Source organism: Miscanthus floridulus, chromosome 4 (assembly GCF_019320115.1).
Source record: "Miscanthus floridulus cultivar M001 chromosome 4, ASM1932011v1, whole genome shotgun sequence".
Lineage (NCBI taxonomy): Eukaryota > Viridiplantae > Streptophyta > Magnoliopsida > Poales > Poaceae > Miscanthus > Miscanthus floridulus.
Window position 1 is genome coordinate 108,189,636 of NC_089583.1, and position 72,089 is coordinate 108,261,724.

The 72,089-nt window shown below is 45.2% G+C and overlaps 3 protein-coding genes across 3 annotated transcripts; 1 reads left to right on the forward strand and 2 right to left on the reverse strand.

Annotated features, from left to right (window-relative positions):
- The first annotated feature begins 17,228 nt into the window (after positions 1 to 17,228).
- Positions 17,229 to 18,005, forward strand: LOC136552535 (uncharacterized). The gene has a single exon (XM_066544099.1). It carries the CDS (start codon positions 17,397 to 17,399, stop codon positions 17,637 to 17,639), a length of 243 nt encoding a protein of 80 aa, XP_066400196.1. The 5' UTR covers positions 17,229 to 17,396; the 3' UTR covers positions 17,640 to 18,005.
- A 15,425-nt stretch (positions 18,006 to 33,430) lies between these two features.
- Positions 33,431 to 34,957, reverse strand: LOC136552536 (uncharacterized). The gene is made up of 2 exons (XM_066544100.1): positions 34,253 to 34,957; positions 33,431 to 33,968 (listed from the first exon to the last, which is right to left on the reverse strand). Exons 1-2 carry the CDS (start codon positions 34,694 to 34,696, stop codon positions 33,603 to 33,605), a joined length of 810 nt encoding a protein of 269 aa, XP_066400197.1. The 5' UTR covers positions 34,697 to 34,957; the 3' UTR covers positions 33,431 to 33,602.
- An 18,559-nt stretch (positions 34,958 to 53,516) lies between these two features.
- Positions 53,517 to 53,930, reverse strand: LOC136549047 (uncharacterized). The gene has a single exon (XM_066540359.1). It carries the CDS (start codon positions 53,928 to 53,930, stop codon positions 53,517 to 53,519), a length of 414 nt encoding a protein of 137 aa, XP_066396456.1.
- Between the last annotated feature and the right edge of the window lie 18,159 nt (positions 53,931 to 72,089).

The following is a 72,089-nucleotide window of genomic DNA, read 5'->3' on the forward strand; positions in this document are numbered from 1 at the left end:
ATCAACTACCTGGAATAGCTATAGCAGGAATGCTGCTGAATATCAGGGAGAAGTTGTTCGGCATGGAGTTTGATGATCTTGGCCAACTTGCACAGCGTTTAGCAGCTATGAGTAATCAGGCCCAAGGATTCAGGAGAGATAACCGCTTTCAGAAGAACAATGCCACTAATGAAGTGTATCAAGATTTTCTGGATGAAGCGACTAAGTATATTGATGAAGATGAGATAGCTGCAGCTGAGTTGAATTAGGCAAAGGAGCCTACTCAAGTTAGTCAACGTTGGTTGAAACAACAAAAGGGAACCTATGATTTTGATGTTACTAAGGCAGACAGGCTTTTTGCATTATTGATAAAGGAAGGACGCATCAAGCTGTTAGAAGGACATCCCATGCTACGTCCTGAAGGAGTGAAAAACAAAAAGTATTGTGGCTTCCATAACACTAATTCTCACTCTATCAATGATTGCCGAGTGTTCAGAATACGAATCCAGAAAGCTATCCAAGAGGGACATTTGAAGTTTGATGGCAAGATGAAAATTGATGATCAGCCTTTTCCACAAAATATGATTTCTTTCTCTGTGAATATGGTCTCTGCCAATGATCTCAAAGGTAAAGGCAAGGTGAAGGTGTTGACTTCTGATAGAGCAAAGGGAAGTGGTGTTGTTGACCCGGATCGGCAAATCACCAGTAGAGAGCTGCAGCAACGAGTTCGGTTTCAAAATAGCCGAACCGAGAAAGGTCAAACTTCCAAACCCAGAGTTACATCACGTATTTTGCTAAATAAGTGGTAGAGAGAGCAAGAGAAGGAATACTATAAGAAGCAATGGTTTATGGAAGAATGCCGGAGGTATGAAGAAAAGGTATACCGAAGGGAGCAAGAAGAATACATGACAGAACAGGAGCAGTCTCATTGGGGTTGTTCGTTCTTTAGGCATTATTGGAATGAAGGCTTGAGGTTGCCTGCAAGAAATAATTGTCCGGAGTGTAGTGCTCAGTACTCCGAATATAGGCAATCTCGAGTCAACCGCCGCCCCGTCTATGAAAGACTTGGAACGAAGGTTCCTGAAGATGATTGGCGCCTAAAAATAAATGATTTTGAGAATCAGCAAAGGAAAAGATTTGCAAGTCAAGGTTGGATACATGATAGGGTGCATGATGAAGAAGCTGATTCCTATAGATACGTATGGCAAAAAGAACAGTGGTGTCCTATAGGCCTGAAGAAAAGTCAGAAAAGAAGAGTTCAACGGTTGAGGAATAGGGAGTTGGAACAGGAAGTTACTGAGACAAAGCAAATATGGCGTCCTAAGAAGAAGCCTGATGGATGTGGTCCTTCGGCTGATGCTTGCATGGCTTTCTTCCTCCCATCAGAGTTTATAGCTCCCGAAAGCCAAGATGTCCAAGAAGAGGTGTACTCTGATTTTGATGAAAGTGAATGTCAGGATTTGATGGCTCAGCTTGTATTAACGCAGCAGGCTGTTTTTGACAAACCAATCAAGAATCATCACTTGAGACCACTCTATTTAAAAGGATATGTCAATGGCAAGCCTTTAACCAAGATGTTTGTTGATGGAGGGGCTGCTATCAATATCATGCCTTATACTACCTTCAGAAAGCTTGGGATGGCTAATGAAGAATTGTTGAAAACTGACATGGTGCTTAGGGACTTTGCTGGCAATCCTTCCAATACCCGAGGTGCTATCCATGTTGAGCTGACTATTGGGTTGAAAACTTTGATTACTACCTTTTTTGTCATTGATGGCAAGGGGGCATATAGTCTACTCTTGGGCAGAGATTGGATCCATGCTAATTGCTGCATTCCTTCAACCATGCATCAAATTCTCATTCAATGGATTGGAGATGATGTTGAAATTGTACATGCTGATGATTCGGTAAGTGTTGCTGCCACAGAGTCTACCTACTGGGAATATGAAGGCGTTGATTATTTCTCCGGAAAAGTGTGGAAAGAAGGTCCTGTAAATGTTTTCAGCGAGGGCCAATAGCCGATCCAAGCAGTCGGCTCTCATAGTAATTTTAATGGGAAATCCTGTCAATGGCAACAAAGGAAAGTTAGGACGTGGTTTTATGTTGGCTGATAAGTTGGAAGAAATTGATGTTGGTGATGGTTCTAAGCCAAGGCCGATGTATATTAGTGCGAAGTTAGACCCAGAATATAAATCAAAGTTGATAAATCTGTTGAAAGAGTTTAAAGATTGTTTTGTTTGGGATTACACGGAAATGCCTGGATTGGATTGTTCCATTGTTGAGCATCGATTACCCATTAAACCTGGATTTCGTCCTTACAAACAACCTCCACGGAAGATATACAAAGAGGAGGTATTGGCCGATGTGAAGAAGGAGGTTGAAAGATTAATAGAAGCAAACTTCATTCGGCCATGCAAGTATGCAGAGTGGATTTCAAATATAGTACCGGTATACAAGAAAAATGGAAAAATGAGAGTTTGCATAGATTTCAGAAATCTTAATAAGGCAACTCCCATGGATGGTTACCCAATGCCAGTTGCCGATTTACTAGTAGATGCAGCAGCAGGTTATGAAGTCATTAGTTTTATGGATGGTAATGCTGGCTATAATCAAATTTTTATGGCAATGGAAGATATTTCAAAAATAGCTTTCAGATGTCCTGGTCATATTGGTTTGTTTGAATGGATAGTCATGACGTTTGGGTTAAAGAATGCCGGTGCAACTTATCAAAGAGCTATGAACTATATTTTTCACGAGCTGATCGGCAAGATTGTAGAAATCTACATCGATGATGTAGTAGTCAAGTCTAGAAATCATGAAAGACATTTAGCCGATTTAAGAAAGACTCTAGAGTGCACAAGAAAGCATGGATTGAAGATGAATCCAAACAAATGTTCCTTTGGAGTTTCGGCTGGTGAGTTTTTGGGATTTTTAGTTCATAAAGGAGGAATTGAAGTTGGGAAAAAGAGCATGGAAGCAATAGACAAAGTTGTGCCGCCAACTAATCTCACAGAATTACAATCATTGTTAGGCAAAATCAACTTTGTAAGAAGATTCATATCTAATCTATCAGAGAGAGTTTTACCCTTTTCTCCTTTATTAAAGCTCAAGAAGGATCAAAAATTTGTATGGGGTGACATACAACAAAAGGCTTTTGATGAGATCAAGCAATATATGAAGGCACCACCTGTGCTGGTACCTCCACAACTTGACAAGCCTTTTAAGTTGTATGTGGCGGCCGATAGCCTAACGATAGGGTCGGCCCTTATGCAAGAATTTGAAGGAAAAGAAAGAGTCATAGCTTATCTTAGCCAAAAGCTGCTAGACCCGGAAACAAGGTATTCGGCTACAGAAAAACTTTGCTTGTGTGTGTATTACTCCTGTATCAAATCTTGGCACTATTTGTTGAATGCCGAATGCGTGGTAGTTTCTAGTTTTGATGTAATCAAACATATGCTATCGATGCCAATTTTGAATGGAAGAATTGGCAAATGGATTTTAGCATTGTCAGAATTTAATTTAAGGTACGAATCGGCAAAGACGATAAAGGGTCAAATTATTGCCGATTTTATTACCCAACATCGGGATCTTTCTGTTGAGGCGATAAGCATTGTGCCTTGGGCCTTGTTCTTCGATGGATCATCTTGTAACAAAGGTGGTGGTGCTGGTATTCTCTTGATTTCCCCATAAGGAAAAACTTTTGAGTATGCGGTTCCTATTGAATTTCATGTTACTAATAATCAGGCAGAGTATGAAGCGTTGCTTAGAGGGCTTCGGCTTCTTATAGAAGTGAAGGCCGCTGCTGTTGAAATCTTTGGGGATTCTGAGTTGGTGATTAATCAATTGAATGGTCAGTATGAATGCAAGAACAATGTGTTAAGAGAATATTATGAGGAGTGTAGAGAACTTTTGAAGAATTTTCTGGTAGTAACATTGCATCATATCCCTAGAGAGTGCAATGAAGAAGCAAATAAGTTAGCTCAAGCTGCTTCTGGATATCGAGAGAGTCGGGAAGTTTTTGCTATAGAAGAAGGTGTTTTAAATACTGATCAAGTAGATAGTGATTGGAGACACGAAATTGCCAATTATCTGAAAGGTCTATCTCAAAAAGTTTCCTGAAAACTCAGGTGCAAAGCTCTCAAATTTGTGTTTCTTGATGATCAATTATATTACAAGTCCATCGATGGAGTATTGCTAAAATGTTTAAGTCAAGAAGAGGCCAAGAAGGTGATGTATGAGGTTCACGAAGGATTGTGTGGTGCACACCAGTCAGCTTATCGAATGAAGTGGATAATTAGGAGAACTGGTTATTTTTGGCCGACTATGTTGGAGGATTGTTTTGAATATTACAAAGGGTGTCACAATTGTCAAAAATTCGGCAATATTCAAAAGGTTCTAGCATCTGCTATGAATCCCATAATCAAACCTTGGCCGTTCAGAGGATGGGGTATAGATTTAATTGGTCAGATCAATCCTTCTTCTAGTAAGGGACACAAATTTGTACTCTTGGCCACGGATTATTTCACCAAGTGGGTTGAAGCTATCCCTTTGAAGAAAGTAACATCAGAAAATATGATCAGTTTTGTTAAGGAACATATAATTCACAGATTCGAGATTCCTTAAACTATAACAACTGATCAAGGAACTCAGTTTACTTCTTCGGAATTCTATGATTTTGCCAAAGATATGGGGATTAAGTTGTATAATTCTTCTCCTTATTATGCACAAGCTAATGGTCAGGCAAAAGCATCAAATAAAATTATGATTAAAATCATCCAGAAGAAGATTGATGAAAGACCAAGGAGATGGCACTTGGTTCTTAATGAAGCATTGTGGGCTTACCGAATGGCTTGTCATGGGTCCACTCGAATGTCTCCCTATGAACTGGTTTATGGGCATCATGCTGTATTACCATGGGAATTACGGTCAGGTTCAAGGCGAGTTGTGTTACAGAAAGAATTGGTAGAAGAAGATTATAAGGATCTGATGATGGATGAATTGGAAGATTTACATTTGATTCGTCTCAAGGCGTTGGAAAATATTGAGAAAAATAAAATACGCGTTGCCAAGTATTATAACAAAAGGGTTAGGCTGAAGCAATTCACAGAAGGAGATTTGGTTTGGAAAACTATATTGCCAGTTGGAACAAAGGATAGAGCGTTCGGTAAATGGTCTCCAAATTGGGAAGGTCCTTTCCAAATAGTAGAATGTGTACCTGGCAATGCATACATATTGAAGACTTTATTTGGGGAGGAGTTTACCAGAGATATCAATGGAAGATTTTTTAAGAAATACTACCCCAGTGTTGAGGTTGGTTCATGAATGTAGATCAGAAAAGCCGATAAAGAGAAAATCGCCTTTAGCCTAAAAATCAGATATAAGACTGAGAATAGCTGATATTGTTCATATCGCCTTTAGCACAAAATAGCCGATGCAGTTTGCATCGCCTCTAGCACAAGAATGTTGATTCAAGACTGGGTTATTTTTAGCATTTTTCTGACAGTCGCAGGCAGAATTTTACCGGAAAAAAAAATCAAAGAAATAAGTATTCTTCCAAAAGACGAGATTATTCATAAAAGTCCATCCTAATACAAACTACTCCTCAAATAACTTGTTGAGGATGGACTGGGGGTTTGTGATTTCGGCAAGGGCAGCTGCATGATCATCGTAGGCCTCCAGACGCTCATCGATGTCGTCGATCTCGTCCGGGCGTCCTCCAACGAAGCCAACTGGCTGGAAGGAGTAGTCCTCGTTGGTTTGGGAGGTCATTGCCGCCAGCCCGAGAGAAGCGCCAAGGTGCACACCTTGGATGACGGCCTGATCAATACGGCCGTCCACAGCATCAAGGCGTACCTCGGATGTCTCCCCCTGGGCATTCACCTTGTCGGCAATCTTGTTCGCCGCCGCCTTCAGACGGTCATTCTCCGCAGAAAGAGCTGGGCAGAAAAGAAAAAAAATGGATCGACAAGCAAGGGAAGCCAGAATGATAGAACCAAATGAAGATATCAAACCGGTGATGGCGTCGCAGAGTTGCTTCCGCTGGTCCTCCCATTCTGCTTGATCGATGCCAAATTTCTTGGAGACGTCGCCTAGCTCCTCCCGGTCTTCGTCCCTCTCCTGGCGAAACTTGAGCGCCTCCTCGTGAGAGTACGGATGGTGTGCGTCTACTGGTTCCGCCAGGCCCCAAGGATTGGAATGATAGGAGCTTGAAGAGCTGGAAGAGCCGGATGATGGAGTTCCCAGTTGAGCTACTGTTGCCAGAGGAAGGAGATGATATTGGCTGGAGCTGATGACCCTTATCCTGATGAATGAGGAAGAAAAAATTGAAACTAAGAGATGAACAAGAAAATTGCAAGGGGGCAAAAAGCCGAATCGTACCCACGACGCCGGTAGCGCGATGCTCTGCTTCCTTCAGCCTCCCCATCGGCAGGACGCTTGCCATGGTCACCACTATTCGCCATTTGCTTTGGTGGAAGTTAGGGTTTTTCTTCTGGAATGAATCGGACGAAGGAAGTGGAGGAGACGGATGTGAGAACGCTAAAGCGAAGATAGCGATGAAGGCTAACGGAAGGGTCTATTTATAAGCCGGAGCGAAGAGTCGTGGCGAATTCTACGGAATCGTGGGGCGAGAATGCTGAGCGGTGGAGTAGGGTTTTTCCCTTTCAGCTGGACCGCTACTGGGCTGGGCCAGGCATGGGTTCAATCGGACGTTGCTCGACTGTCTCCCTGATTTGTTGGAGCCAGCATTGTTCGGCTATACCCTCACAACATTTAAATTAGGATTCGTTCGGCTATTGGAAGAATGGAGACAATCGGCTACATTCTAATCGAGTAATTTAAGGGAAAATGGCAGATTGCTTTTGTCGAATGAATAAAAATAAGTAAACATAAAGTTGGTTAATCAAGGGAGAGAGGATATCACACTTAAGTTTATTACAAACCCAATATCTACTTGTTCAGAAGATGATTGATTGCCTCTATGGCTTCAGTCCTGATTCGGCTAACATTATCTAGCACTTTTTGATCTTCATCTTCAGAACTCTGGATGCTGGATAGCTTGATTTTGATTTGCTGGTCTTCTTTGATGGTCGAAGTTATCTTTAGTGAAGCTGCTTCTATGTCCTTCGGCAAATTAGCTATATGAGCCCTGTGAGACTGAATTTTGGCATTCAGTTCGGCTAGTTGAGCTTCCAGTATGCTTTTTTCATCCTCCATGGCTTTCAGTTCAGGCTCCAAGGTTGTCAAGGAATTTCTTGTAGTCTGGATATGAGAGTGAAGATCTTTAATCTCCAGTTTTTTCAAAGATCTATCCTTCTGTAAAGCAGCCCTCGAAGATATGTTCTTGGTTGCCCTTCTCACCATAGCAAAGTGGTCATCAAGATGGGCTACGGATTCTAGGGGGGCCTTGAGAGCAGAGGGGATATCTTGATCAATGAGTTCATGGAGGTCTTTTATCTGGTCTGCATCCTGAACCAGACTAATGGTATCCTTGTTCAGTAGAATGATCACCTCTTCTAGCCGAGCCTGATTTTCCAGTGATAAGGTTTGATGAGAAGTGATCTCTTCACCTTTCTCAATGATGTAGTCCTCAATAGAGAAGGAGTAACTGATGGTCGGTTTAGTGATGTTCTTCTAATGAAAAGAGAGGAAAGGAGGTGTTAGCTGATTGGGTAATTTTGCTAAAATATAGTGTAAGACAAGGCATTACCTGCTGAGCTAATTGATCATCAAGATGGGTTATACCCCGGCTTGCTGGAGAACTTGGCTGAAGGTTCGGAAGGGACGGGTTTGGAGCTTGATCAGGAGAAGTCTCCCTTGCCAGTTCATCTAAGATTTCATCTATTCTCAATAAAGTAAAATGATAATGAGCATAAGAGATAGATGATATTAAAAAGAAAAAAAAGAGAAAGGAGAAAAAGAGAATTGGTTGAACAATGTTACCTATAGTCTCATCAGATTTATGAGCCTTTGAACCTTCAGTTTCATGAGTCTCTGAAGTTTCGCTATCATGGATTTCTTCATCTTCAGTAGAAACTTTAGGGGTTGGTTCTACAGGTGCTGAGGTATTGCCTAGTGTGGGAATTTCGATTTGTGGCTGCAATGGAAGTAATGAATGTAGAGGTGGTCAGGTTTACCGCTAAGTGAGGTTGGTAATCTGATAGAGAATAAAAGGTTCATACCTTAAGAGATAATTTGGCTTTCTTGGTCCTTGGTTTCTTGGGTAAAAGAAAACTTTCAGGTGTTTTCCTTTTGCTTTTTCCTCTTGGAGATGCAGCAGCTGAAGTAGCAGGAGTTCTCATGAATGCTTTAAAGGTGCTGAATCCAAAGTTGTAGGGGTTTTCATGAATTTCTTTAGGTTTGGAGCATCAAACCCCAGAGCAGGCTTGGGACCAGCTGAATAGTACTGGATTGCTTTGGCTGGGGGAGTAAACTCGAGATCCTGTGCATAACCAGATGTTAAAATAAGAAGTGGATTCAAAAGCAAGAAATGATGAGCATAATGAAATTACCTCACTATCAGAAGCAAAATCAGGTTGCAAGTTTTTGCATAAAGAATGTACTGATATATTGAAGATATGAGCATGCCATTCTTGCCACCAAGAGACAAAGAAGGGATGAGTAACATCTATTAGCCCAAATGGAGATGGTTCGTATGTTGGCAACTCCCATCCTAATTCAAAGATTTTCTTGGCTTCCATTCTTTCTGTTATTACTTCCTTTGACTTTATGATTGTTGAGAAGAGGAATCTTGGAGGCAGTTGGCCACATCCTAATTGTCTGGCCACCATATTTGGGTAATAGAATTCATAGGTGGATTGCACTAACCTCCCATGATGAAATTCGGCTGGCAGAGTGCAAGGTTTGATAAAGGAGTTGAAAATCTCTGTGGATTCTTGACCTGAACAACCAATTTCATAGCTGAACTTGCAGGGCAAAGTCAAATTTTCATTTTCTCTGTAAGGAAACCAGAGCACATTGCCGAATCCTTTGAAAAACAGCTTGAAGAAATGACCGATGTCCATGTCAATGCTTATAGATGATGCTGCTTCTCCATAAGTCTGACAAGCTTTAACCTTTGTTGTACTGCCTTCAGCATAGTTAACTGAAAGAAAACTTAGATTGAAAAGGCTCACAGAGGTTATCTGATGCATATATAGCTAGAGCCACATTTGAATTAGCCACCAGGGACCATTCACACAAGAGATTTCTCCACCTTGGCGCATCTGAAGAGTAATCTGATGCATCATATGATAAACAGACCCTAAAAGATATTTGCCTAGTGGGATCTGAGTGCCTATAGCTAAGTCTTCAGCCATCACCATGTGATTCAGGGTTGGTTCATTGGATTTTCCACAGAAGATGAATCTGCATAGCCACATATTCATGAAGGCTTTCAACTCTTTGTCAGAGACAGTGCCAGATGCATTCATGTAGTTCTGGATGTGTTTGATCCATCCACATCCAGAGCTGACGGAAGACATTGTTTCTTCTTTCACGGTGAAACGCTAAAAGAAGACATTGCTCTTATACCAATTGAAAGGATCTAACAATGCCTAGAGGGGGGGGGGTAAATAGGCGTATCTAAAATTAACTGCAAATGCTAAGTTCAAATTTGTCAGTCAATGTCGGAAGTCCCGGCGTTTGGGTTGGAACTCCCGACGTCGTCAGAAGTTTCGGCATAAACGTCAGCAGTCCCGACGCCTACGTGAACTACAAAAGCAGTGCCAAATTTAACTTTGTGGATAAATAATCTTACAACCCCACTTCCTTGTGGTTTGGTGAAGAGGTTGGGCCACTCCCTTGACGTCGTAATGCCCCCAAACCGTAGATCGAGTCCAAACCCTAAAATGAAGTTCAAGAGAGAGAGAGACAAATAAATACAAGTAATCTCTAGCAATCACAATAACAAGCACACGGGACACAAGGATTTATCCCGAGGTTCGGCAACCCCACAAAGGAGCTCCTACATCCTCGTTGTTGACATGACCACAAAGGTCGGAGTCTATTCCACCTCCTTGCCTCTCTCAAAATGACCACAAAGGTCACTTGAGCTTTCCACTAAGAAATCAAAGGGTGATACAAACTTCCCAAGGCTCTTCCACAAGATGGAAACTCTTGGGCAATGCCTAGCCGGCTAGGGGCAAAGCCCCAAGAGTAATAGATGCAAAATCAACCGGCTTGACGAAGAAATCAAATGCTCAAGCTTACCAAAGTGATTCTCTCACTTAATCCACTCTCCTTTCACTCAAAACCCTAAGGGAATCGAAGATTGGAGCAAAAGAGGGAGGAGAGGGGTGCCTTTCTTGCTTGGGAGCTATTGGGACGAAGTTAGGTCAGCTATGAATGGGTCCGTACCGGTTAGAAGTGAAGAGAGGGCTATTTATACTCTTAGTAGAAATCTAACCGTTAAGATCTACATCGAAAGTTTCGACGTAGATCTGGGGACTTTCGACGTTAACATAAAGCACTGTTCACATAGGGTCAGAAGTCCGCGTGTGCAAGTCAATGTCGGAACTTCCGATGTACGTCGGGACTTCCGGCGTGCGCAGTTAGACAACCAGCAAAGCCTTAGGTGTCGGGACTCCCGACAAGGTCCGGGACTTCTGACGATCGAAAGTTCCAATGTACATCAGGACTTTCGACTGGCACAGACAGCCGACCAGCAAAGCGACAGGTGTCGGGACTCCCGGCTTGGGTCGGAACTTCCGACTGTCGGGAGTTCCGACTTACGTTGGGACTTCCGACACCGACAGTCACAATAAAATAATCTACGTGGTCGTGGAGTGCTAGAGTGTCTCTCTTTTGATTTTATTTTTATGCTTGAGCACTCTATCTTTCTCAGACCAACTAAGTTTGCATCCCTCTTTATAGTGCGGCGGATCCTAAACTCAAAAACAAAATAAAACCTTTAGAGAGCGTTTTGAGTTCGTCCGCCTTTACAACTTCAAGAATTGAGGGATATCATTTCATCTTTATCAACTCTTTGAATCTTTCATGGGACTAATAGCTACGACAAATCTCATTAAGATCACATTAGTCCCTAATTTTGATGTCATCAATACACCAAAACCCACATAGGGGGCAAATGCACTTTCAAGCTCACTACCAGCATCTAAAACACCGAACTGAGCATCAAGTGCATTCCATAATTGTTTGCCTGTCATGCATATGATGTAATTATCCTCGTATTTGCTATGAAGAGCGCTAATCATGGCGCTTCGAAATAGGTTATTGGTAGCCACGAACCTTTGCTCTCCTTAGGAGTAAACTGTTCGGGCTTCCCCTGTGCGATGTAATAGCAATTCATAGCAGTTAACCACAAGACCATCTTAGCACGCCATCTCTTATAGTTCGTGCCATCGAAATCATCCGTCTTCAACGCAACAGCAAAACCACTAACAGAAAATTGCCTATTATCAGGTTTTTGGATTGTTAGAAATTTAGGCATTTTCATGTTAAATTTAATCCAGAAAATCCATAGCAAATTGGTGACAACATGTATGTGCACGTGTGTGATATTACTACTTACACTACTAGCAAATATGAACATGAACGACATACATATCATAGCGGAAAACATATTGAATTTAGGAAATTCAAGAATAGAATTATACCCAGTGGAGGGACCCATGCTCACGGCACCGGCGGCTCCACGCGCACTAGTCGACATAGTGCATTGCTCGATGTCACGGATCACAGTCGATGCAGGATGAGGTTCGCAGTGCCGTCCCTCGAACGTTCACCAGAAAGAAGACGATCCGAGGAGGAAGAAGATGACGCCCACAAGGAAGACGAAGATGACCCGAGAAAGTTAGCGAGTAGTAGTGGAGATGCTCCCCCAAAAACCTAATCGTCCGCACACCCGAGCAGGTGTCGCAGATGCTGACGGTGGTTTCAGAGGCCTGCTCTCCCAACTCTCTGTGCGCGCAGAGGATTGGGACGTAGATACTCGGGAGCAACTCAACAGAAGAAAGATGGTGCTGGATGTTGTGTCTCGTTCGCGCGGCTAAAGACGAGCACACCTTTCTTATAGACGCGGAAGGTGAAAAGTGGAAGGTGAAGTGTAGAAAGGATAAACCTAGACGTCATGAAATGCTCATGAATTACTAGTAACCTCTGCCATAAACATGGGGTTACTAGTAATTATAACCATAACAATAGGAGTTAGTAACCACAGATATAGCTATGACAGTTACAAAGTTCAGCTATCAATTTCATTCAGTTCACCATTTTATTACACATAACATCCAATGTGGTCTTAAAATTTATTTGATTTAATTATTAAATAAAATATAGGTCAAGCCAACGTTAAACCTAACAGTACAGTGCTAGCAAAAGATCCAAGCAACCATTTACTATCACGAAATGAATTGCAGAAACTTGTGCATATGACCTGGTCAAGCTTTAGCATCAGGCTGTATCAAAAGCAACAAAAGAACGAGAAAGAGAATCAAGTTAACAGCCAGGAATCCCAAGATAATGTTATCATGCTATCGTAGAGTACGACCAATTATCGGTGTCAACCATCGCCATAATTACTGCAGAAAAAGAGGTGGAGAAGTGGACAAGAGTACATGCATCCAAAGCGACAAAGCAGGAGGTACCCACTACCACTTGATGGAAAACGATGACTCACCACGGCCCCTCGGGATAAGCCTCGACACCTCACACCTGTAGTAGTCTCACTCAAGCTGGTACGAACAGATAAGGAATCATCCGGTGCTTTGCAGCCGGTTTCTCTCCCTTGTTCTCTTGCCGAACCCACGACTTTGCAGAGCTCTACTCGTTCAGAGCAGGAGAAATTGTGTACTTGGGCAAGATTCATCGCTAGCAACAAAAGAATTTGGCAGAATATCTATAGTCCTTGAACTCTCGCCACATGCTCAATGTAGTCCCTGAAGGCTGAAGCTGTCGATAGAAATCCTCCAGCCCTGTTTAGTTTTCCAGAAGTGCACTATACAAAAAGAAAATTCCCTGTCATATCAAACTTACGGAACATGTATAGAATACTAAATGTAGACGAAATTAAAAACTAATTACACAGTTTGCTTTAACTTTGCGAGACGAATCTTTTGAGCCTAATTAGTCAATGTTTGGACAATAATTCACAAATACAAACGAAATGCTACCGTGGAGAATCGTGCACTATGCAAAGTTTACAGGTGCAAACTTTGCCGAACTAAACGCGTCCCAAGTTTCTTCTTTAGGTTAAATTTGTCCAGGCCTACTTGGATAACTAGTATAGTGCCCGTGCTAACGCTACGTCTTTATTTCAGGAATATACATGGAAATAACTAAACAACGATTTTTATTTCCAGAGTTCAACTTTCACACAATTGTATATGACCATGTATATAAAATCGGAGAAACACTTACACGTAACAAGGCATAATAAAGTTATTTCTCGCATTAACCATATAATTTACAATCTGCCTAAGTCCTTAAACATGTCTTCGAGATCTTCATGGCCACTTCATGCAAACTTCATCCCAAATAATCAAAAATGTCGTACCAGGCTTCTTAAAGTAGATATAGCTTCTTAAAGTAACTCTATAATTCACTTTTGATAAATGAAAGAAAAAATGATATTTGATCTTTTTTAAATTAAATAGTAGATATAATCGTAAATATATGTGTGCAACCGCGATGGATATTTATCTGGTTGTTCATCGGTTTCTCCCTCTCTCTCTCATCCTATTTTTCTTTCTTCAGATGATTTTCGGGTATTAGAAAGCTAACTAATGAAAATTATTGGACAAAAGAAAAAAAGCATTTCTTCTTGGCATAATCAACTGATTTATCAAGTAAGTTTTAAGTACTCCATCTGTTTTAAATTGTAAGTCGTTCCAACTTTTCTAGATACATGCTCCCTCCATTCCAAATTATAAGTCGCTTTAACTTTTTTGATTCATCCATTTTACTATGTATCTAGACATATTATTATATCTAAATGCATAACAAATTAGATGTACCAAAAAATCAAAGCGACTTATAATTTGGAATGGATGAAGTAGTTTTTACTATGTATATAGACATAATGTATATTTAGGTGCATAGCAAAAGCTATATATCTAAAAATTAGAACAAAACTAATTGTCTCTAGTTTGCGTGTTCTATTTCATAATGGCATTTTATTTTTATAATCATGTGTCAAGTCGGTTCGTTTATTTTGTAAACTCGGTCGGGGCGTGTAGTGTTACTTTTGTAACACAGTGGTCTAACTTCTCTCTTTGGAGGATAAAACCAGATATTTCTTCTATTTTTTAAAAAAAATAGGCAAAACCAAATGTGCTAAACCTCTTCATCGATCTCCTCTCTATGGGCCCAGACTGTACGTGACCTATTTTGCTTCCTTGTCCGCCGTTGGTATTTTATGAGAAGAAAGGGGTAGACCTTTCTAGGTTTAGCCACGCTACAGACGCTCCACTACTCCTACTGACGCATGGGGTCACCAAACTAGGTCCCACATGTTCTTAACGGAAACATGCGAGTGGGTATGTTGGTAGGTCTGTCACCATTCCTTATTGACGCAATACCAGAACATCACGGAGAGTTTTGGAAGGGGCGCGTCAGATGGGGCCGGGCTCGGCATGGGTTTTTCCATTATAATAACAATTCTAGAAATTGCCTCGATCGGAGTCACGGATCCCTCCTTCCTATTTGCCTTGACTGACTTCCATATTTGCCTTGATTGACTTCCATTGGTTTCCATTTTACCGTAGACTGCGGGATGTGCTGAAAATTGCCTTGATCGGAGTCACGGATCCCTCCTTCCTATTTGCCTTGACTGACTTCCATATTTGCCTTGATTGACTTCCGTTGGTTTTTATTTTACCGTAGACTGTGGGATGTGTAAGGCGTGCGTTGAAGCCTGGGTGGGGGAGATCTAAATAACGTTGGCCATTGGATCAAGTTGAAGCCTGTGAGAAAGGATTAGGAGCCATAGATTTTAATGATACGGTAATTCTAGGTACAATTTCGTTGGTGCACAATGGTTGTAGTCTCTCAGCAAGGGACTTTTTTTGAGAGATCTAATATAGTTTTGATTGGTCCCTTATAATAGAGATGTGTGCACGTCTAGTTAGCCATGGGAGATCTAGGGTGAATCAAGCATGTGACAAATTTCTCTTATGACTCTTGTATCATAAACTAGGGAAAACACTAAACTATTGACCCTTCCTATTACACGGGCTGTAATTTTGAAAGGTATCGCTGTTATAATATGTAGATATAAATTTGGACCACAACTATTTTAAGTTATTTATCTTTACTCTTTCATATAGCTCACATAAAATAATTTTCAAAGTAGATGTTGTCTTATCTTTATTTTGATGTGATTTAATTAATATCTTTATTCATCTATGATGGACTTTACTTACCAATTACTTTATATAATTTTTCAATCCTATTTGCGGTTTTCCTTTTGCACCATGCCTCAATGTGTGATTGACCTGTATATATTGAGATCGAGACTTAACTATGTGTTTGACATGGAAATCAACATTGGTAATTGTTGCGGAGTCATTGCCTGTGGAGCTTGGCGGTTGCTTTCTTGGTTGTCACTTGTGGAGCTGGGCAATTGCTCTCTCATGTCCATATGCATGAACATACATGATTTTGATGACAGCACAAATTCTAGAACTAACACATGTGTTAAGATGTTAGACATATGCGTATAGGTTCTAGGGATATAAGGTCCAAGTCTGATCAAGATTCAAGCTTAAACAGAATCAATACTTGCATCGGATCACTTGATCCAAAGGCGACATATATCAGCAATGACATGCAAAGACTTGGCAAAAAGATGACAGAGGCCATCAAATAATACGATGCAAACAAGATACACTAGGTGAATCAACCATTGCCACGGGGCGATAAGGAGTAGCATAGCGGACTGTCTGATGAAGCTAACGTGGCAACAATTGTGTCCAATGATTGGATACTCTATCAAATGGTATGGTGGACAACATGGGATAAGCCACCTGATCATGATGAGGGCCCAGTGTCAGTGACTAAAGATTCAACAATCGGCAAAGAAATATATATACCCCATCGAATAATACAGTGCAACATTTAGAGAGCCATCAGATCATCCAGTGGCTAGATAGAGTGGATGGGCTATATATATGGGTTCCCACTCACTTAGTTGTTGGAGTGCACCCAAATCTGTTAGAACATAGAGCAACTGAATCAACCCTCTCAAGTACAAATTGATCACATCCAAGGCATAGGATACAGCTTAGTGTTCATATTGAGAGATAGGACTTAGAGGTTGAGAGCTCAGAGTGTTGGGCTAAGTGTCTTTGTAATCTTGGTGAGCTAGAGCACTTGAGGTCTTGGTGACCTTCCAACGAAACTGACCCTCTGAGTTTGGTGTGGACAGGTGACACAATGACTTGGTGTATGGGGGCGAGGAGGCCCCTTCCTTGGTAGAGAAGTTCTATAGTATTAGTGGACGACACCTTGGTGAATGGGAGAGTCAGATGACAAATGGCGAGCCTTGGCACTTGTCTTGGTTGGTGGTAGTCTTTGTTGCTTGCCCAAAACCGTGACCGGAAAAGGGGCTTTTGTGACCGGGAGCATATCCTTTATGGAGTTTCAACATGGACTAGGGGATACATTTTGACAACCGATACAGATGCATCTTTGTCTTTAAGAGTTTGTCCTCTCTTTTGACAACCTCTCTTGATAGGTTTGCCTCTAATTTGCAAAACTTTATGTGAGTTGGCTAAGATAGAACGCACTAGAAAAATCTAAGGTACACATAGTTTTTTAGTTTTTGGTCTAGTGTAAAACAAGTTGATCAAGTTATTAAGTTTTCTAGCACAAACACAATGATGTGATCATCCTATTCAAAAAAAAAAACTAGAATAGACCCATTTTATCCCTCCTTGTTCGTAAACCAAACAATCTTTTGGATGCTCTATTATTATCTCGTGGAGAGCATGAGTTGCACCAAGGTTTTTGCATCGACGATCACAAAGTTAGTGAACAGAGGAGACTAGTAAACATGTGAAGAAGAAGAGGGAGGCCGTGATGCGGCAAGAGTTGATGCGCCTCTCGTGAGAGGCATGACAGGAGAGAAACTCGGCGAGATGCCGGAGCAAAAGCGCCATGTTCTTATCCTCTGCCCCGCAAGCGACGGGGCCAGAGAAAGGGACGCATCACCCCCAGCCCAGCCAAGAGATGCATGACAGATAATACCAAAATCCACCCATCCCCAAAACAACCAGCCGCAATTACCAAAACCACCCTCTCACCCGCTGTCCCGCTACATATACCGCCCCTCCTCCTACTCTCTCCCACCTCCCAGCTCCAGCAGCAACATCAACGTAGCTCAGAGAAAGAACGAGGAAGGAAGCAGAAAGCTTTAGCCTTAGGCAGAACAAATCAGCAAAGGTCGAGTTTGTGACCGGATGGCGCACATGAGCCGGGTGTGGGCGGTGGCCACGGTGGCCGCCGTGCGTGCGCAGCGCGAGAGGGCGCCTTCCGCCGCGGCGGGGGCGGGGGCGGGGGCGCGGGACTGGCTGGCCGGGCTCGCCCCCCAGGCGGCCGCGCTGGCCGCGGCGCGGGCGGCCGACGACGACGGCCGCAGGCAGGCCGGCGCCGACGAGTCGCTCCGCAAGGCCATGTACCTCAGCTGCTGGGGGCCTAGCTGAGCTAGGGCGGCGTGTGATGAGTGACCCGTCGCCGGATGGCCGCCCGGCGCGGGGCGGATGGACGGGCTTTGGGCCCGGCAACCCGGCGGGCCTCGCGGCCCATGTTAGGTGTTCCAGGGCTGGGCCTGGGGTTCGCTGCGACCATGTGATATATCGTCATGAAACTCACAAGATGCATTGAGTTGAGATGTGGTTGCCTGGTCGGGATTATATGCAGTAACATCTTTGGAATTTGTTGGACTAAAGCTGAGGGTGACTGAAGTGTAATTCGTACATAGTACTAGACTTCATGTAGATATTCAATGGAACTACTAATAATTGGGGAAAAATAATGAGAAGTGGTTCCATCGTTTGGAACTTGGAATATTTCCGTCTATCGCACAACATGCTGTCGAGCGATGAGCGTGTTCTACATATGGTGTTCGTTTCAGAGTTTTGGGTGCGCTCGATCTTGGATCCATTTGTTCCAGATCTTGGTTCTGTTGATCTTAGTTCTGCTTAAGGCCCCGTTCGGTTTCCTAAGATCCGTTCCCAGCCAGACCTGGTACGGAGAATTCCTTCGGTAATTTGTATAACGACTGAAATTATTCCGGCCAGAAATGACCCGTTCCGAAGAAAACGAACGAGGGCTAAGACAATTCAGTCAAGGACGCGGCAGGCCGAGTCGCGGATACGGTCGCCGCCGGACACGGAGTACACGCGATTACCCACCATGCCTCCACGGCTCCATGGGTTCACGAGCACACCTGCGTTATCGACTTATCGTCCCAGATGAACCCTGTGTGAGTTTTTTGAGACAAAAATCAGCCGCGTGGGCAGCACCAAGTAGCAACCAAACGTCGGTTGCTCGGCGCGGATACCGGTCTCTTCGGAGTCCAGTCGATCGCTCGTCTCCGAGCGGCGCGCGCTCAGGCACACTGGCAGGCTCGCGGTCTCGCCGCAGTCACCAGAGCACGGGCACGACGAGCACAGCGGGCCGGGAAAGCGGGAGACGGCGAGAGGAGAGCAAACACGACAAGCAAACGGATCTGATTGACTCGCACCGGACAAACTGGGCTCCGAGCTCCGGACGTGACGGGTCTGGCCCTGACTTTCACGTGGCTTCACGTGACGCTGGGCCACCGCGGTCGCGCCCCAGGAACGGACGGGTGGCGCGACCGAGGCCTGGGCGAAAGTGCAACAACGGCACGGGCCACCGCCCCACCCCCACGCCTGCGCGGCGCTGTCTGTCCGTCCAGTGGCGGAGGGTGAACAAAAAAATATAGGGGGCCAACTTGACAGAATACAAGTGATGAAGTGAAATGTAGTTGGCATAAAAAATAGAACCATGTATGCATATGTATTTAACTAGTCGCATATCAAGTGACTACGGAGACTATCAGACTAACCTTAACCAAGTTATGGACTAACACTAGCTAGTTATATATATTTAGTTGGGTCACATTTCACAAAATACAAGTGACCACAGACTATTTGACGAGCCATACCAAAATACAAGTGACCACACACGACTATGAAATCTTAAAAGTCTGCTCTTCTATGCTTTAGATCCTTGAAATCTGATATTATATCATCATAGGTGTAGTGTCCTACAATTTCACCTTCGACCTGAACAAGCAAGCTGTTGGCAAGGTATTGATCTTCCACCTTGTTGTGCAGCCTTGTCTTGACAATCTTAAAGACAGAGAAAATACGTTCTTCCATCTCGTTTTCTTTTGTAAAAAGAATGGAGAGACACCATTTTCATGCGAACCATTGTTTAGCTACCTAATTAAAAAATTGCATCCAATTAATTTGGATCTGAATCTAGCATCTACCAAAACCACCTGAAAAGAAATAGAGCAAAATATTAGAGTTGGAGATTGAAGAAGAAGAAATAACCTGGGACCTGGCGACGAGGCGGCGAGCCGGTGACCACCACAGTTGCGCTGCAGGACTGCGGCGGGACGGAGGGAGGACGACGAGTCGCGAGGCAGAGGAGCTGCTGTGTGCCGGTGTCTGCTCGGCTAGGGGCTGGCGGCGGCGCGGCGCCGAGGCGGACCGACGAAGCGGCGGAGCCGCGGAGGAGTCGCCAAGTCGGGCATGACTGCTCCCTCGTCCCTCTACTCAACTGTTCCGCTCTAGTTGCTGGGCTGTCTGGCTATTGGGCTTTGTGGGTTGAACAATATTTGAAAATTTTGTTCTGGACAACGGGGGCCAAAGCCCAGTTTAGCCTCCACTGGGCTCCGCCCGTGCGTCCGTGGCTCTCGCTTCGGCCGCTCTAGCCTTACCGTCTCCAGAGTGGAGAGCCGTTTGATTGACGGGGGCTATGGTACAGCAAGAAAATCAAAACTAGTGACACGGAACAGAAAGTTGGATTATCTTTGGCACGTAAGAGATTGTTATTATATATAAATTTCGATGACATTCAATAAAATTTTTCATATTCTTACGGTACCATGATTCTGATGTTGTGAGTTGATGGCAGTATTTTAAAGTGCGGAACAAATCGTGAGTCGGTCATGATTTTGGGTTTAGAAGTTTAGAGTTTTTTTTTTAATCGGAATCCTCGATTCCATTAACAAGCATGTTCAGGTAAATCGCCAGATACAAAGTTAGTTACATACTCGAGAGCTTGACTAAAAAACATAGAACAATCAGGGGCTAAAACACAAGCTCCATGGGAGGTTAAACTATCTGAACCCCGTTACATGTTCTATAACAGATAGAGACTTTACAAGAATTGAAGTCATACACCATATGGTCTCTAATCTGATGGATTAATGAACCAATCGTGCTTATATCCTTCTCTGTTGAAGATAGAGCCAATGCTAAGGCTGTAGCATCTGTTTCCAGAATGATATGCATCAAGCCAAGATGTATTGCATGCTGGATCCCTTGAGGGCCGCCATTGCTTCAGTCTGCAAAGCAGAAGTTGCATATCTCATATTACCGGCGCCACCTGCAAGCACGTCCCCACGTGTCCCTAATCACAAAGCCCCAGCCTCCTGTTCTTGTCTCTTGGTAAAAGGCACCGTCAATATTGATCTTGTAATTGTCAATAGGTGGTGGCTTCCATGAGCATGGTATAGTTTTTTATAGACTGACCTGAATTGTTCAATCTCTCATATTCTAGCGGATGGTATAGTACAGAATTCTGATGTAGAAGCATCCATGTGGGCAAGTGCATCTCTTCTGGCAACACTATCACCTTTAATTGTACAGATTTTTCCAGAGACAAGATCACGTGGACGGTTTCCTTCCCTGATTGACATCCTAGTAACATTACCCTGTGTTCTTCCATATTCAATAGACACCAATAGTGTTTCACATATTTACATTTGAAAAAAAAAATGGCCACAATCCTCGTCCAGTCTATTGCAAACTGGACATAGGGTGTCTGTTTTAATTCCTCGATGGGCCAAATTTCTTCTTAGAGGAAGGCTGTTGTGGGCTAAATGCCAAATAAACATCTGGACCTTGTTGGGGACTTTTAGTTGCCAAATCTTATGCCATTGTGAAAGCTCTGTTTGGTTTTGGTTAATTGATGAAACTCTAAGTGCTAACCTAGTTTATCAAAGTGATTATGAGATAGGTAGCACTACTTTAAGTGATGAAGCTATGACGAAGATCATGACAATGGTGATGGCAAGGTGATGATCAAATGCTCAAACTTGGAAAAGAAGAAAGAGAAAAACAAAAGGCTCAAGGCAAAGGTATAAAATGTAGGAGCCATTTTGTTTTAGTGATCAATACACTTAGTGAGTGTGATCACATTTAAGATAGATAGCCGTACTATTAAGAGGAGTTAAACTCGTATCGAAATGCGGTTATCAAAGTGCCACTAGATGCTCCAATTCATTGCATATGCATTTAAGATCTAGTGGAGTACTAACACCCTTGAAAATGTTTGTGAAAATATGTTAACACGTGTGCACAAGGTGATACACTTGGTAGTTAGCACATTTGAGCAAGGGGGAAGAAGACAGAGGAGATGCCAGCGTCGGTCAAGTGACCGGACGCTGGATCTGATTGCACTGGACGCTGACTGCCTGCGTCCGGTCGCGTTAACTCGGCGGTGCAGTGGATAGGGTATACCACCGGACGCTGGATTGTGTCCGGTCAAGGTGGACCGGACACGTTCGGTCGAAGAAAAATGGATTTCGACCCTTACTATACTTGACCGGACGCTGAGACTCCAGGGTCCGGTCAATAATACCGGAGCGTCCGGTCGGCACTTAGCCGTTGAGATCTGACGGTTCAGTTTTAACTCAGTGACACATGGCAAAAATCAGTGGACTGGACGCTGAGTCTAGGGTTCGGTCAGTATGACCGGAGCGTCCGGTTAGAGCGCGTTTTGCACAGCGAAGGGGTATAATGGCTCTATTCTATGGGGGCTTCTATTTAAAGCCACATGGTCGATTGTAGCTTCAACTCTTGCACATTTTCATTGACATAGCAACCTTGTGAGCTTAGCCAAATCCCTCCCACTCATCTCTATCATTGATCCATCATCAATGTGAGATTGGGAGAGAATCCAAGTGCATTGCTTGAGTGATTGCATCTAGAAGCACTTGGTATTCGTGTTGCGCTGCGTATTTCGCTTGTTACTCTTGGTAGTTACCACCACCTAGACGGCTCGGTGCAGCAGTGGAGGATCGGCACGAGTTGGTGATTGTTCGTGGCCGCCTCCGGTGATTGTAAGGGGAGTTGTACCTTCTCCGGCGGAGTGCCAAAAGGTAACTCTAGTAAATTGCTCATGTCATTGAGTTACCTCACTTGTGGGTAGGTTCTTGCGGTGTCCAATTGTGTGGACGAGGTTTGTGAAATACCTCTTAGCCACCGAACCACCAAGTGTTGGTCGACACAACGAGGATGTAGCGTGTTGGCAAGCACGTGAACCTCAGGAGAAAATCGATTGTCTCTTGTCTTTGGCATTCTCCCGGTGATTGGCTACATATTCATCTTGTGATTGGTTCATCCCCTACACGGCGGTATAATCACCCTACTCACTTATTTATATTCTTGCAAACTAGTTGATACAAGTTCTTTAGTATAATTAGAATTGAGAGCTTGCTTTATTATTTATATTCATCTAGTTGAGCTCTTTAGAGTAGTAAGTTTATGTGCCTAAGTAATCATTGCAACTAGAATTGTTGGATAGGTGGCTTGCAACCCTTGTAGAGTTAGAGTAAGTTTGCATTATGCTATTTGTCATACTAATCAAATTGCTCTAGTTGATTTGTAGAATTTTAATAGGCTATTTACCCCCTTCTAGCCATATTAGGACATTTCAAGTGGTATTAGAGCCGTGGTCACCGTTTGATTGAAGGCTTAACAACCTCGGTGTCAAATTATGGCTCAAGTTGTGTTCAACCATGTGGGGGGCAAACCACCGTTCTTTGATGGCACATGCTATGGTTATTGGAAGAGAAAGATGATGATGTATCTTGGTTCAATCAATGATCAAGTATGAGAAGTGACCAAGAATGACTATGCTATCATTGATCCCGATGATCCAACCAATCAAGATAAGATCAACAAGCAATGCAATATAATGGCTCTCAACACCATATACAATGCCATTGATTCCAAGGTGTTTGAGCAAATCAAGGATTGTGATAGAGCAAATGAGGTGTGGAAGAGATTGGAGGAAACATATGGCACACCGGCGGTGAAGAGTGCTAAGTTGTATATCCTCAAGGATAAATTGACAAGCTTCAAGATAAAGGAAGATGAGAGCATTCCAAAGATATTCTATCGATTGCAAGTCATTATCAATGACTTAAAGGTATTGTGAAAGAAGATTAAGGATGATGATGTCTCCCATCGATTCTTGATGTGCTTACCTCCAAGATTTGAGATGCTAAGATTGCTCATCATAAGAGGAGGATTAAAGGACATTACCCCCAACCAAGTACTAGGTGATGTCATGACACAAGAGACATACCATGTGGAAAGGGAGGGGATGACAAGGATGACAAGAGGGAAGAAGAGGACAAGAAGAAGAAGAGTATAGCATTCAAGGCTAGCTCATCATCATCCAAGAACAAGGGCAAGTCTAAGAAAGAATCAAGTGACGATGATGGTCTTAGTGACATTGATGATGAAGCCATGGCCCTATTTGTGCGCAAGATGAGAAAATTCATGAAGAAGGGCTATGGTGCAAGAAAGAGAAGAGATCACACCAAGAGCAAAGAATATGTGAGAAGATGCTATAATTGCAAGAGCCCCGATCATGTTGTAGCAAATTATCCTTACAATAGTGACAATAATGAAGATGAGAAGAACAAACACAAGAAGGACAAGAAAGAAAAGAAGGAGAAGGAGAAGAGAATGACCTTTCAAAAGAAGAAGAAGGGTGGAGGCTATGTGGTCACATGGGATAGTGATGGCTCATCGGATAGTGATGACTCTAGTGATGATGGCAAGAAGTCTATCAAGAGAGTACTAGCAAGCATCACCATCAACAACAAGCCCTCCATCTTCGACACTCCATCAACATGCCTCATGGCAAAGCCTACCAAGGTAAAATATGATGAGAGTGATGATGATGAATGTGAAAGTGACTCTTGTAGGAATGATAATTATGATGATGATGATGATGATGAGTACTCCAAGGAGGAGCTCTTGGACATGTGTGAGCAAGTGCACGCTTGCAATAAGATAAAGAGAAAGGAGTGCAAAGAATTGTGTAAGAAAGTAAAATTTCTTGAGCAATCCTTTGATGAGCTCAATGCCACTCATGAGGGGCTAATGGATGCCCATGAGAAGCTTGGCAAAGCTCACTCTAAGCTTGAAAAGGCTCACTCATCTCTCATTGAGCAAGTCAAGAAGGAGGAAGCCAAGAAGGAGCAAGCGATAGTATCATGTGATGTAGGACTAACATGTGATCTTATTGATGAATCTATTTTTGTTGCTCCCACTAACACTTCTTGTAGCAATATTACTTCTACTTCACTTTTGAGTGATGGTCTCACTTGTGAAACCTCACTAATGGTAGAAAATAAGACCCTCAAGAAGGAGGTGAATGAGCTTACTCGTGCCTTAGGCAATGCCTATGGTGGAGATGCCCGCTTGCTAAAGTGCTTGGGTAGCCAAAGATTTTCTCTCAACAAAGAGGGATTAGGCTATACCCCCAAGAGAGGCAAGACGGGATTTGTCACTCCCAAAGCTAGCTTTATGAAGGGCAATGGTCGGTTTTGCAATAGATGCAAGCAAGTTGGGCATATAGAGCAAAATTGCAAGACTAACAAGAACAAGCTACTTAATGTATCCTCAATCAAATTTGATTCTTGTTACATGCTTTATAAGGGTGCCAATGGTGTGAAGGCTAAGTTCATTGGTACACCAATTGTGAGCCCAAAGAAGAAGGCCATTTGGATACCAAAGTCCTTGGTGACTAACCTACAAGGACCCAAGCAAGTTTGGGTACCTAAAAAGAATTGATCTTCTTTTGTAGGTAAATTATAAAGCCGGAGGAAGGCATTGGGTGCTTGATAGTGGGTGCACACAACACATGACTGGTGATCCAAGAATATTCAATTCAATCAATGAAAGCAAGAGCAATGGGATTAATAGTATCATATTTGGTGACAATGGCAAAGGCAAGGTCAAAGGGCTTGGTAAGATTGCAATATCCAATGACTTGAGCATTTTCAATATGCTACTAGTAGAGAGCTTGAACTTCAACTTATTGTCGGTAGCTCAATTGTGTGATCTTGGTTTTAAGTGCATATTTAGTGTGGATGATGTAGAGATCATAAGTGTAGATGGCTCTAACTTGATATTCAAAGGATTTAGATTTGAGAATCTATACTTAGTTGATTTCAATGCTAGAGAAGCTCAATCGTCAACATGTTTGATCACTAAGTCTAGCATGAGTTGGTTATGGCATAGAAGGCTTAGTCATGTTGGAATGAAACAATTGAACAAATTGATTAAGCATGACTTAGTTAGAGGCTTAAAAGATGTCACATTTGAGAAGGATAAGCTATGTAGTGCATGTCAAGCTGGAAAGCAAGTTGGTAATACACATCCTAAGAAGAGCATGATGAGTACATCCAAGGCATTTGAGTTGATGCATATGGACTTGTTTGGACCAACCACATACACTAGCATTGGTGGAAACAAATATGGATTTGTGATTATGGATGATTTCACTAGATACATATGGGTGTTCTTTCTTATTGATAAGAGTGATGTGTTTGCAATATTCAAATCATTTGTCAAGGGCATTCACAATGAGTTTGAAACAACCATCAAGAAAGTTAGAAGTGACAATGGAAGTGAGTTCAAGAACACTAGAATTGATGAGTTATGTGATGAATTTAGAATTAGACATCAATTCTCGACCAAGTATACTCCTCAATCAAATGGGCTAGTTGAAAGAAAGAATAGAACCTTGATTGATATGGCAAGATCAATGTTGAGTGAGTACAATGTGAGTCATTTATTTTGGGCCGAAGCAATCAACACGGCTTGCTACTATAGCAACCGACTCTATTGTCACCCCATGATGAAAAAGACACCTTATGAGCTATTAAATGGAAGAAAGTCCAACATAGCATACTTCCAGGTTTTTAGTTGTAAATGCTATATATTGAAGAAAGACACTAGATTGAGCAAGTTTGAAAAGAAATATGATGAAGGTTTCTTGTTTGGCTACTCCACTACTAGCAACGCTTATAGAGTTTGGAATTTGGCTAGTGGTATTCTTGAGGAGGTTCATGATGTGGAGTTTGATGAAACAAATGGTTCCCAAGAGGAAAATGAGAATCTAGATGATGTAAGAGGCACTCAATTGGTCAATGCAATGAAGAACATGAACATTGGTGAGTTAAGGCCTAGAGATGTGATTGATGTTGAAGATGACAAGAATTAAGTGCTCTCTAACTCAAATGTGCAAGCTAGTGGTTCTCATGATCAAATCCAAGCAAGCACTAGTGATGGCAATGTGCAAAATCAACAAATGGCTAGTTCATCATCTCAACCAAGTGATCAATCAAATGCTAGCAATCAAGTGCAAGTGCTTCAACCAACTAATGTTGCAAGAGATCATCCATTGGACACTATCATTGGTGATATTTCAAGAGGTGTGCAAACAAGATCAAGATTGGCTTCATTTTGTGAGCATTTTTCATTTGTGTCATCCATTGAACCTAAAAAGATAGATGAAGCTTTGAGGGATGTTGATTGGATCAATGCTATGCATGAAGAGCTAAACAACTTCATAAGAAACCAAGTATGGGACTTAGTTGAGAGGCCTAAGGATCATAATGTGATTAGAACTAAGTGGGTCTTTTGGAATAAGCAAGATCAAGATGGAATAGTAATAAGGAACAAAGCAAGATTAGTGGCTCAAGGTTACACTCAAGTTGAAGGTCTTGACTTTGGAGAAACATATGCCCTAGTTGCAAGATTGGAAGCAATTAGAATCTTGCTAGCTTATGCTTGTGCCAACAACATCAAGTTATACCAAATGGATGTGAAGAGTGCATTTCTAAATGGGTACATCAATGAGCTTGTGTATGTTGAGCAACCTCCCGGTTTTGAAGATGAAAAGAAACCCAATCATGTCTACAAGTTGAGAAAGGCTTTGTATGGATTAAAGCAAGCACCTAGAGCATGGTATGAGAGATTGAGGGATTTCCTACTCTCTAAGGGATTCAAAATGGGAAAGGTTGACACCACTCTCTTCACCAAGAAGCTTAGAAATGACTTGTTTGTGATGCAAATCTATGTTGATGATATCATCTTTGGATCAACAAATCAAGAATTTTGTGAGGAGTTTGGCAAGATGATGGCAAGTGAGTTTGAGATGTCTATGATTGGAGAACTTAGTTACTTCCTTGGTCTTCAAATCAAGCAAATAAAGAATGTCACATTTGTGAGTCAAGGCAAGTATATCAAGGACATGCTCAAGAAGTTTGAAATGGATGATAGTAAAGCTATTAGTACACCAATGGAGACAAGTGGAAGCTTAGATAGTGATGCTAGTGGCAACATGGTGGATCAAAAGATGTATTGGTCCATGATTGGAAGTCTACTCTATGTGACCGCATCAAGGTCGGATGTGATGTTTAGTGTATGCATGTGTGCTAGATTTCAAGCCTCACCAAGAGAAAGTCATTTGAAGGCAACTAAGAGAATATTGAGGTACTTGAAGCATACACAACATGTTGGATTATGGTATCCTAAAGGAGCAAGATTTGAGTTGATTGGATATTCGGATTCCGATTATACGGGATGCAAAGTTGAGAGAAAGAGCACATCGGACATATGTCAACTATTGGGAAGATCACTTGTGTCTTGGTCATCAAAGAAGTAAAATAGTGTAGCACTTTCAACCACCGAAGCGGAGTACATTTCGGCCGGTAGTTGTTGTGCTCAATTACTTTGGATGAAGACTACCTTGAGTGACTTTGGAATCAAGTTCAAGCAAGTGCCATTGCTATGTGACAATGAAAGTGCCATAAAGCTCACCAACAACCCGGTTCAACACTCAAGAACAAAGCATATAGATGTCCGTCATCACTTCATAAGAGATCACCAACAAAAAGGGGACATTTGCATAGAGAGTGTGGGCACTGAAGATCAACTTGCTGACATATTCATCAAGCCACTTGATAAGAAGAGGTTTTGCAAGCTAAGGAATGAATTGAACATACTTGATTTCTCCAATATGTGTTGATGCACCACCACTATATGACATGCCTCTCCTTTGAGCAAAGCAAGGTAAAGTTGATTGACATATCATCCATCTATTGCTAAGGACTTGTTTAGTGCATCTAGTAATTCCTATCATGTCCTAGGCTCATTCATGAAAATCAAATGAATTTAATTCTTGTATGGTACCACTATTGCTTGTATGTTTGAAATGGTCTAGTGGTAGCATATGACATGTTTGTGGGCTTGTAAACCTAGTGTTTGATTTAGAAAATGAGCTATAAGTGTTTAACTCAACATGGTACAAGATAACCCTTATTTGGAGGTGTGAAGAAGCTTGTCCTTGGATCAAACTGAGTTAAATATCCTTTGCAAGTACTCTAGATTGAACCAAATTGGGAAAATGATCCTCACTTCACATGATTTCACCCCAACATATCTATAATTTGAGGTCACCTTTTGTGCTAATTGTTGACATTAATAATCCTACCCTATCTATACTTTAAGCCTTTGTGGTCATTAATGACAAAGGGGGAGAAATAGTGTACAAAGATAGTGAAAAGACAACAAAGAAACAAAGGGGGAGAGATAAAATATGACAAAGGAAGAGGATCAATTAAAATTTTGAGCATACAAATAGGGGGAGCAAGCTCATGAACTTGTATGGTGAATTTGAATGTACATTTACATATGTTTGCTTGCATGGCATACATTTTAATTTTCAATATCCATGCTTGTGTGGTGTATGCTAGTTGTAGGTTTGAATGTTGAAATGAAAAACTAGCATGCAAAGGCTAAAGTAACTAGACCTATGTTCATTCTATGGAAAACTAGACCCTTATTTGTAATATTGATCTCATGGGGTATTCTAGCTTTTGTGAATGTCTAGTGACTAATGGTGCTAAGGATGGTATATTGGTGCACTCCGATTGGTATCACGCTTCAAAGGTCCATCTCTTATACCTTAGCATTATTTGATAGAAAATTGTCTCCTATATTTCCTATCTAATCATATGTGCAAGCTATAATCCAAACTCTTAGCATATATGTAGGGGGAGCAATTACTACCATTTGGAGTTCATGAAACTTGTCCATATTCTTTTACACATGGTAAATATGCTTGGGCAAGCAACGTGAATTCAATTAAATCTCAATTCATATCTTTGTGAAAGGGTTGTCATCAATTACCAAAAAGAGGGAGATTGAAAGCTTTGTTTGGTTTTGGTTAATTGATGAAACCCTAAGTGCTAACCTAGTTTATCAAAGTGATTATGAGATAGGTAGCACTACTCCAAGTGATGAAGTTATGATGAAGATCATGACAATGGTGATGGCAAGGTGATGATCAAATGCTCAAACTTGGAAAAGAAGAAAGAGAAAAACAAAAGGCTCAAGGTAAAGGTATAAAATGTAGGAGCTATTTTGTTTTAGTGATCAAGACACTTAGTGAGTATGATCACATTTAAGATAGATAGCCGTACTATTAAGAGAAGTGAAACTCGTATTGAAATGCAGTTCTCAAAGTGCCACTAGATGCTCTAATTCATTGCATATGCATTTAGGATCTAGTGGAGTACTAACACCCTTGAAAATGTTTGTGAAATATGTTAACACATATGCACAAGGTGATACACTTGGTAGTTAGCACATTTGAGCAAGGGGGAAGAAGACAGAGGAGATGCCAGCGTCGGTCAAGTGACCGAACGCTGGATCTGATTGCACCGAACGCTGACTGCCTGCGTCCGGTCGCGTTAACTCGATGGTGCAGTGGATAGGGTATACCACCGGACGCTGGACTGTGTCCGGTCAAGGTGGACCGGACGCGTCCGGTCGAAGAAAAATGGATTTCGACCCTTACTGTACTCAACCGGACGCTGAGGCTCCAGGGTCCGATCAATAATACCGGAGCGTCCGGTCAGCACTTAGCCGTTGAGATCTGATGGTTCAGTTTTAACTCAAAGTGACACGTGGCAAAAATCAGTGGACCGGACGCTGAGTCCAGGGTCCGATCAGTATGACCGGAGCGTCCGGTCAGAGCGCGTTTTGCCCAGTGAAGGAGTATAACGGCTCTATTTTATGGGGGCTTCTATTTAAAGCCCCATGGCCGGTTGTAGCTTCAACTCTTGCACATTTCCATTGACATAGCAACCTTGTGAGCTTAGCCAAAGCCCTCTCACTCATCTCCATCATTGATCCATCATCATTGTGAGATTGGGAGAGAATCCAAGTGCATTGCTTGAGTGATTTGCATCTAGAAGCACTTGGTATTCGTGTTGCGCTGCGTATTTCGCTTGTTACTCTTGGTGGTTGCCACCACCTAGACGGCTCGGTGCAGCGGTGGAGGATTGGCACGAGTTGGTGATTGTTCGTGGCCGCCTCCGGTGATTGTAAGGGGAGTTGTACCTTCCCCGGTGGAGTGCCGAAAGGTAACTCTAGTAAATTGCTCGTGTCATTGAGTTACCTCACTTGTGGGTAGGTTCTTGCGGTGTCCAATCGTGTGGACGAGGTTTGTGAAACACCTCTTAGCCGCCGAACCACCAAGTGTTGGTCGACACAACGGGGACGTAGCGTGTTGGCAAGCACGTGAACCTCGGGAGAAAATCGATTGTCTCTTGTCTTTGGCATTCTCCTGGTGATTGGCTACATATTCATCTTGTGATTGGTTCATCCCCTACACGGCGGTATAATCACCCTACTCACTTATTTATATTCTTACAAACTAGTTGATACAAGCTCTTTAGTGTAATTAGAATTGAGAGCTTGCTTTATTATTTACATTCATCTAGTTGAGCTCTTTAGAGTAGCAAGTTTGTGTGCCTAAGTAATTATTGCAACTAGAATTGTTGGATAGGTGGCTTGCAACCCTTGTAGAGCTAGAGTAAGTTTGCATTACGCTATTTGTCATACTAATCAAATTGATCTAGTTGATTTGTAGAATTTTAATAGGCTATTCACCCCCCCTCTAGCCATATTAGGACCTTTCATATTGGAATTCGCCTTCCCTATTAGTTACAGTCCCAGATGTAGAAGCATCCATGTGGGCAAGTGCATCTCTTCTGGCAACAGCCAACTTATAAGCTGATTTAACTGAGAAAAGTCCCTTTGAATCAAAGTGCCAAGCTGGCCAATCTTCCATTCGATCATCAATAAAAATCCTAAGAATCTCATTTGCATCTTCTGGCCAAAAGATATCATGTACTAATTGCACATCCCATCCTCCAGTTATTGGATTAATTAACTCATCCACTCTCTTTAGCAAAGAAGCACGCCTTGGTGTAATCGATCTTCTGGTAGTACCTTTAGGTAGCCATAGGTCCTTCTAGATTTTAACCTTTTCTCCATTGCCAATTCTCCAAATCAAGCCTTCCTTTAGTAATTCTGCCCCTTTCAGTATACTTCTCCAAGTATACGATACCCCAGCATATGGGCAACAACTGAGAATATCTGACTGAGGAAAGTATTTGGCTTTTAAGACTTGACCACATAATGTATCCAGATTTGTGAGTAGTCGCCATGCTTGTCTACACAACATGACCATATTGAAAATATGCAAATCCCTGGATCCTAGGCCACCCTTTTTCTTTGGTCTAGTCAGCTTCTCCCAACTTAACCAATGGATTTTATTATTTTTGTCTTGTTGACTCCACCAGTACTTAGCAATCATCATGCTCAACTCATCACATAGGCTCTTTGTAAGATCAAAACACAACATAGCATATGTTGGAATGGATTGAGCAGCAATCTTAATCAAGATTTCTTTACTAGCCTTAGAGAGGAGTTTTTCCTGCCTGCCCTGTATTCTTTCCCAAATCTTCTTCTTAATGTACTCAAAAGTCGCTTTTTCGTGATTTCCCTACCGACACAGGCAAACCCAAGTAATTTTCCCCATTAGCTTCATGATCAATTGATAAACATGCCTTCATTTCTGTTCTCACAGATTGATTTGTATTTGGGCTGAACATTATATAAGATTTGTCCTTGTTGATCACCTGCCTAAAGGCCCTTTCATAAACTTCTAGGATATGTGCCAATTGTTGTGCATCACTTATTCTTGCTTTCATTAGAAGTAGAGAGTCATCAGTAAAAAATAGATGATTGACACTCGGTGCGCGTCGACATATTTTGACACCCCCAATTTTCCTTGTGTCTTCTGATCTTTGTAATAGTGCTGACTTCTGCACATAAAATAAATAAGTAAGGTGAAAGGGGGTCACCTTGCCTTAGGCCCCTTTGGGGAATAAGACGATGAGTATAAGATCCATTAATTTTAATGCTACAAGACACTGTAGACACACACTTGATAATAAGCCGCACCCATTGCTCATGAAACCCCATTCTACGCATCATTTTCGCAAGGAACACCCATTCCACTCTATCATGTGCCTTGCTCATATCAAGTTTGATTGTTGTTAGCTCTCCCACCCCTTTTGTTTTGGATCTTAGATGATGTATCAACTCATATGCCAACAAGACATTATTAGTAATTAACCTCCCCGGAACAAGGCACTTTGAGTTGAAGAAATAATATTGGGTAGGATCTTTTTCAATCTATTGGCTAGGACCTTAGAAATTAGTTTGTACAGCACATTGCATAGGCTGATTGGCCTAAAATCTTTGATATTTTGAGGGGCTGCAGTTTTAGGGATTAACACAATAATTGTATGATTCCCTCGGTCATATGCTCCAAAGCCCAACCTCCCGCGGGTAAGTCCGTCCGCACATATAAAGTGCGAACCCATTGTGAATTAGTCCAGAACATGGTAGTAACTCCGTCCGCACACATAAATCCATTGGGCCTCTGAAATGCACAACCCATCCATTAGCCCATTAAGCCAATCACCCATGCATCTCTGGCAAGTCACGGCCCAGATATCACTCTCTTGCTCACTCCATGTCTCCATTGTCCATTCACGACGGCAGCTTCATAGGGCACATGCACATATGGATCAGGCGATCAGCGTAAAAGTAGGCAATCGAAGCTGACGAAAAGAAGAATTGAACTCTACTAGAGAATTCAAGCTATCTCCCTCCCTTATGTGCAACAAGCATTTTGTTGCTCCAATGCAATCAAGTAGGTGGAGAGTGCTTCTCCCTTCCGATTTCATCAAAAAAAAAAATTCCATTACCATAATGCAGAACATATGTGGAAAAGAATACTCAGGTTTCCTTAAATACCATCCAGTGATGTACTACATACAGATACAGCACACAAGCCAATCGAACGCTACATACAAAGAATGTCACGCCGCTGGCGCCGCCGAAGGAGCCAACACGCGAGCCGGCGCAACGCGCACGCACCCCACCGCCGTCAGCAACTCAGACGTTGTCGGGCAGGTCGAAGTGCTGGACGCCGAGCACCTGCAGCGCGGCGTTCTGGACGAAGAGCACGAGGCCGCACTTGGTGGCGCGGAATCCGTCCCAGAGCGGGAACTGGACGGTGCCGGACACGGTCTTCTTCGCCGAGGCGCCCTCCCGCACGGCGGCCACCTTCTCGAGGCGTCGCACCACGTAGTCGTTCAGCAGCGACTTGCCCTTGTTCTCGCCGCGCCCGCACTCGGTCACCAGCCCGCTCTCGTACAGCGCCACCAGCACACTCGCGCCGCCGGGACCTTCCACGCGGCTGCGCAGCGTGCCCGTGAAGGACGCCTGCAGTGTCGCCGGGTTCGGCCGCTGGAACGTGACCTGGACACACGCGTACACAGATCAGATCAGCTCGGGGTTTCGCTCCGTCTACAGTTACACTGACACGACATCAGTCGGCAGATCTGAATTATTGTTGATTGCAGGATCCAACATAAGCACAGTGGCTGATGAGATGGCTCAACAGTTGTCTGAACAGTTTGTTTCAACACTGTCGAACGATCTTGTATATTCGTGGAGACGACATGGTGCGGTGGCAACAAGATCAGACACTGCCCGATCGACGCTGCTAGGTGTGCAGAAAATGGGTGCTAGTAATTACGTACCTTGATGGCGGGCGCGGGGTAGCGCGGCGCGTCGCGGACGGCCTGCGCGAGCACGTCCTGCTCGGTGCCGACGCAGTGCGCGCCGCCCTGCAGGACGACCTGCGGCGTGAAGAGCGTGTCGAGGCGGAGCGCCTCCACGTAGGCCTTCTGGCGCACGGTCCAGGCGCTGGACGCGAAGGGGTCCTTCCACCCGCGGTAGTCCCAGTAGTCGACGTGGAACGCCAGCACCACGACGGCGGCGCCGTTGTCCCCGGAGTCCTGCGCCAGCCGCGCCGCCACGGCGTCCGCCTCGGGCGACGCCCCGCACCCCTGCGACGCGAACAGCTCCACCAGCACAGGCCCCGGGGCCGCCTCCTGCTGCTGGCCCTCGCCCGTCGCGTCGTCCGGCGCCGACGCCGTCGCGCCGCCCCTGCGCCCGAAGCACGCCAGCAGCCGCGGCGCCATTTGGTCGCTGTCGTAATCAGCAATCTAGCGAGCGAGATGCCGTGCGGCGGCGCCCGCAGCTGGGTAGGAACGTCGCGGCGAAGGGAACGGATCAAGTGAGCTCGCTCGCGCGCTGGCCCGTGGCGCGCAAGGTAAGCAGTGGGTGTCTCTGGCCTCTAGGTGGGGCAGCTGTTGGGTGGGTGGAGAGGAGAGGTGGAACGGAACGTGGCGGAGGCGACGGCAACAGAATACCAGCCTGTCAGCACGCACCCTCTCTTGGATCCTCACCGGGTAGCTGCCATGTGTGTTACGTGCCTCTGCCTAACCTCCAGCCTTTCCTTTGTTTTTGGATTCACCTTTTCTGCTGCGGACTTTGCTAAATTTAGTTTCCACTGCTTCAGTGCGATCTGAGATGCATTATACTCCATGCGTACTGTACATTTTGTGGTCGTATTCTTTAGCGAATGTAAAGAAGAGGAGCACGCCTTTTTTGCTTTCACGATGCATGACTCTTTGTGTGTTTTGTGGGCGCGAATGCCACGACCACTGTGTCGGCGAGTGGTTGGATCCGCCGTCGGAGGGGTGATCTGATTCCCTTTGTGTAACGCACAAACAGCCAGGCCACGTTTCAGCAACTGCTATTCAATCCAATCAAGCCACTGGGTTACAGAAGCGCGCTACGCGGCGGTGCGTGTGCTATGCATTTGCTGAGCGGCGTTAGCGACCTAGACACGGTGCAGCGGTGGATTTTGCTGCCGGTTTAGTTTTACACGTTCGCTGATCCCGCGCGATCGTCACGGTGCAGTCTGTGGAATTTTTGGTCGATCAGATAGAGATACAATGGCCGGCTTTGCACAAGGCGGCCAAGTGGGCGGGGAGCTGTCGGCTGTCGCCTGCAGGCTGCAGCTGCCAGGGGAGAGACAGCGATCGAATTTCAATTCGCGTGTGGTGGCGAGTGCGGCCGTGCACCCGATGGTGCAAGGTGCATGGACGTCCTACCTGATCGTCACCGTCGGGCGTCGGCGGGTCGGTCCACCGCTGAGAGCACTCTGTCGGCGTACCTGTAGCTTACATGGATGCCATCGCCGCACTTTGGACTGCTAGTCTGCTACCGAGGCCTGGACCTGGTACTGGGCCAATCGTCCTGTCTAAACCGAGTCCACTCCAAACAATAATCCTTCGTGTTTAATGGTATGGGCAGGCCTTCCTCGTCCAGGAAAGAAGAATCGGGCTCAATTGGGTTCAAGAACAAGGCCCATTATCATTAGTCAGCAAAAAGGGGAGAGATTAAGCACAAACCAATTAATAACAGGATATATAGGCCAGGCCTTGGAAGATAAGACGAATAAGGCTCATTGGGTTCAAGACAGTCAGCAAAAAGAAAAGCAGAGAGATTAAGCCCAAAACACTTGACAGAATTTGTTTCAAAAAAGAAAAGAAATAAAGCGCTAACAGAATAAAGAGGTCCCAGATACCCGGCATATGACTCAATGAGGCCCATCAAGCCCAACTAAATCGTTCTGGGCCTCAACTGGCCTGTTGATCTCGCGGATTTGGACCCCAGTTCCATTAGTAGTAGCCATCACTCGCTCAACAAGAAACCAGACAAGCGGTTGTCCCAGTCCCGCGACTTTATTTTCTGGAAAGATTTGTTTCCATAACCTCTATAATTTAGAAAGTTATAAAATTATGCCTATACATATAACATTTTGTGAGCCAAACTTATTACCATAACTTTTTAAAATATAGTTCTTGATATAATTTTATAGACAAATTTAACACCAAAATGTTTGTCATAACTTTTTAAATACAAATTTTGAGACATGATTTTATAGACAATCTATAAAAACCTTCTAGCATGATTGTTTTTAACCAAAATACAAAGTTTTATATATTAACATATATCGATTGATGACAACTTTTCAGGGTGATGCTTTATGCATTAACCAATTCTATTTTACGATTGTTTTTTCGGAGCGAAAATGGGTTTCACTTTTTTCTCCTTTTAATTTTTTCCTTTGTGTGTGTATATATATAAACACAGTTTTTATGTTTAGAAGTTTGTCCAGAATAAATTATGCCCCCTCCATTCCAAATTATACGTCGTTTTGACTTTTTGATAAATCTATTTTGCTATGCATCTAAATATAATAATATGTCTAGGTATATAGCAAAATAGATGAATCGAAAAAGTCGAAGCGACTTATAATTTGGAACAGAGGTGAGGTAGTATAAAATAGTTGTGTTGGACAACAAAAACTTCTAGGTAAAATCTGTTACTGTGTTAAGACTATTTTTAACCAAATAAATAAACATTTTATGTTATTATCTTAACAAATATACTAAGTGATGCTAAGGAATAGGTGGATGTGTTTTTAGGCAATAAGTAAGTGGATGTTGATAAGAAAGAAACAATGTTACTCCATTTGTTTCACAACTGTTATCATTCTGGGTTCAAAAAAAATCCCAATTATGTCATTCTCACGTTGCAATTGGCAAGTCATCATCAACTCTCTTTGTAGCCAAATTGCACCGTCCAGTATAGATGTAAGCCATCAAGGATTGAGATGTACTTAATGAGGGTATAGTTTATCTCTTAGTATCACTCTTGTTTTTATTAAGATTAGCTAGAATAATAAATATTGCTAAAAATGTGCGGAGTAGATTAGCACCCAAATGAAGAGGTGACAGATGGAGTAAGGAGCATGTGAACTACGAGCTCTTCTAGATGACACACAAATGTAGTGCACGTTCGTCGTCCACTCCGTCGAAGCAGACGACGCATGCCTATCTGCAGCGCGCGGAAACTTGACCTGCGAGTCCACTCCATCTACTACACAGTTGCCGTCGTGGGGTGGTGGTGAGTGGTGACCGTCGGGTGGCCGGCTCGCCCGTGTCTGTGATCACCACCAAGTCACAGTCCGCGGACCGCGCCGTGGCGCACTTGCCTCGTCCGCGCTGCGTGTGCGAAGCGACGTCCGAGCAGCGCGCGCGCCAACCGCCCCAGTAATCCGCTGACCACAGCGGTCGGTCGCCGTCGCCGTAGAGGACGAGGAGCCCTCTGCCCGATCGAATCAGTTCCAGGTGCTGGCTGAGTCATCAGGGCCTTGACTTCCGCGGCTCCCAGACACGGCAGCCGGCAGGGCCTTCCCAGCTTCAACGAAGGCAGCGTCATTAATCCTCTCGTGGCCAACGTTTCCGTCTGTCTGATGATCCAGTTGACAAAACCCCGTTCCGCCACCGTACCGTGTCTCTGATTCAAAAGCGGCGGGAATTTGTGCATATCCGATCAGAAAGTTTTTTAAAAAAAATCTTTGTGCACATTTGCTTGCTCGAGTAGGGCGTCGATCGTGTGGTGCCACACCTTCATATCATGCGGCGTGACACGTTGCAAATAACGATCTGCACGACTGATCTCCCGCTGGAACCGGTGACCGACCCATGGCGATGGTATGGGCGCGTTTACACCATCATTACACGATGACATGAATGCATTCGCTGTTGCAGTGTTGCTGTCCCCGTCCTAGTATGCTGCAGGGTCAAGGAAGCGCGATCAGGTGAGGCCTTCCCAAAGCTGTTTTTTATCTATAGCCTCAAACGTCACGTAGAATCACATAAAAAAAAGTTGGTGCTCTACATTTATCACAGTAGCTTGCAGAAGCTACAGAAAGAGAGAAGGTGACCCATACTAAAAAAAAAAAAGAGAGAAAGAGAAAATAAAGATGAGGCATGATAAAAAGAAAAAGTTTCTTTACAAACCACAGATAGTAATAGTTTGCATTGTGTGAATATTAGTCTCAATATTTTCAGTCTATGTGGATCACTTTATTTGTACTAGAACTATTAAGACCTTGTTTAGTTTCTCCCTCTAAAGTTTACTTCCTATCACATCGGATGTTGGACACATGAATGAATTATTAAATATAGACTAAAAAACTAACTAATTACACAGATTGTGACTAATTTGCGAGACGAATTTTTTAAACCTAATTAGTCCATGCTTAGACAATATGGTGCTACGGTAAACATGTGCTAATAACATATTAATTATGCTTAATAAATTCATCTCGCGGATTACTGAGAACTTCTATAATTTATTTTATTATTCTTATCTGAACACTCTCATATAACACTAACAACTGACGTGACCATCTGTCTTTCCACGTCGGCCCGCCGGGAGGAAAACGAAAACGAAAACGAAAACGAAGGGTTATCCACAAATTTATCCGGGTCACGTTGCGTAATCCGCGACGCCAAGCCAACAACCACCTTTTTACGCGCAGGCAGGGGGTGGGGTGGCACATTCGCAGGCTGTGGAAAGTTGTCGCGCCACGCACACCGCGCAATTTAAATCCGCACTAATCTAACGGGGGAGCGGACGACGCGGCTTTCTCCCACTCCTCAAACACGTTGCCGCCGCTCCCTTTTCCCATTGTGAGCCCGTGACCGTGACCGTGACCGTGAGGGAGATCAGGATCCAGGATTTCAGGACATGAGGGGGTGGTCATCTGCATCTGCTGCTACTAAACGTACTCGTACGTCGCACTCGGTCGAGATGCATGTTCCCATTATGATGAGGTCGTCCGTACTTGTAGTTGCCCTGGCCGTCTTCTTCTTTTACCTCATCTATCTATCTCCTTTTTCTCTTTCCCCGCGATTCGGAACACGCGACACCTGAGGAGGAGCTTGGGGCCCGGATCAGACCAAATCGTGTTAAGGATAAGACGGGCCATATGGGTCATGGGAACGACACTCCTAATCCTTGTAGGGCACATGGATCGGGTTGGTGCTAGTAGGCACCATGCATGCTCCTTTTGGCCGAAAGTGTCTCCTCGCGAACGAACGCGCTGTACCGCGCTGCTGCTGCTGTAAAGAAGAGATGCCTGTTCCCGTGGAGGAAATGGACCGTCGAGCTGGTTTTTGGTTTATTTACAATTACAACACACTCTTCTCGTTCCTGATCCTGTGATGTACTAATCTCGTTGTGGATATATGTTTTTCAAAAGACACTTTTTCGTGAGCTAATTAAGACTGCATGTGTTCAGTGCGGACTGCAAAGAAAATGGCGGTGGAGTCTAGCACGTTCGCCACAGATCGGTTATGAGGCTTGTCACGCCGTCGGCAGCTTTGAGATCATCCGACAATCTAGTTAATTTACCAGGAGGATAATAAACATTAGCGATTGACTGCTACCGTATACTCTCTCCGTTCTTCTGTATACGTCGTATTGGATTTGTTCTAAGTCAAATACTTGTATTTCTTTGACCATAAATTTTAATAAATCTATGTAGTTCCATCACATATAAAGTATATATGCTTACAAAAAAAACATATAGAATATATATTATGAAAGTATTTGTCATAATAAATCTAAAAACATAAATTGTATGTTGTTAACATGTATAAATTTATTTAAATTGATGGTCAAAGTTATAAATATTCAACTTAGAACAAAGCTAATGCGACAACTAAAAAAAATAACGAAGAGAGTCTGTACCTGTCGTCGGTTCAATACTGCGGCAATAATCTAATGATCCGGACATGGATCAGTGCGTGGGTCTTCGGTGGTTTAGCTCTCAAAACACAAAAGGTTTATCCTGGTTTGGGCCTTTAAAGCCTACGTTCAATATTGATGTTCTTCGTGTTAAAATGCTCAATCGAGTTCTTACAATAGAGGGAGAGAGAGAGAGAGGTGGTAGGAGAGCGGTATGCTACAGAACTAGGGTTTGATTTGGTATTCGATTGTTCGATACCTTCTACAGGAGCTCATGCCCAACCTTATATATCGGAGGGCAATAGGAATATAAGTTACATGGTTCTAGAGGGCTTCTATTGTTTCATGTCCTAACCTTTCCTTGGTGGTGGTGTTGGGCGCCGTTTCTAATCCCTTAGCCGTGGCCGACAGTCTTGAATCATCACTAACATCTTCTGTTGTAGCCTAGAGCTGACCATCAGACTCTGCCACTGTTTGTGAGCCTTATCCAGGTTATCTTCTCGAGGTGTCCGTCCAAGAGCGAAACTAGCTAGCACAAAATTTGAGTGGCGGTCTGTTACCGATGGATCTCTATATCTACACGAAAGAAGGTATATTTTCAAAAAAATCAAAAATTTGAGTTGGGGGCACGTGCCCCCCTCTTGTGCCAGGGGTTCGACTGCATGCATGGATAAAGACGGCAACGGGCGTGGTGCCCGCGGATACTACCTTCTTACGCACGCGCCCGCCAGCTAAATCTCTCACCCGTGCCCGCGCCCGCGCCCACGACCCGCCACGGGCAACAAACCACGCCCGCGCCCTCCATCCGCGGGCATGAAATGCTCGCGGGCATGCCCTTGTGCCCGCCAGGTTGAGCATATACATAAATCATAGTGCATTACAAGAGATACGAAGATACATATTCACAACAAATAGTGTATATATACATATATTTGCTTGTAGGTCCCATATGTCAGACCTGTGGAGCGGGTTTGGCGGATAAGCGGGCGAGGATAGCAAATTTCTTTGCCCGCGAAGAACTATCCTCTGGGTTCAGGATGGTGCCCGCGCCCGTGCCCGTGGGCAAGAAGTGGTGCCCGTATCCTTACCCATCAGGTTCCATGCCCGCGGGCATGCGGGCATTCTGTGCCCGTTGCCATCTTTAGCATGGAGGCTTGCAGGTGGGTCAAGACATGCTCATGTCGTTGCAACACCTGCGGCCCATGTTGGCGTCGCTTCTTCTTCGCTAGCAGCTAGCTTGTCGCCCGCGCATGGTTATTAGTTGCATGCGCACAACGCGTGGGGCACAAAACCTCGTGCGCATGCATGTTCTCGTGGACAAGTTTCGGAAGCAAAACGCTGAGCGCTTGTAGTACAACTCCTAGAGCCTGCCACGGCGTCTGCGTGTCATGTTGAAAAGAGACGAATAGCACTGGTAGTAGAACACCTAGTGTCCGGCACACCTATGGCAGGGGCCCTTATACCTGTTGTCTATTACAGTACAAAACTTTTTTTATCCCTTATTTCTAAAATAGAGAGCACGCACTCTCATTCTGTCTCTTCATTTTAAATTATAAGTCATTTTAATTTTTTTGGAGAGGTAAAACATATCAAGTTTAACCAAAATTATAGAGAGGAGTATAGAGATTTATGACATCAAATATGTATACCATGAAAATATAATTAATGAAGAATCTAATGATACTTTTTTGATATCATAAATGTTAGGCAAAATTTGCAACGGGGCACTGAAAATAACCTTCCTTTGCTAGCGATAAAATGTTATTTTTGTGCCTCCTCTTTCTTCTTCCCCTCTCCTTTTTTCTTTTCTTTTTTTTTCTAGGGAGGCTGCGCCCATGGGCCATGGCCTGGTAGGCTGCACCACCGCGGACACCTCATCGGGCTCCACTCCCGGCCACGTGGGGCAGCCCAACAACAGCGGCGTCGGCCCCAGCGCCTTACGCCCACATCAGCGGCGGGGCTCGCGTGGCGACGCCAGACGGCAGATGCCAGGTCGGCGAGGCGATGGCACCCGGCCCGCACGCCATGCCGCTGGCGGAGCCCACGCAGTCCAGCCTGCTGAGGTCGTCACCGAGGCTCCAATTCGGCGTGGTCGACGCTGCGTCGGCGCTGGACGGGCCGACGGCGCCGAGCCTCCTCGTCGGCGGACGTCGTAGCGGAGCGCAGCGACGTCGTAGGCGCGCGCTGGCGGCCTCGTCGTCAGCGAACGAGGCGAGCCGCAACCAGGCGTGGCGCTCGTAGATCCGCGCGCCCCAGCGCCCTTTAGGCTGCTGCACGACATCCTTGAACCGCGAAGACCCCTGCGCCATGGCCGCCGCCACCGCCGCCGATTGCTGCGACGTGATGGCCTACTCGTCCGCCGACGACCCGTCTCGACCGACGAGCCGGCGGCACACACCGACAGCATCCGCATTGCCTCAGCTTGGCCAGCCAGCACGACTGTGACTTGATAAGCCTGTGCGGCGACGGGTGCTCGCTGGGCACGACGGAGAAGTCGTTGTGGAACTCCTCCATGTCCTCCACGGCGAGCTGCTATACGAAGGCGCCGACGCCGGTGCCACAACGAACGGCCGACCTGTAGACGATGTCTACCTGTTCGCTTAAGAACTTATCGGCTGCTTATCAGCTAGAGCATTTTTCTCTCACGACAAAACAACTTATCACTCTCATGTATCATGCGAACACAACCTTAGAAGACTCGCGGTGGGAGTGGTCCAAGCCCGTGGCACGGTGCGACAGCCCGAACTCGGTGGTGAGCACCGGCTTGCCCAGCTCCTTGTCCCCGTCCTCGATGTGGGACACGATCCAGTGCATCACGAACTTTAGCATCTCATCGACCGTGGCGTGCTGCTGCTGCAGCCTGCATGTACGCGCGCGCGCAGGATCCATCCATCCATTAATTAGTCGTTTAATTCCTCACTCTCGCTAAGGGGAAGAGGAAAGAGGCAGGTGTAAAAATGATATTTTTCCCTCTTCTCTCTCCTTTAAATCTAGAAATAAATATTTTATTAGAGGCAATGTCCATCACTAAATTTAACAAGAAAGAAAGTGTCTTTTAGCAAATCAGACTATTTTCAGTGTCGGGTAGCAAAAGAAAGTCATTTTCAATGTCTCGTGACAAATTTTGCCTAAATGTTATTATTTTCTTATTATATAAATTTAATCAAACTTGATACTTTTTAACTCCTTAGAAAAGTTGGGATTGGCTCGTACTTCGGAATGGAGGGATCACGGATTAGTATCCTTAGGCATCGGATAATAATAAAGTTTTAGCGTGGGCACGTTTCGTCCACTCCATCGAAGTGGGAGTCGCTGCCGATCGATGACGCATGCGTATCGCATCATGCCTGGGCCCTGCAGGGCTCCACTCCGTTCTCCGCAGCTGTGGTCGTGGACTCGTGGTGCGACCGACGACTCCTGAGCATCGAATCCGGCTCCAGGTGCTCGCCGAGTCATCAGGTACTGACTTCGGCGGCTCCCAAACCCAAACACAGCGCACTACACCGTTCTTCTTCAGCTGACTCAGCTCCAGGCCTCCAGCCAGCGCACGCACCGTTCGTCGCCCGGACTGCCGGTGTTGTGGATCTGGAGCACGTGATCGTCTGATCGAGAGCACTTGGGTCCCGGATGGGATCAAAATCAAACCGGCCGGCCTTGGATCGATGCATTATGGATAAGACAACAATCTTTTTATCAGGGCGCCGGCGCCCCAAAGACGTACGAGTTGGCGGAAAAGGAGGGGGTGCTTCACAGGACTCCTCTCTCGATCTCTCCTCGCATTGGCGTTCGCGGATCACCGAGTCGGTGCTTTAGGTTTGGTGCTCGACGGACGACAGCCGCCGCGCACAAACCCTGATTGTATGGACGCGCTACTAGTCGGCTGCTGCGGATAAAACGGACATGTACGTGCCCATGCTTTCCTTGGACGGCCGAGGTGTGGTGTGGCTATTGATGACCTACATCTGTTCTGTGGTGGTCATCCAAAGAAAATGATGGAAATAGTATTGTTCAGCATGTTCACCAAAGATCATGACGTGACGTTACATTACATCGTCATGTTGGCCGGCGCCTCACCACGTACGATCGTTTAATTTTCGGTTGTGACCTATCACCTATACGTACGCCTCATGTCCTTCAAAAGCCCTACCCTATTGTAACGCTACTCTGATAGCGCGCCATACACACACAATATACTACTCCGTATGCAGGAACAGGAAGCCATTGCGTCTACTTTGCAATCTACTCCAAGATCACGTACGCGCGCTGCGTTTTGCATTTCCTCTTGGATGGTCGTAGTAATAATTATTATAATAATATCATGGCGTAACAACGTGAAGCTGGCAGCACACGTTGTAGTCTTCTAGAAGACGGCTAGCTAAACTTGGAGGATCAAATTTGTCAGCAAATTAAAGCAGTACGTATCGGTAGTTGGAGAAATGGATAACGCACACGTAGGATGCATGCGCCTAACACAGCTGTTAGTTTGGCCGCGTTTCAGCGTGCCGCGGGAGCGCGGCACCCTGGATACTGGAGGCTGGAGACCCGGCCGGCCGGCGCTGCGATCTCACGGTGCGCCGCCCGGTCGGTGGCACTGACGCTGACAGCAACGTTATCATGTCTAAGGCTCCGTTCGGTTACGACGTTCATGTTCCTTCCTGACCGGAAATAGTTCCAGACATGTAGAAAATAGCGAAGAAACAGCAAGGTCAGAAATCAATTCTGTATAACCGAACAAGGCCTAAAGCATCATCGTGTCAGACCTTATTATTGTCACTCACACCATTGTGGTCCTACGCGCACGGTGTCATCGCCTTCTCTACTGTAGACACTACGGATCCATCGCGAGAATGTACCCGAAAAAGGGACCCCGGCCGGCACCTTCCACCCTTCCACATGATGTGAAACAAAAAAGGTAACAGGAAAAAAAAAAGAACAAACAAAGAGATCAGGCGCACGTTTCATCTCGTGCAGATGGTCGATGCACTGTGCCGCATGATGGATCCAACGGCTACAGGCTAGTTTGGAAGCAGCTTTTCCCGCCAGGATCCCGCCATTTTCCCAGGTCTGGAAACCCACGCGGCAATTTTTCCCGCGTCACGGCTTGGGTCAATTTGGAAGCTCTCGACACAGGTGTCTTGAAACGACTCCGATTTCCATGAAGGAAAATCCACAACGTCGAAGTGTAATAAGACCATTGTAGATCATATTACCCAAATTCTAGTCGAATATCACATCCATACAACGATAATATCAGAGTACAAATAGTGCGGAATTACGTAAATTATTACATCGTCGCATTGGCGGAATCAAAAGTAGCATTCATTCAGAACAGCTTGAAGATAAGATCGCCAAACTCGAGCGTAGGCACGAACCCCTCAACCGTCAAACTCCTCAGAGCTAAACTCCTCAACAGAACCTGTGTGCCAAAAATTATCATAACGATTTGTACTGGCCACTCCCAACCCTATGAGCATTGCTTTGTGGAAATTGGATGCACATTGGATATAATCAAAAGGAACCTATAAGGCTGGGGTTTCCTATGCATTTAGCATATTAAGTATATAATAGTAGTTTGTCCAGTTTTAACACCATTCCCACACATAATCCACCCCATTCCCTTTCCAGAGCCAGGTTTCGATCCTGGGATCGACATACCACCACCTCCGCATCATCTCCATACCATACCATCGCTCAGTCGACAGGCCAACTCCGTCTCGGCACTGTCTCAAGGCCGTAGCCCCTAGCTACGACCGACACTCTCTCTCGGGGGAAGAAGAGAAGGACTCATCTCTCTATCTAGTTTAAGCGAAACCTAGGAAAGGTCCATAGCCGACAAGTCGGCACATATATCGATCGATCAACCATACACTCTGCAGAGGTTTACATAACCACAAGATTCGCCTTCCTCGCTGACCGTCGTCAACTGGGCTGATTCCGGCCGCTTGCTAGCCTAGGATAATGCCACTCTACCATTCAGCCCTGATACACCCCAAGTCTGGTCTGGGGTGGCTAAAACTATGAGTCATGAGCTGGGTCCACAAGGTCTCCATAAAGTCTCAAAAGGGTGTGGGGGAAATCTTCCACGCCCCGTACCTCCTTACACTGTCCGCTATCAACCTAGCAGTAGCGGCAATATCCTACCAAGTAGTCCGGCCGTCCCGCACCATATAGGGCGAGTGGTACGTAAGGCTTCCCGGTGAATCTGAGTACTAGTAAGTCCTTAGAGATGACCAAGCCAGAATGTCTCCATCAGGGTTTCCATTTATCGTGCCACCACAGCACCTCCATCCCGGGCTCCTCCCATCACAGGTTCACACCCAGGACCACCTCATATACCATTTACCCACCACAGGTATCCATTCTAGGAGTGCCCAGGTAGTACCACACGGCAAGACTTGCCCTAGGCTCGTCGTATACTCCAATTTGGTCGACACAACCCTCACCCTCCATGCACCCAAGTCACACACGCAACACTCTCCCCATAGTCCAGATAACACCAATTTCCACCACGCATCAATATAGTGCAAGCGTAGCAGAAGTAATAAGCAATGAAGTATAGTAGCAAGCGTGTGACTAGCCTAACAGTTGGGTGAGCAGGGGTAAGGTTACGTCAAGGTAGAGGCCATCAAGTAAGCATACCACCATGCAAGTCCTATCACAGTATGATTACATCAATGAAGTAAAGTCATAGCAGTTCTATATTAGCCATGCGTAATAGGTGCTACGATATTAGGTGGGATGTGGCACCTTCAGTGTAGTCGTCTCCGTACTCCTCACGGTACTCACAGTCCTCGTCTGTCTATTTCTCCTCCGTGTCTGCAAACGATCGTATTATAGTCGCGTTAGCGACGTCTATAGAATAGCACAAAGGAACAATAAAAATTCAAAAGAGCCAAATGCACTCAAACAAGGGTTCATTGCGTAGAGCTTGATTTTAGATGAATTTTGGTCCTGGTTTCGTATTTTTCTGAGGTCATATGAATTAGTTATGAATTTCCGAAGTTTAAATCTATTTCTGAAAATGGAAAAGGCTGAATTAATCCTGGGCTGACATGTGTCATGCTGTGGTTGGTCCACGTGGCTTGCTGACATCAGCATGACATCAGCATGATGTCATCAGCGTCGTCCACACCGACAGGTGGGGCCAAAGGCTATTGGGTCACTGACAGGTGGGTCCGATCAATGTCAACGGTGGTCAACGTCGAGTCAACAGTCAATAGTCAGGGTCACTGACATGTGGGGGCCTGGCTGCTGACGTCAGCAGCTGATGTCAACATGATGTCAGCATGACGTCACCCTGGTTGCATGGGCTGCTGACATGTGGGTCCCGTGTGACGTCAGCATGATGTCAGCACCTGTCGTGTGGGTCCACAGTGTCCGTGTCGCTGTCATGTGGGACCAGGTCAATGGTCAATGTTGACCAGTCAATGATCAACACGGTTGGGTCTCAAACGGGCTTTGGGTTGGGCTGGTCTGGGCTGGGCCGGGTCAGACACGTGGCACGCTGTGATGCTGCCACGTCACGGCCGTGGGCTCTTACTAGGCCTCGTGTTTAGGCTGTGGGCGTGGGCTTGGCTCACGGTGGACCCAAGTTCATGGTCCATGGACCGCAGACTGGTCTACGGTGGACCGAGTCCATTGTCTGTTCCTCTCGGCTCGGCTCATATGCACCGAGTTCACGCAGGGGTGTCAGCGAGGGGGGATGTTTCCCCTGTCTTTCTCCCGCGGCGGCGCTCCTGCCAGCGGCGAGCTTCACTGGTGAGCTTCTGTGGTGAGGCTGGTGCCCAACTGGGGAGGGGAAAGGCTGCCCTAGGCCACGGCGATCATGATCCTGGGGCCCTAGTGGTGGCCGGGGTCTTCCAAGGCGTTGGCCACGACGGCTGGTGGCTCGGCGGTGCCCGCCGGTGGCAAGGTCGCACACGCCGGCTCTCCAGTAACTAGGCTGGGCAGACAATGGCTCCGGTGGTTTCGTGGGTGCACGACGAAGGCGTCCAGGGCTCAAGCGGGGCTTTGAACTCCCAGGTGGCCGTTAGGGGCTCCAGCGGCCATGGAGACACGGTGTCGATGGCGATGCGCACGCTGGTGCGCTACGGGCTCCGGTGGGGTGGTCACGGTGTGTTACTGATGTGTGCGAGGGTGCGTGTGTTCCTAGTGGCCGGAGGCAAGGCACTGGCCTACGCGCTCCAGGTGTGGAGCGCCATGGCCGACGGTGAGGTCCGGCAGCAGAGAGAGACCGGAAGGGAGGAAAAGCTCACCGTGGGTGGCGTGGAAGAGTGGGTGGTGATGCCATGTCGATTCGAGGCTGTGCAGCTCCAGTGGCCGTGCAGTGCCGCATTGCCCGCGCCAGTGATGAAGACGACGGCGTCACCTTCGGCTCTGGTGATCTCCTTTTTCCACAGCGGCTTCGATGCTTTCCTCCTCTCCTTCCTTCCCCTTCTCCCTCCTCTCTCTTGGTTCCGGTGTGCAATGTATGGCCACCAAATGGCGGCGGGTGATGGATGATCGCTAGGGCTCCAGGGCTGGGGCTCTTATAGCCGGAGCTTCGAGCTCCACGGCGGACGGCTGAGGATTGCACCGAGCGCATCGAGCGGCATCGCGGGGCGTGGGTGGTTGGCACGGAGTTGGCGTGGGCGCGGCGCCAAGGGGGGCGGGCAAGGCCATGGCCCGGGCATGACCCCCTAGCCTGCTCTGCCCTCGCTGTCGGCCTCTGGTCGGCTGACGGTTGGGCGCGGTGCGGGGAAGATGAGCAGGGGATGGCTGACGGGCGGGGTCCGCTGGCAGCGACTGCGGAGAAGGGAAGAGGGGCACGTGGGTGAACAGCGCGCAGCTGACGCGCGGGCCCATGTGGAAGTGGCAGCTGGCGGGGCTTGGCGCGCAGGCGGCTACGGTAGCCTAGGCCTGCTTGCTGGGCCTACGTGCGCACGCCAGGCTGGCTAGCTACGCGCGGTGGGGGCTGGCTGGGCTGCTGCGCGCTGGCGAGCCGAGCAGGCCTGGGCTACGAGGCCTTCTCCTTTTCCTTTTTCTATTTTTCTTTTCCTTTTTCTATTTTTGTTTTATGCTTCACACATGTGTATATAAATCAAGTAGCATGTTGCACCCATGGCATAATGTTCCATGGTGAAAAAGTGTTGGTCATGGTATATGTTTGGGATATTGGTTCCATGTTAATATAATTATTCATTGTGGAATTCAATAATTGGTGGTTTTTATTAATCAATACATAATTCATCAAAATTCAAATCACCATTTTAGTTAACAATGTATGCAACACCTTGATTGTTGGAAATTAAGTAAACATAACTAACAAATGACATGCCATGCTTATGTGTTGACTTGGGTTGGGTTAGACCTAAGGCATCTCTTAGGTTGGGCTTCTATACATGACACTCATCATCACATGGGAGTTTTGAGAAAAAATTTATAGTTGTGATTTTTGGTGTATGGATTTTTGGGTTGTTACAGTCCTACCCCCTTAATAGAATCTCGTCCTCGAGATTAAAGTGTAACGTACTCTTTAAAGAGGTAAGGATATTATAGCCAGAGGTCAGACTCTTTCTCCCATGTTGCTTCTCTCTCGGTGTGGTTGCTCTATTGAATCTTGCACATTGGAATAGTTTTGCTTTGGGTCTCTTTGGTATCTCTGTCCAGAATTCTGATAGGATGTTTTTTATACTCGAGTGTATCTTGAATGTCAAGTGTATCAGTTGGAACCACTTCATCGAGCACCCTCAAACACTTGCATAGCTATGAGACATAAAATATGGGATGTACACCCGCCAATTCCCCGGGTAGCTAAAGTTTGTACGCGAGCTTTCCAATTCTCTTGCAAATTTTGTATGGACCAACAAATCTAGGGGCAAGCTTTCCTTTCACATGGAATCTGACAGTCCCATGTAGCGAGGATACCTTGAGATAGATGAAGTCCCCCACATTAAACTCAAGTTCTCTTCTCCTTTTGTTAGCATAGCTCTTGTATCGACTTTGAGCAATTCTCAAATTCTCTCTTACTTGAGCTACTCCTTCTTCGGCATCTTGAATCTTAGCGGAGTCAAAGAACGATCTTTCTCCTGGTTGGGACCACATCAGAGGTGTCTTACATGGTTTGCCATACAGAGCTTCGAATGGTGACATCTTAATACTGGCTTGGTAGTTGTTGTTGTAAGAGAACTCAGCATAGGGTAAGCATTTCTCCCAATTAGAGCCATAGTTTAGTACACTAGTGCGAAGCATGTCTTCTAAGATCTGATTTACTCATTCTGTCTGTCCATCTATCTGTGGGTGGTAAGTGGTACTGAAATCAAGTTTGATTCCAATGGACTTGTGCAGAGCTTCCTAGAATTGGGACACAAATTGAGGACCACGATCAGATGCAATAGTAGAGGGAGCTCCATGCAGTCTGAGAATATGCTCAATATATAGATCTGCTAATTTTTCGGCATTGGTCTTGATCTTTACTGGTACAAAGTGAGCAATCTTGGTCAAACGATCAACAATCACCCAGATGGAATCGTTGCCTTTCTGTGAACGGGGCAATCCAACTATGAAATCCATGGATATGCTCTCCCATTTCCACTCAGGAACGTCAAGAGGCTTTAGCAATCCTGTAGGCCTTTGATGTTCAGCCTTTACTCTATTATAGATGTCGCATCGTGCCACATGTCCTGCAATGTCTGTCTTCATGCCTTTCCACCAAAAGTGTTTCTTCAAGTCTTGATACATCTTTGAATTCCCAGGGTGTATACAATACTTAGAATCATGGGCTTCTAACAGAATTTCCTCTCGTAGGGCTGGATCAGAAGGTACATAGATTCTGTCCTTGAACCAGATGGTTCCTTGTTCATCCTCATGGTGGTTGGTCTTGTAGCCTAGTTTCATCAGACCACGGAGATATTCGATCTCTTCACAATTTTTCTAAGCTTGACGGATGCGATCTATGAGATTATATTGTATGCGGAGTTCATTTAATAAGCCATGCGGTAGTATCTCAAGTTGGAAATCATCAATCTCTTCCTTGAGCTTAGGGGGTACGGATTCAGTGATCAAAGTGTGATAGTAACTCTTACGGCTGAGGGCATCTGTGACTACATTAGCTTTTCCTGGATGATAGTGAATTTCTAGGTCGTAGTCCTTGATCAATTCTAGCCATCGGCGTTGCCTCATATTCAGATCTTCTTGTGTGAAAAAGTACTTTAAGCTCTTATGATTGGTGTAGATATCACACTTGTTGCCTATCAAGTAGTGCCTCCAGATTTTTAAGGCATGCACAACTACTGCTAACTCAAGATCATGAGTAGGGTAACGGTACTCATGTTCTTTCAACTATCGAGAAGCATAAGCTATCACTCTTCCATCTTGCATCAGTACACATCCAAGTCCTTGGCGGGATGCATCACAATAGACCATGAAATCTTTGCTGATATCAGGCAATGCTAGCACAGGAGTCATGGTAAGCTTTTGTTTCAATTCTTGGAAGCTTTGCTCATACTCGGGTATCTATTCAAACTCCTTAGTCTTCTTTAGAAGGTTAGTCGTTGGACGGGCTATCTTGGAGAAGTTTTCGATGAATCGGCGATAATATCTAGCCAATCCCAAGAAACTCCTGACTTCTGTCACATTACGGGGTTGTTCCCATTCTTTCACAGCCTCAATCTTAGCCGGGTCAAGTGCAACACCTTCAGCTGATAGTACATGGCCTAGGAAGGCAACTTCATGTAACCAAAACTCATATTTGCTGAACTTTGCATAAAGCTGATGTTGGGCTAGTTTCTCAAGTACAGTTCTCAGATGATGTTCGTGTTCTTTAGTGGTGGATGAATAGACAAGGATGTCATCAATGAATACCACCATGAACTTATCCAGTTCATCAATGAAAACCTTATTCATCATGTTCATGAAGTATGCGGGAGCATTCGTGAGTCCAAAGGACACCACGGTGAACTCAAACTGACCATACCTAGTCACAAAAGCTGTCTTCGGGATGTCATTCTCTTGAATCTTCATCTGATGATAGCCGGATCTGAGATCAATCTTGGAGAAATACTTAGCACCTCGAAGCTGATCAAGCAGATCATCAATTCTTGGCAGGGGGTACTTGTTCTTGATGGTGACTGCGTTCAAGTTCCGGTAATCAATGCACATTCTCATTGAACCATCCTTCTTCTTGACAAATAGAACGGGGGATCCCCAGGGTGAAGCACTGGGTCTAATATATCCCTTCAAGATGAGCTCATCAAGCTGTTTCTTGAGCTCAGCCAGTTCATCAACTGACATGCGATAGGGTCTCTTGGCAATGGGTCCTGTTCCCGGCAACAGATCAATGATGAACTCTATATCACGGTCTAGTGGCATACTCGGTAATTCTTCAGGGAATACATTGGGATAGTCTCTGACTACTGGCACATCATGAACTATCTTCTCCTCTTTTTATGATTCTGAACTTGCCTTAAGGGCACATAGGATAGAGGTGGACTTTCCAAACTGGGGTTCACATCTAATGACTTGGCCTGATGGGTGGGTCGCTTGGACATATCTAGGTGAACATGATATGATACCTCGGTGAATGGTTAACCAATCCATACCTAGTATGATATCTAGGTTCGTGGAAGGTAACAGGGTTAGGTCGGCTTTAAAGATAAGACCCTCAATGGTGAGACTCGCTCCCTTATAGATGTGGGTGCATTTTAGATCTCCTAAAGGTGAACTAGTGATGATAGGCTTTTCACGTGGGGTTACAGGCAGGTCATGCTCCCGTGCAAACTTGGATGATATGTAAGAACAAGTTGCTCCAGAGTCGAATAAAACTGATGCAGTATTGCCATTAACTAAAAACATACCGTACACCACATCAGGGGCAGCTTGTGCTTCCTCAACGTCTAGATGGTTGAGACGACCACGGGTAGTAGATCCCTTGAACTGAGACTTCTGAGCAGCTGAGTTCTATGGGCACTCAGCGGCTTTATGACCTGGTTGGCCACAAGCAAAGCAGGTGAAAGGCGTACCGCCTGTAGGGGTTGGCGCGGGTGCCTTCCAGTTTCCTATGCTTGGTGCGGAGCGGTTCTGTGCTGGGTGTTTACTTGCTGAGCGGGGACAGTTGGAATGGTCCTAAGTGTTGTGGTCCTGCATATAACGGTCTTGGGTGTAACGATCTTGAGCAGGGCGGGAGTATTTGGTGGTGTAGCCTCCACTTCCCCTACTCGATCCAGGGTTGTCATCCCTGTTGTGGCGAGAGTGCTCCCTGGAGGGTGCATCTCTATGGAACCTCTTGCGATCACGTCCATGGAAGGACTCCTCAAGCTTACACTTCCTCTCCCTATACTCTTCTCTAGCTTCAGCATGGTCCTTCTCAATCTAGATGCAGCGATCCACCAGAGCACGCAATGTGTTGCTCTCAATACCGCCAAACTTCAGCTTGATATGTGGGTTGAGTCTCTTGTGGTAATAGTATAGCTTCTCCTTCTCAGAGTTCACAACATAGGAAGGGGCATAGCGAAGAAGATTAGCAAAGCAAGTAGTGTACTCACTCACCCTTTCCTTCCCCATCTTGATGTTATGAAACTCCTCCGCTTTGGCCTCCATGATACCCTTGGGAATGTGATACTCAGTGAATGCTTCGGCGAACTCATCCCACGAGATGTTGGTAGGGTCCTCATGGGAATCACTAAAACTGTCCCACCAGGCACATGCTGTACCTGTGAGCTGGTGTGTGGCAGCTCCAACACACTCACCATTGGTGAAAGTAGTGAGGTCAAGCTTCTTCTCCATTTCCTTGAGCCAGTCATCGGCTATAAGCAGGTCAGGGTCGGTGCCATCATAGGTAGGTGGCCATAGCTTCAGGAATCCCTCCAGCTTCCTTTGGAAGTCATTCTGCTGACCTCCCTGGTGACGGTTTGCCCCTTCAACAAGAGCTGCAAGAAGCTGGGTCTGCTGTGCCATCACTTCTGCCAGGTTTGGTGGTGGTGGTGGAGGAATGTTCTCCTCAGGCGGCGGAGTATTCTCCAGGTGGAAGGGTATCCCTCCACGTCCACGGCCACGGCCATGGCCACAATTGTTGTCACCATGTCCCCCATTTAGTTCAACTAGTTCAGGGGTGGGCGCACATCCACGGTTCATTAGGCGATTAGATCGGCGGTTCGGCATCTGCAACATGGATCATAGAGAATTTAGTGCTTGTGCCAAAAGTGCTTACAATTCAATATGATTACATGATTTTTGACGATTTAAAGAAAAACATTTACACTATCCAACACTCATTACAAAGAAGCAATAAGATCCATAAGATGCAATAAGATCCAAAACATTCATTACATGGGTTTTATTACATAGCATCATCTCTAGTAGCTACACTTAAAGACGTGCGAGAATCGTACTACGCATAATGTCTCATAATACATCTCATAAGGGGTACATCATGGGGTACAACTTACGGAAGCTACTGACATGACTCATGACCATGCAGGGTCATTCTACTCTAACTCATATACCACAGCTGGGATACGACTATTCTCGATCTCAATCTCCTCATCAGACTTGTGAAGTTGGGACACATACTTTAAGGCCTCGGTGAGCTCCTCAGTAGGCTTGGCTCCAGGTAGGGTAGGGCAGGCATCTAGGTTGAGGCGAGTCGGGGCTAACTCAAACTCCTCTATCCTAGGCTTTGTCTTGCTACGAATCTCCTTGGGTAGCTGATCCCACATACCCTTTATCTCCCTGAGGCGCTTCCTGTCAGACTTCTACCAAGCCTTCCATGTCCTCTCACACTTGTCCTATAGGTACTCGGTCTGCCTGAGTGCCTCAATTAGGTGACCCTGGTTGCGAATGGCCTTCTTCCTGAACTCCTCTAGCTCCTGAGTTAGGGTCTTATTCCGAGATTGGATCTTCAGCATGTCAATCCCCTTGGATCTCTCTCTGTCTCCTCTGTGGTTGAACTCGGCCTTCTTGTCGTCCAACTCTCTCTGCAACTCCAAGACCTTGCTGTCAAGGTAGCAGTTCCTATTGCCTAGGTCGGCTGCTTTGTCCTGTAAGTCAGCGACCTTGGCTCTGTGGTCCTCCTCACGACGGTTGAGCTCGTCCTGCAGCTTGGCAACTATCTCTAGTAGACTAGCTCGCTCCTGTGCTCCTTGTGAGTCTCGCTCCTAGTACTCCCACCAGAGGGCCTGGTCCTGATGTCTCCTCTGCTCTAGCTGGGTAATGTACCTATCCTGCTCCAGTAGGTGGATAGCTGAGACATGAAGGCATCTATTCTCCTCAGCAAGGATAACTCTGCCGGTTGCGAAACTCTGCTCACTAGGGGTAAGGCTGAGGTCGAGGGCCTAGGGAAGTAGACGGAACTCTATCGTCTTTAGGTGCTCATAGTGGTCCCTCATCACTCTGCGAAGTGCCTTGTGTGAGATAGCTCACAGTCCCTCCTTGACTGTGTCCTCTATAGTCAACTCGGTGAAAGCTGGGACAAAAGGTAAGGTAGTGCTAGCTGGGAACTCGACTGAGGTGATGATCAGTCCTTTGATTCCTCCTTCCTAAGCTGGCTTCCCGGTGCAGGTGACCTTGACAAGCTCATCAGGGACACCTAACGTGATGAGAACTCGGCAGAGGGTCTATGCAAAACCCCCGAGCTCATGTAGGTCGAAGGTAAGCTTGGCGTGGTCCAAAGGTAGCGGTCCTAGAGGCGGCCAGTCGACGTTCGTTGCCATCTGCATGTTTTAAGGAATATGTGTTAGCAGGTCAATAATAGATAAGCCTTGTATAAAAATAAATGCAGGGTCGGTATATAACCGAAAGAAGGGTTGTTCACATCCTATTCTATCGTCCATTTCTAGGGGTTTCATCCTATGTTCAAGTATGGCTCTGATACCAACTGAAACGACCCCGATTTCCACGAAGGGAAATCCACAGTGTCGAAGTATAATAAGACCATTGTAGATTATATTACCCAAATTCCAGTCGAATATCACATCCATACAATGATAATATCAGAGTACAAATAGTGTGGAATTATGTAAATTATTACATCGCCGCATTAGCGGAATCAAAAGTAGCATTCATTCAGAACAGCTTGAAGATAAGATCGCCAAACTCGATCGTAGGCACGAACCCCTCAACCGTCAAACTCCTCGGAGCTAAACTCCTTAGCAGAACCTGTGTGTCAAAAATTATCAGTACGATTTGTACTGGCCACTCCCAACCCTATGAGCATTGCTTTGTGGAAATTGGATGCACATTGGATATAATCAAAAGGAACCTATAAGGCTGGGGTTTCCTATGCATTTAGCATATTAAGTATATAATAGTAGTTTGTCCAGTTTTAACACCATTCCCACACACAATCCACCCCATTCCCTTTCTAGAGCCAGGTTTCGATCCTGGGATCGACATACCACCACCTCTACATCATCTCAATACCATACCATCGCTCAGTCGATAGGCCAACTCCCTCTCGGCACTGTCTCAAGGCCGTAGCCCCTGGCTACGATCGACACTCTCTCTCGGGGGAAGAAGAGAAGGACTCATCTCTCTATCTAGTTTAAGCGAAACCCAGGAAAGGTCCATAGCCGACAAGTTGGCACATATATCGATCGATCAACCATACACTCTGCAGAGGTTTTACATAACCCCAAGATCTGCCTTCCTCGCTGACCGTCGTCAACTGGGCTGATTCCGGCCGCTTGCTAGCCTAGGATAATGCCACTCTACCATTCAGCCCAGGTACACCCCAAGTCTGGTCTAGGGTGGCTGAAACTGTGAGTCATGAGCCAGGTTCATAAGGTCTCCATGAAGTCTCGGAAGGGTGTGGGGGAAATCCTCCATGCCCCATACCTTCTTACACTATCCGCTATCAACCTAGTAGTAGTGGCAATATCCTACCAAGTAGTCCGGCCGTCCCGCACCATATAGGGTGAGTGGTACGTAAGGCTTCCCAGTGAATCTGAGTACTAGTAAGTCCTTAGGGATGACCAAGCCAGAATGTCTCCATCAGGGTTTCCATTTATCGTGACACCACAACACCTCCATCCCGGGCTCCTCCCATCACAGGTTCACACCCAGGACCACCTCATATACCATTTACCCACCACAGGTATCCATTCCAGGAGTGCCCAGGTAGCACCACACGGCAAGACTTGCCCCAGGCTCCTCGTATACTCCAACTTGGTCGACACAACCCTCACCCTCCACGCACCCAAGTCACACACGCAGCACTCTCCCCATAGTCTAGATAACACCAATTTCCACCACGCATCAATATAGTGCAAGCATAGCAGAAGTAATAAGCAATGAAGTATAGTAGCAAGCGTGTGACTAGCCTAATAGCTGGGCGAGCAGGGGTAAGGTTGCGTCAAGGTAGAGGCCATCAAGTAAGCATACCACCATGCAAGTCCTATCATAGTGTGATTACATCAATGACGTAAAGCCATAGCAGTTCTATATTAGCCATGCGTAATAGGTGCTACGATATTGGGTGGGATGTGGCACCTTCAGTGTAGTCGTCTCCATACTCCTCACGGTACTTACGATCCTCGTCTGTCTATTTCTCCTCCGAGTCTGCAAACGATCGTATTATAGTCACGTTAGCGACATCTATAGAATAGCACAAAGGAACAATGAAAATTCAAAAGAGCCAAATGCACTCAAACATGGGTTCATTGCGTAGAGCTTGATTTTAGATGAATTTTGGTCCTAGTTTTATATTTTTCTGAGGTCATATGAATTAGTTATGAATTTCTGAAGTTTAAATCTATTTCTGAAAATGGAAAAAAGCTGAATTAATCCTAGGCTAACACGTGTCATGCTGTGGTTGGTCCACGTGGCTTGCTGACGTTAGCATGACATCAGCATGATGTCATCAGCGTCGTCCACACCGACAGGTGGGGCCAAAGGCTATTGGGTCACTGACAGGTGGGTCCAGTCAATGTCAATGGTGGTCAACGTCGAGTCAACGGTCAACGGTCAATAGTCAGGGTCACTGACATGTGGGGCCTAGCTGCTAACGTCAGCAGCTGATGTCAATGTGATGTCAGCATGATGTCACCCTGGTTGCATGGGCTACTGACATGTGGGTCCCATGTGATGTCAGCACCTGTCGTGTGGGTCCACAGTGTTTGTGTCACTGACATGTGGGGCTAGGTCAACGGTCAACATGGTCGGGTCTCAAACAGGCTTCGGGTTGGGTTGGTCTGGGCTAGGCCAGACATGTGGCATGCTATGACGCTACCACGTCACGGCCATGGGCTCTTACTGGGCCTCGTGTTCAGGCTATGGGCGTGGGCTTGGCTCACGGTGGACCCGAGTTCACGGTCCATGGACCACAGACTAGTCTACGGTGGACCGAGTCCATTATCTGTTCCTCTCGGCTCGGCACATATGCACTGAGTTCACGTAGGGGTGTCAGCGAGGGGGGGTGTTTCCCCTATCTTTCTCCCACAGCGGCACTCCTGCCAGCGGTGAGCTTCGCTGGTGAGCCTCTGTGGCGAGGCTGGTGCCCAACTGGGGAGGGGAAAGGCTACCCTAGGCCACGGCGATCATGATCCTAGGGCCCTAGTGGTGGCTAGGGTCTTCCAAGGCGTTGGCCACGGTGGCTGGCGGCTCGGTGGTGCCCGCCGGTGGCAAGGTCGCGCACGCCAGCTTTCTAATAACTAGGCTGGGCAAACGATGGCTCCGGTGGTTTCGTGGGTGCACGACGAAGGCGTCCAGGGCTCAAGCGGGGCTTCGGACTCCCAGGTGGCCGTTAGGGGCTCCAGCGGCCATGGCGACACGGTGTCAATGGCGATGCGCACGCTGGTGCGCTACGGGCTCTGGTGGGGTGGTCACGGTGTGTTACTGATGTGTGCGAGGGTGCGTGTGTTCCTAGTTGCCGGAGGCAAGGCACTGCCTACACGCTCCAGGTGTGGAGCGCCATGGCCGACGGTGAGGTTCGGCGGCAGAGAGAGACCGGAAGGGGGAAAAAGCTCACCGTGGGTGGCGTGGAAGAGTAGGTGGTGATGCCGTGTCGATTCAAGGCCGTGCAGCTCCGGTGGCCATGCAGTGCCGCGTTGCCCGTGCCAGTGATGAAGACGATGGCGTCACCTTTGGCTCCGGTGATCTCCTTTTTCCACAGCGGCTTTGATGCTTTCCTCCTCTCCTTCCTTCCCCTTCTCCCTCCTCTCTCTTGGTTCCAGTGCGCAGTGTATGGCCACCAAATGGCGGTGGGTGATGGACGATCGCTAGGGCTCCGGGGCTAGGGCTCTTATAGTCGGAGCTTCGAGCTCCACGGCGAACGGCTGAGGATTGCGCCGAGCGCATCGAGCGGCATCGCGGGGCATGAGTGGTTGGCACGGAGTTGGCATGGGCATGGCGCCAAGGGGGGGGGGCGGCAAGGCCATGGCCCGGGCGTGACCCCTTGGCCCGCTCTGCCCTCGCTGTCGGCCTCCGGTCGGCTGACGGTTGCGCGCGGCGCGGGGAAGATGAGCAGGGGATGGCTGACGGGTGGGGTCCACTGGCAGCGACTACGGCAAAGGGAAGAGGGGCGCGCTGGTGAACAGCGCGCGGCTGACGCGCGGGCCCAAGTGGAAGCGGCAGCTGGCGGGGCTGGGCGCGCGGGCGGCTATGGTAGCCTGGGCCTACTTGCTGGGCCTGCGTGCGCACGCCGGGCTGGCTAGCTGGCGCGGTGGGGGCTGGCTAGGCTGCTGCGCGCTGGCGAGCCGAGCAGGCCTAGGCTGCGAGGCCTTCTCCTTTTCCTTTTTCTATTTTTCTTTTCCTTTTTCTATTTTTGTTTTATGCTTCACACATGTGTATATAAATCAAGTAGCATGTTGCACCCATGGCATAGTGTTCCATGGTGAAAAAGTGTTGGTCATGGTATATGTTTGGGATATTGGTTCTGTGTTAATATAATTATTCATTGTGGAATTCAATAATTGGTGGTTTTTATTAATCAATACATAATTCATCAAAATTCAAATCACCATTTTAGTTAACAATGTATGCAACACCTTGATTGTTGGAAATTAAGTAAACATAACTAACAAATGACATGCCATGCTTATGTGTTGACTTGGGTTGGGTTAGACCTAAGGCATCTCTTAGGTTGGGTTTCTATACATGACACTCATCATCACATGGGAGTTTCGAGAAAAATTTTGTAGTTGTGATTTTTGGTGTATGGATTTTTGGGTTGTTACATGTCTTGGCCCCGCAGGAGCCGGGTTTTCATAGAGAAACCTGCCTGGCCTCCAGACACATGGCGTCATTCCCGTCCCTTTCCCTCTTGCGACTCAACTCCCATCACCGCCCCTCTGCCTCGCCTCGACTCGATAATCCTCCGACACCGCCCCTCCACCATCGCCTTGACTTCTCTGGCCTCAACTTCTCCTCCGTCGCCATCACCTTGCGGCACCAGCACCTCCATCTCCGCAGGTGAGCTCGCTTCCACTTGCATCTCCCTGCACTGCATCTAGGGTTTCTTGATCCTATCCTCACATGTTTCTTATGGATCTTGGGACTGCGGATGGCCGCATCTTCCTCCCCACTTCGCCTCGTGCATCAGCTCACGAATCACGACCACTCGCACAACTCTTCATCCACCGCCCACCGACCCGACCGCGATGGCTCCACCACTATTCCGTGACTCATCGACCTCGTCGCAAGATCTAGTGAGCCATTATGCTGTCCGCGAGCAACATCGATATTGCCAGCAACACGACACAACCTCTGCCTCTACAGGTTAGTCTTCTATCCGCATCTCACACCCCTTCTTGTAGATCTGGGAAAAACAACTACTAGAAAGATCCACTGTGCTGTACCAAGGTTGTTTCAGATCCAATTGCTTCATGTAGCTGAAAGAACTCAACTATTGAACTACTTTACTATTCATTAGCAGAGTGATTCTATGGTTTTTTGTTTGTGATGTGAAAATAGATGTCATGAATTATGATTCTTCAATAATCGGTAGAGATTGTAATGTTCATTGGTGAGCTGGTTTGTGTTCAGAACACCATTGCAATAGAATAGGATGGCATGCTATGATGAATTTTTTTTCTAGCATTGCACAACAACTATATGCATGCTTATAACGGTCCAGACATATACTAGTTGGGACGTTTGGTAGTCTAGCTATTTTCTAGCATGCAGACTAGTATAGTAAGCGGTCACTGCAGTAGCAATTTTCTGCAAGGTGACGGGGATGTTTAAATCCAAGAGCTAAAGTTTAGGAGTGTCACATCGGGTGTCACATGGGGATGTCATATCGAGTGTTCCTTCTAAGAGCATGCTCTCTCTAGTGCTCTATTTTGCCAATTGTGGTTGTGTATTTGTGGTACTTGGTAGTTTTTTTATATATATGTAATAATATAATTTCATATATGTAACACTAGATGGCTTCTTGGAAGGAGCTTGCTGAGAATTTTTTGTTGGAAGAGGAAGAAGAAGATGAGGAGCTATTCTTTGTTCTTCCCCCTGCTGTAATGCCCTTTCTCGACGAAGAGAAAACACCTGAGCATACCTCTTCTCTTCCTGGTGCTAAAAAGGTTAAAGAGATCCTCGAAGGACATGAGAATTGATGCAAGGAAGAATTTAGGATGGAGGCTGAAATATTTAGAACTATAGCAAACTTTCTCAGGGCTAAGAACTTGCTACGTGACACACGTGGTATGAAGATTGAGGAGCAACTTGGTCTTTTTATGTTCAAGCTCTCTCATAATGCAAGCATAGATAGGCTAAAGAAGGAGTTTCAACATAGTGGTGAGACAGTGCATAGGAAAATAAATGAGGCCTTCAATATCATTCCAACATTAACCCAAAAATTCATCAGACTTCTGAATCCAAGCCACACACACGTGAAGATTACATGTGACCCTAGATTTATGCCATTCTTTTAGGTCGGTTCATACTTCATACATACAGTACACTTTTCTTAATACCATTCCTAAATACAATCCAAATCTTTAGTATTTTTTCTTACCTGTAGAATTGCATTGGTGCTATTGATGGATAAGACAAGGCCAGTCCCTATAGAAATAGGAAAGGGACACTATCGCAGAATGTAATGTTTGCCTGTGACTTCAACCTGAAGTTCACTTTCATCTCATCTGGTTGGGAAGGATTTGCATCTGATGTAGGAGTGTTGTGGTCTGCTCTTGGCAAAGGATTTACTGTGTCGGCAGGTAAATTCTATCTTAAAGACGGTGGATATGCAAATACACCATCATTCCTTGCTCCCTACTGAGGAGTCAAGTATCATCTTAGTGAGTTCAGGAGACGTGGCCAGAGGGGAAATGCATATGCTAACTACAAGGAATTGTTCAATCATTGGCATGCGATTCTTTGAAATCACATTGAGATGGCCTTTGGGGTTCTCAAAAAGCGGTTTCCAATCTAAAAGTGGGGACACATTACCCAATTGAATGTCAAGTTAAGATTCTAGCAGTTGCTACTGTGTTTCACAACATCATTAAACGGTTGAATGGGAGTGAAGAGTGGCTAGACATCCTACCTGATAATATCAACCCATCAAATTATGTCAACATGCCAGAGGGAGACACTAACTACCCAAGTGAGATGGAATCAAACGATGGAAATATCCTACGAGACCAGATAGCCCATCAGATGTGGGCTGCCTACAATGTGTAGGATAGTAGTGTTTGGAATGTAATTTAATAATACTTTGTATCTCTTTATGAGTCATGTATTTTTGTAATACTTTGTTTCTGATTTATGAGTCATGAGTTATGTATTTCTATAATACATTCTGTGATGCAACATTCTGTAATACATTCTGCAATACATTCTATACTACTTTATGAGTTATGTATTTCTATAATACATTCTGTGATGCAACATTCTATAATAAATTGTGCAATACATTCTATAATACTTTTTGATTTATGTATTTCTGTAATACATTCTCACAGTCCTGAATTGTTTCATGCAGCAATGTCGAAGGAAAGGGCTACATGGAACTGGAGATATGAGAAAGGGCTTGTTGACACTATGAGAGACCACATGAACATCCCAATGTTCAGGGGTCAGAATGGATGGACTAGATATGGTTGGAGAAGTATGTCAGAAAAGTTCAACCAGATGTTTCTTTTTGCACACTTCGCAAAGCAACAACTACAAGAGAAGGAAAAAGAGTTAAAGGGCAACTGGAAGATGATACATGTAGTGAGACAGGAAAGTGGTGTTGGTTGGAATGACTCATTGGCCATGGTCATTGCGGAACCGAAAAAATGGAAGAAACTAATCAGTGTAAGAATTTTTCACGAAACCAAAAAATTGTTGCCATATTCTGGTTGCAAGCACTAACTATGTTGTTGTCTTGGTATTAAATAGAATAATGAAAAAATGGCTAGGTTCCAGAAGAAGCCGTTTCCTTTATATGAAGATTGTACGTCATTGTATGCTGGTATGTTATTTGAAACTTCTCTCTAAGGTTATGTAGCCTTATTGTTCTACTTGAGAGTAAAGCACCATCTAACTTGATAGTATGACTGTGCAGTGCTTTCAGTTTAAGTTATAGTATGCCTGCACTTGAAGTATGATTGTGCACTATTTTTTTGCATAGGAAGTGTTGCAATAGGAGATCTAAACTTCACATCAACCGAGCACTTACAGCCTGCTCCTTTTGTTCCTATTGCTGCTCCAGCTGCTCCCGCTGCTCCAGTTGCTCCCGCTGCAGTCTCTAACAGCACAAGTCTATTTGCTACTTTTGATGGGCTAGACATCTCAAGTGCCCGCAATGAAGCTCAATCTGCACCTTCCAATCAAGATTATATGCAAGGAGCGAGCGGTGGGAGAAAACGTAAGCAAAGTCATATTGGTGCTGCTATTGAGGGTTTTGTGTAGTATAAGAACATGCAAACAAGCAAAACCATGGAAGCTCTCAATGAAAAGAAGAAACAAGACGAAGAATTTTTAGTGCACAAGTGTCTCGATGAAGTGGATGCAATGGAACTTACTGATGTGGAGAAGGCGTATGCTATGAATATCTTCAAATCTGAGATAGATAGGGAGGTATTCATGAAAATAAAAAACAAAAATGTTCACTTGATTTGGCTCAAATAGTAGATTAGGTAATGCTTAGCTGCCACTGAATTAGTTTACTTTGGTATGTCTTGGCTGGTAATGCTTTTAGAGTGGAATATAGAAGGAAAAAGCAGGAGTACTATGGATATCTTAATACATGATGAAATAGTTCAACCTTTTTCTTCAGTTGGTTGATGCCAATATATTTACTTCTTTTTTATAGTTGAATTTTGACACGTTTAGCTGTTACCTTGTACAAAAGTGCTGTCTTTTTTACTCTGGTTTCTCAAAAAAGTATCTTAGCCATCCTTCTATGTAGGTCTGGTTGAATTTGTTTCATCATTTTGTGACTGGTCTTGTGGAGCTTAGATGACTAACCTGCAGCTGCACCAAAACTTAAATAACTTTTTCACATTTGTAATTTGCTTGCTGTGGCATGCCACATGTTTACCCTTGTTCAAGTTGATGTATCCTAGGAGCACTAGATTAGTTTACTTTAGGTATGTCTCTAGCTACTAATGTTTTTCCTTGTTTACCTGCAGGGTTCTTGGTGTGGAAGCAAATGCATGATTTGAGAAGAAAATTGTTTTTACTAGCTACAGTGCCTATGCGCGAAGCTTATGCAAAGGAGTTTTTTTTCTCTCGAACACCGCTTATGAAAGGAGTTGAACCATAATTTTTTTTTGATTATGTCTTAGATATCTGGATGGATTTGATCAGTGATTCGGTGACAAATGGATTAGCTAGGTTGAATTTGCTACTTGAATTAAACTTTCTATGTATTGGACTATGTCAAATAATTTTGGTCTTGTGATTTTTCATGCATTATGTTCATGAAAATATTGTGGTTGGCATTGATCTGTGTGATTTCCTTATATTATTAAAAAATGTTTTTCTTGATTTTATAAGACATTGTTTTCAATTTTCTAAGACGTACCAAGGTTCTGCATACCAAGCTGTGGCTTGCAGCTGCAGTAGACCTTCTATAGTATCATGTAGTTCAGTGTGGTTCAGAAGTAGCAACGGCAGCTACATGCTATAGCGAACGGGCTGATCTCTGGACAACCTGTTGCCAAATGGCAACAGGAACCTCCCACGACGGGGAAATCCTCCTGGTTAGAGGCGGGAATCAAATTTCAAAAAAAAATTTCCCCGTCGGGGGTTCCTGTCCCTGGGCTTATAGGCACCTGTTACCAAAGTAGGCCCTAAGATTCGTGTACTGAACAAAATTACCGGAAAAAACAGACACATGGTCTGTTGCATTTGCCGCACCCTTATATTTTTCAGCCCGTACAGAAGGGACGCAGGCCTCCCACCACTGCGTAATCGTTAATACCTCCACTTTTTGTATGTGTCAGGTGTCTGACTTTTTTTTGTTGTTGTTCAACCAACATTCAATTTTATCATTTTTTGGCTATAGAAAAAATTAATTATGTCTCTTGTGAGTTGTCATTTTAATTGTACTAGTTGTCTTTCATGAATTGTTGGCTGTAACTTTCCAAAAATCCAGTCACCTAAGTATAGAAGCTCCTTAATAACTCCACCCTCGAGAGGATGCAATTTTTTTAATTCTATCCTTAGTCAGATTGCCTAAGATCTTAATCAAATTTATAGAAAAAATATATTACATTTACGACACAAAATGAGTCCTTAGTGTAACAACAATCTAGTGTGCTAGAACAATGTTTTCCTAAACAGTAAATGGTCTTTACACGGTCGCCCTTCGTTTACCGTTTAGGCTATTTACACGGTGTTTAAACGAAGTTAAACGGTCTAAATAGTTTTGTACTTTAAAAATATATATATAATTATATATATACATGTAAAAAATCAAGTATTCTAGCATTGATATATATTTATCCGAGTAAAAATCAATTATTTTGGTATGTATATATATTTATGCATGTGAAAAGAACCAAATATAGATATTTATGCATGTAACATATCAAGTGTACACATTTATAAATATAATAAACTTAAGTATACAAATTTATCCATACAAAACGGACCTAGATTTACCTCATGTTAGCCTAAAAAGTCGTTTAAACAATTGTTTAGCCCGTTTAATGCTGTTTATCTCCGTTCCGTTTAGGCCGTTTATACCGTTTTTTCTTGGTCAACCATTTAATTTCCGTTTACCCCTAAACAAAACAATTTACCACCATTTACCGTTTATTGGTCGTTTAGACCGTTTAGGCGAACACTGCACTGTCATAAGAAATGCCTCAATTCACGGGACACGGATGCAGTTACTACATAGCGCCAAGTCAAATTGTTTAAAATTTGATTAAGTTTATAAACATATTGATTATCATGGAATACTCGTATGGTATGTCCCCGATTTCTTTAAAAACAACTCTGGCTTTGGCTTGCCAATATGGTACACATGAGTGATCAATAGCATTTTCTGTAATTTATGAGAACGTGATGACTTCTTCTATGTTTGAGTGTGTGGGGACCATAGACAAAGCTAGGAAAAGCCATTATTCTTGCCACAAAATGGCTTCACAAAGCTCGATTATTTGGCAAGACTTGACATTCATATTTGGCAGTACTTCTAGGGACTATTTGGATTAAAGCTCGATTATGATAATCTAGATTATGCATAGCATTATTATAATCAGGATTATAGATTATAATAATTAGAGCGTTTAAGTCAATTGATTATGGTTGGTTAAAGTGAGAAACTCCTATCATATCTTTTTGTAGGGTCGAGATGACGGACTAGAGGGGGATGAATAGTTCTTTCTAAAACTTAATCGCGTCGGCTAACTGATACAAGTGCGGAATTAAAACTATCGGTCTAGCCAAGACTACACTCCTCTATCTAAGTTATCAAGCACCTTGAAAAGATTCTAAACAAACAACTAAGGTGCCGGGTTAGTTAGAGCTCACCTAACCAATCTAGCTTGCAAGGTTACACAAACATATGCAACTAGTACTTCACACAACTGAGGAAGCTCCTACACAATCTAGTATGCAAAAGCACAAAGCCACATAAGCTTACTAGCAATGCTCAATAACAAGGCTACACAAGCCAAATTAGAGAGCGCAAATTATTTAACTACACAAACTAAGCAATGTGACTAACAAGGTTACTAAAACCAAATTAGCCATTCCAGGGAGTTACTTCTTATGCTACACAAGCTACTAAAGCTAAACTAGTCACAAGAGCAACTACACAAGCACAATATATATGAAAGTAATACAAGCTTGTGTTTCGCGGAATACAAACCACCGAGAAGATGATGAAGACAATGTTGACATGGTGTTTTTCTCCCGAGGTTCACTTGGTTGCCACCAAGCTACGTCTCCGTTGTGTCGACTCGCCAAGCCCGCATGTTGGACACCACAAGAACCTACTCTGAAAGTGAGGGTAGCTCAATGACACGCTCAACTAGAGTTGCTCTTTACGATCCCCGCGGAGTGAGCACAATCCCCCTCACAAATCCTCCTCCAAAGCACCGTACAATCTTCTTGCATGCTTCAACGGAGTCACAAGCCACCAAACCATCTAGGAGGTGGCAACCTCCAAGAGCAACAAGCACCACCGGCTTGTAACTAGATCACCTATGCCACTCGATGCAACCTCACGTTGCAATCGCACTACAATCGCTCACTCACTCGATCGGATAATCACTATCAAGCACAAGTGAGTTAGAGGGCTCCCAAGCACTCCCCAAAAATGTACACTCAGTCCCAAGGGTGCTCAACCAGCCAAATGCCCGACCTCCACCTCTATTTATAGCCCCTAAGCCAAATAGAGCCGTTACCCCTTGGAGCTACTTTCTACATGGGCACCAGACATGGCGGTGCGGTCATCGAACATGGGGTGGCGGTGCCCCCCAATGGTCGAATCCAACGGCTACTTGACTGGTTAGGTGATCACCAGACAAGCAACGGTGGCACCGGATAGGGGGTGGCGGTGCCACCCCAGCCAACACCCTGAAATTCCTTCTCTCTAGAAAATTAGGGCGGTGCACCACCCAGAGGTGGTGGTGCCCGCGGCGGTGCCTGTCCTAGTTTCCCCTGCTCTCTATTGAAAAGGGGCGATGCCACCGGACAAGGTGGCGGTGCCCACGGCGGTGCACCATCACGCCTGTGGCGGTGCACACTGCCACTTCCAGTGCCAGCCCTAGCACTAGCTCTACTCGTCCATGTCTAGATGGGCACCGCCCTAGGGGTGGCGGTGCTACCGGACAACCAGTGGCGGTGCCCTTAGGGCAACATGCTACTCTCGGCCTCTATAACACTCTCGGTGTTACCACTTAAACAACTTGCTAAACTATATCATGAGCATCATGTTTTTGTGATAATGCATGTGATAAAGTGTGTAGATCAATTTCTGTAACTCAAAATGATCAATAAAAATGCTAAACGAAAGTTGATTTGATAGTTCATGCATATCATGTAGGGTTTGAAACTAATTTTTATTGAATAAAAATACTATAGAACATGTATGTGACACTTAAAAAAGTTTGAAGTGCAAACTTTGTAGATGGCAATGAAATACTTGCTGTAGAAAAATAATGTTACTAGCTGGTATTTCTAATAGTCTAGAAACTTAACTTGAAAACAAATCCAGCTCAAAAACTCAGAATTTTAAGTCTACCGAAAGCTAGACATTGCTATGTTTAGCAATTTATTGTGAGAGATTAGGTTAAAGGGTGGTGTAGTATTATAGCTCGATTTGGTAGTCTCATATGCCATCTTAAGCATGGTGAAGCTGGTTTGGCTCCTGGAGCAATCGTTTGGTCGTGTTGAGGGCCTTAAAATTCGTGCGTGTCACATGTCTCGGGCTGGTTGGTCGCATGGCCGTGATCACCATGCTAGGGCGTTTGGCGTCGCCGCATTGGTCATGCATGCACGTGCTGCCGCACGTGGCTGACCATGGCTGCCTCTAGCCTGGCTATGGCTCGGCTGCCGCTGGCCCACCGCGCCATGATGAAGCCACTACTGACGCTATCATCTCGCCGTCGCGTCCGCCACTGCTAACTCGCCACGCTGCCGACCCACCTCACACCATGATGCTGTCGCTGCCATCATATCGTCATCACATGCGCACCTATCAGCTGCATCTCTACGCTATTACCGTCCCAGTGCGTGTCGCCTCTGCCGCGCGCACGTGGTCGGGCTCATCGTCGCCTTGTCATTAATGACACTACAGTCGTGTGGGCCATGCCGGCCGGGTGTGTGCGTCTATCGGCTAGCGCCGGCGCGTGGGTCTTTCGGTCTCACCGCTCGCATCCCACCAAGGTGAGGATGAGCTGAGCCCACCTGCCGTGCCTCTCTCTCTCTCTCTCTCTTCCTCTGCTTTTCGCTGCCGTCGAGTTGTAGTCACGGTGAGTCAAAGAGCGAGCACCTCTTATCAATTCCTCATGCCCACGTCTCCACCTTTACATCCTCTTGCCAACCACCCCCACCTCACCTTGATTACGGCCAGGTCAAGCTCCAATTTCCAAGCTTTGCTCCCACCGCCGCCCCATTAAGGCCTAGCCCACCTCATCGTGGCCAACTCCAACCACGCCATCTCATGTTGAATTGACCACACCACTAGCCTCATCTAGAACCCCTCTTCATCATGCGCATGCTAGTCACAGCCCTAGTGTCGCCTCCATGCCACTGACATGGTCATGTGGCTGCGGTTCACCATCGAGCTCACCTAGCGCATGCGGCCAGACTTGCTCGGGGCGTCTCTAGCTAGTACACCACCACGGGTAGGATCGTGGTGCGTCACTGATGCTTACCTGTCACCTCTATTATCTATTGTACGCTGTGGCTCACCGGAATGCAGTTGCCGCCACTGCAGGTCACTACCGCCGAGGAGAGCCCGCTCTGCTTCACCCCCGTTCGTGCAACTACCGCCCATCGTTGTGCGTCAGCCCATAGGTGAGCATCGGTACCCTAGCTAGTTCTGCAAGGGTCTCAGGTAGCCGGCGTACCGCCTGCCATGCCGGCGAGCACGGGGCATCTCGGGGACCTCTCTGATGCGAAGGTGAAAAGATACGAGGGCTCCATTGCAAAGTTGTTGTCTATAGAAATAGTACGTGTAGTGTTCGCGCTATTATCTGATAACGTGAGGGCATTTTTGTAAGAGTGTCAGCGCGCACGAGGGCTCCCCGCCGTGGGTCGCCTCTATGTGTGGGCCGCGTTGGACCAAAATCGGTTTATCTTTTTCGTGAAAAATAGAAATAGCTTTTTATTTTAATTTTGAGCTAAAATTTGGTAATGAATATAAAATAATGTAGATATCTAAAAATTGCGAAACAAATTTTGTTAGGTTCCTAAAATTGTGCTCTATCTATTAGTGTATTTAGTTCATATTTGTGCTTGTTGATACCAGGAGCTATTAAATCATTTGAGAGTGCTCAATATTATTAAATTAAATATTGTAGGAATTTTTGTGGTAGATTGGTGATAGCAAAAACCCTAAATTTTTTATAGTAGCTTCATTGTATTATTATGTACTCACTGTAATTTTTATAGCCCTAAAATAGATTATTTAATATGGTAGCTAAATACCCATTAAGGCTAATTTAATAATGCATTATATTGGTTTATAAAAATTAAGCATTTGTAGGATGAGCTTGGTAGCGATAATGATTATCTTAGTATCTTAGTCATTAGAGCTAGCTTTGTAGCTTAGCATATGTATTCTTATTTTAACAGTTGTTGTTGCCAAAATATTAAGTGTTGCATCATCATTGCATGCATGTAGAGAATGAGTTGGTGTAGTTCGTGACCGTCGGAGAGCAGGAGTACAAAGAGGTGATCGAGGAGTACGAGGAGGAGGCCCTTGTGCAGGAGAAGGTCCTAGAGCAATCACTAACTGACTTAGCTGACAATCCGCCTGCCCTAGGCAAGCCCCGGTGCATAACCTTTATTTTGAAAAATCACTAGATATATATATGTGATGTGCATTTACGTTACAGGATTTATATTGAAACTACATGCATAGATAAACCTACCTATGAGTCCTACTAGCATAGGTCGAGTAGCTGCTATGCTTAGGCTATCGGTAGCATGAGTAACCTGTCATTACTAACAATAGGTGATTATTATTATTGCTCTCATGATAAAATGGTGAAAGGAAATAGAGACCGGACAGGGATATGGTACGTGTATTGGTGGGTGTAATAGGTTGTGTCCTGTGGCCAACGGGGCATAGCTTGGTGTAAAGAAAATGGACCCTTGGCCCATTTACTTTGGATTTTGGTGTTTGATGACTAACACAACCAAATTGGACTAATGAATTTGTAAGTGTTTGTTTTGTAGTTCAATAGGGTACAAGACATAACTTGGACGAAGGCGATGTGATGATCCGATGATTAACACCTCAAGCAAGACCTTAGGAGCACAAGAAAAGACCCAAGAGATCAAGCAAAGTCCAAGCATGAAGATTAGAACCAAGCTGTACGCAAGATCACGAAGAAACAAGCTCGCAGAGGCGACAGGACGCTGGACCGGCTCTGCAGTCAGGACAACCGGACGTGGGCGGCAAAACTGACCGGACGCAGGGAACCAACGTCCGATTGAGTACAGAGAGGTCCTAGAGCGATAAATCTGTGACCGGACGCGTCCGGTGGGATGCGACTGGACGCTGGCCAGTGTCCGATCAGTATATTGCCGGCTCAATGGTCGGGATGACTGGACACGTCCGGTCAGGACGATTCAGCATCCGATCAGTAGCAGAATTGTGGGAGTTCGACCTCAACGGCTACTTTCTCGGTGGGGCTTATAAATACAACCCCCAACCGGCCATTTGAGGGGAGTGGAGCTAAGGAAATATACCAAGGGTGTTGTTACACCATTTTAGTGATCTCCGCTTACATAGAGCTTAGTGATTCATTAGGTGATTAGCGTAGGTGCTTTGCGAAGTGCTTAGGTTGATTAGACCACCGCTCATGCGCTTGCTCTAGGTTTAGGCCTATT

What these genes read in the sequence shown, in the direction of transcription:
- LOC136552535 (XM_066544099.1), top strand. Translation starts at nt 17,397, where the DNA reads ATGGCGCACATGAGCCGGGTGTGGGCGGTGGCCACGGTGGCCGCCGTG.
- LOC136552536 (XM_066544100.1), bottom strand. Translation starts at nt 34,696, where the DNA reads ATGGCGCCGCGGCTGCTGGCGTGCTTCGGGCGCAGGGGCGGCGCGACG. An exon ending in ACCCCGCGCCCGCCATCAAG is followed by an intron (nt 33,969 to 34,252) that starts GTACGTAATTAC and finishes GCGTGTGTCCAG; the next exon opens with GTCACGTTCCAGCGGCCGAA.
- LOC136549047 (XM_066540359.1), bottom strand. Translation starts at nt 53,930, where the DNA reads ATGGAGAAGAAGCTTGACCTCACTACTTTCACCAATGGTGAGTGTGTT.